A 70,906-nucleotide genomic window follows, 5' to 3' on the forward strand; every position below is an offset into this window, starting at 1 on the left:
CCCTGTCCACAATTTGGCCTCTCTGTTCTGTTTTGGCATCCAGCTTGGAGCGTTTGCACCTCCCCAGCAATCCTGCAGGCTCTGGTATCTGTCTGGATTCCCTTTGGTGTGTGTCCTGCCGTTGTCTGGGACACCTGAGCACAGGAGAGCTGAGCTGAGAGGTGTGGACAGCCCTGGGCTGGAAAGAAGCATCCGTGGAGTGATGAAAGCTGTGAACTGCTCATGTGTTTTAATAGGAAGGTCAAATATTGACTGCTCCTATGCTGAGCCCATGGTGGTTACAGGCATCTTCCCTGGTCTCTGGTGATTCCCCTTCCCACCCTTTTCTTTATGGATGATCTTTGTTCAGCTTGGAGTGTTAATTTTCTTCCTTGGCATAAATAATCTTTGATGATTTCTGGGTTGATGTGTGAGCCCCATGCTGTACATAAATGAATGAGTGACACGAGGAATATCTACAAATGTAGTTATGTTGTATGTAATGTACATAAGGAGAGAATGTATTTTGTTCATTTTTTCTTAATAAAAATGTATATGCTAGCAAGGGTGTTGATTTAAGATCTGTTTGTTCTCACGTCGCTTTGGAGAGTGGAAAAATGCCTGTGACGGTCTTTTAGTGCTGGAGAAATTGTGAAACTAGTGGTGCATTATGTCTGGCCCTGTTGCCTGACATCACTGATGAGCTCAGTCACTATCCCATAAATCCAGCACATTCCCAACATTCACAGGAACTTTTTCTGGTGAGCAGCACAGAGTTAGAACATAGGCTGTGGCAAACTGCTGATTTTTAATATCTGACTTCAACCAAATCCCCTATTTCTTTTTTCCTTTACGTAAGCAGAAACTTAACCTGGAACAAAATGTTTTATTTTGGGTGCTTGAAGGCCAATGGAACAAGTGAACTGCCCACGCTGCTGCTGCCCCTGTGCTGCCCTTGGGTGATGCCTCTCCTGCTTTATGGGCGTGAGCTTTGATTCCCTCCTTCACAATGACGAGGGGCTGCAGACCAGAGGGAGTTAGGATGAAATGCAAAAATAAATAAGGGTGAAATGCAGTAACAAGGGTGAAATGCAGAAATAAGGGTGAGTTGCCTTTCCCTCTGACAGCCTGAAGGTATCAAGAGCTCAAACAAGTGCTCAGGCTATGGTGGAGGTGCCCTCACATCACCCCAGCCTCCCACCCCTCTGAGTCCTCTGGTTTTTAAATTTAATAGATTTTTCTGCCACTATATACTTCCTTCAGCATAGGAAAAAATACAGGCTCTTCCATGGCTGGCTACCATGAAGGTCTGGGTTGGTTTTGTTTCAGCTAGTCCAGTGTTTTCTCATGGAGCATCTCCAGAGCAGGAAGTTGTGACCCTGGAATTTGTCCTCTGCCCTGCCCACCGTGTCCTCACTCAGCAAAAGACACGAGTCTTTTACATAAGAATGTTTATTGACAGAAATACATGATGCTCTCAAAATATATTTGTAGGAAAATGCAAGAATAATCTCTTACAATCCAGTTCCTCAGTAAATTCCAGTGTAAATCAGACTCCTGTCCCCATGAGAGATGCTGCTACACACAGTATGTAAGAGCTCTACTCTATGTGCAAGGTTCAACAGGTAACCACCTGGGGAATTAGGTTTTCCTTCTCCAGTCCCTCATGGATTATGACTTGAGTGTCTTCTGTAGGCAGCAGTCACAGTATCAACCTCATCAGCTGGGTCATGGCACTGCGAGCGGGAGATAAAATGCTCCTAAAGTTATTTACACATTTCCTTGTGAATCTGAAAATAGAAAAGTCTCTTGCAAGGACATCTGAGCTACTTGTAAAGCTCTCACGGAAAGGTAAGAGCAGGAATGTCTTTGTACAATGTGTGGGATGTTAAAGCTGTTTTTGGGGGAGAGAAGAGGAGCACAGGGAAAAAAGGAGGGGCAGGGAGAAAGGTAATGCCTTCGTAAATCTTTAACTTATTTTTTTTTTTGTCTAGCAATTATGGCTACAGTCTACGAAAGGAAGAGTTAAGGCCAAAGATGCTCATTGCTGCATTTTCTACCTGATTTTTTTTTCCAAAAAAAGAATGTTCTCAACATTAAAAAAAAAAAAAAAGGACTGTTTTCTTTTCCTGTGGAAATAGTTTTTTTAAATAGGGGAAGGAAAATCTACTATAAAATATTAGTGGTTTAAAAATATGGTGTCTGGAAAAATAAATAAATGTACAATTCCTATTCAAATATAAATCACGATAAGCACTTGCTGAGCAGTTAATATCCTCACTGGTCTCTGCTCGGAAAGATTTAAGGTTACTTGATCTCAGGCCTCTGTTGGGTTCTCTTGGAAAGTCTTTAGACCTGACTCATTAAAGCACTTTGGCATCTCTTTGCTGGGAAGGGGGAATCTTTAGGCACATGCCAAAGCCTGACTGCCTGGAGATGCCCTGCCAGGGGTGTCCTCCTGGCAACTCCAGCCCCTGTGGCCACAGCATCACTGCCCTGTGATTTCACTGTTTGTTTTGTGAGTAGGACAGAAATGTGAGGTCATGGACCTGCTGCTTGTCTGTCAGGGCAGCTGGGAGGCCACAATGCTCACAAGAGCAGTTGTGGATGCTGAGGCCCATTCTCTGAAACTCGTGGCCACATTAAAGAGCTGAACTTGATGTTCCAGACCAGGGGCAAAGCCCTGGCACAAAGTTACCTGGGCAAGAGGTGTTTTTCTGCTTCATGTCAAGTTTTAATCCCCTACCAGGCTGGCCTTTAGCTTTTTTTTGGGTTTTTTTCTTTCTTCTTTTTTTTTTTTTTTTTTTTTTTTTTAAGATTTTTAATTTTTTTTAATTTATTTTGTTTGTTAATTCTCCTCCCCTCCAAAATGACTTCCCCATAGTGCAGTGCACAGGTAAGTGAAGTGTGCAGAATACATTGCTAATGAATAGCGGGAATATTTACATACAAAAATATAAAGGTTTGAACACTTCCGATTCTGCCCTTCAGTGCAGGACAGAAGGGAGAAGAGCCATTTGTTTCTTCTGCCAGCACCTGTCCTGGGGCTGAGCAAAACACCCCAGTCCCCTCCTTCCTGAGTACTCCCAACTCCACCAGAGTTTCTCCGTGTCCCATTGCTTGGCTCTGCTTTTCCCCTCATTCAGGGCAGCTGTGGGAGCAGATCCCAATCAGGTTCCTTTGGTGGCAGAGCCCAAAGGGAATGTCCCCGTTGTGCCTTGGTTTATGGCAAGCAGAGGAGGAGGGCCGTGTTTGGGCATCGCTCTCATCTGCAGCTCCTCTGGCTTGAAGAGGGTTTGGTACAAGCACCATCCTCAGGTTGGGGACGGGACTCGGCCAAGTCCCCATGTGCTGGGGTGATCCCTGCCTCTGCCAGGACTGAGCTGCTTCACCAGAGCAAAGGCATGAAACTCTCCCCAACCTTTCAGAGCCATTTAGGAGCTGTGGTGGGGAGTCAAAATCCAGAAATGGCCTCAGTCCAGCCATGTTTTTCTCCCCTTTAAAGGCTTCAGCAAAGAGAGACCTGGGTGACAGACCAAGGGCTTCAGGAAAAAGCTCAGTCCCAGCTTCGCTGCTGAGCTGGAAGTTGCTTTGCAGGTCTCTGTTATTTTAGTGGCTTGTGAAGAAGAGCTTTAGAGTGTGGGCTGAGCTTTTAAACCTCGAGGGGATGAAACACCAAGGGCCACCTGAATGCCACCAAGCTCCCTGGCTCATGTTCTGCTTCTCTTTTACCTCTTCTGCTGCTCACACAGGAAAATGTGCCCTCAAAAATCGCAAACCATCATGGTGCATGTGTCCCAGTCTCATGCAGGATGGATGAGGGCTGTGAGATGCTGCTGTGTAATTCCTTGGAAGGCAAGTGATCCTTCTATAGGGAAATGCAGCACCAGAGCTGGGGTCCTGCACCACAAAACCCTCAAAATCACAGCTGGGCTAGAGACCAGGCATTGCTCTTGCTCTCTACACCCTTCCTAAGAGGGATGAACTCAAGGAATTCCTCCTTTTCATCTCCCTCCATCTCATTCTTTCAAAACAAGAAGCCTCTGGACCTCTCTTGGTCTCCAAGTGGGTGCAGGGTCTGTTCCACAGCCTTGGCAGTGGGGCTGAGCATCACTTGGCACTACTGCATCCCTGCCATCCTGCTGGGTCTGGATGCATCCATTTGCCTGTGGCACAACAGCGGCTCTTGTGCGTTTTAGCTCTGAGGAGAGGATGGAAACCAGATTAAAAAGGAACAGGCTGTTCCAGTTTTTTCATTCACTACCTGGGTGTCAGGGAGGGCAGGGTGATGACTAAACAGCGTGGGCCAGAGGATTTGTTGAGCTGTAATTGCCAGGTGCTGCTTTGCTGTCAGACGTGCTCCATCTCCCGTCCTGTTTACTTTATTTCTCTTGATTTTTGAGCCACTTGGTAGCTGGGGGATGCAGATGTGGGATGAGAGGGGACGTGCTTGGAGGAGACACCAGCAGCTCTTCAGGACCAAAGCCACCCTGTTTGCCCATGGCTGGTCAGGTCTGACTTGGGAGGGGAATGGGAGATGGAGGATGCTTGGCCAGATGTGGCCACCGAAGTGGCTTGTGTTGATGTGCCCCAGAGGTGACTTCTCATGTCCTCTCCTCTTCCATCCTGAATCCCTTGTGGTGGCACAAGGGGCCGTGATTAGTTCATTGAGGGATTTTCTGCTTTTTGGGGGGAATTCTGCCTTATTTTGGAGCTCTGTGTGCGTGCGTGTAGGGTTTATGGGTTTTTTGGGGGGAGTGGTGGTGGTGGTTGTTTTACTCTTGATCAAGTTCTGCATCCTATAAATGCGTGTCCTCCTCTTCCTCCAGGTCCTCCTTCATGAGGGTGTCCAGAGGAACGATCCAGCTGTCCCCCAGCTCACCATTGAGATTCACCTTCTTTTCCTGCATTTCAGAGGAGGTCTCCATCACCTCCAGCGTGGGGTTGTCGTGGTAGCCGTTCTCCATGGTCTGCATCTCCTCGGTCAGGCGCTGCTATGAGGAAAGAAAACCATGAACCCCACTGAACACCACCTTGGCCACACTGTGAGTGTCACCTCAGGACTGTCACCTCCCAGCCAGCGTGACAGCTGCCCCATATAGATCTATTTAACTACATATAGAGGCTTTAATGGTGAGGTTGAGGCAGGGGGCAGCAAGGGCATAGCATGGAGCTGGCAAGAGGAAGACTCTGCTGATGATGGGAAGGAGGAAAGAGCACATGTGGAAAACCTCCAGGAGCAGCTGCCAGCTTCAGTTTGTTCCCCCCAGGACCTTGGGAAGAGGTTGAACATCACTACATCCCAACTCCTACCTCCCTACTTCAAATCTGCTCTTCCCCTCCCCTTGCTTTCCACCCCGTCCTTTTTTAGTTGCTTTATTAGTCTCCTTTATTATTCTCAGGGGCAGCTCCCACCTGCCAGTTCTTGACCATTATCCCTCCTCATTCTGGAGCTCTCAATGGAAACCAGGCAGGGAAAGATGGAATCAGGCACCCAGGTTCTTTGATGGTAACAAAGTCGGAGCTTTAGGCTCTGACTCAGCCCTCCATTCCTTGGCAGAACCCCAGCCCATCCTAATTTTGCATCCACTTGGGCTCCTTCATCCCCATCCTTCCTTAGAGGGATTCAGTGGGGAACTGCAGTCCTTGTCATCCCTTTTTGAGAGGCACAGGGGTCTCGGTGGGTGTTGCATCTCCATCCTTCCCTGGAAGGATTCAGTGGGGAGCTGCACTCCTTGCTCAGCCCTTTTTGGGGAGCCCTGTTAAGATCTGCCTGGTTTCACAGCTTGCTCTATTACAGTGCTCCTAGTAAATGTCAGGAGACAGGCGTGGGAGGGAATCCATGGAGAAGCAAAACTGCAGGGCTTGGTGCTGACAGAGGAGCTGCAGAGGCGCTTCTGGGAGTCCCCTGTGTCACCCGTGGCAGGGTGGGGATTGTGGGATGCTCAAAAGCAGAGGACACACCTGGGCTCTCCCAAGGGCAGCTTCCCTGGAGGATTGCTGCTCTCCCACCATGGCAAGGCACCCTCCAGCCATGCAGTGAGGAGGAAAGGGGCTGTAAAGCTGGGCTTTAGTCCTGTTAAAAGCTCCTGGCCCTACCAAGCGCCGGAGGTGAGAGCTGGGGGTGTTACGGATGCGGCGCCCGCCCCTCCGATCCCTGTGTTGGAACTCACATTAAAGATCAGAGCCACATGTCCATCATCAAACCCGGGGACATCAGGGTGGATGTTCTGGGTATTTCCAAGATAGAACAACAGGGAGGGAGGTGGGGGGTGGGGGAGGGGAAGAGGAGGGTTGGAGAAAAACCAAAATAAAATAGGAAAAAAAAAAAAAACTTTCAAGTCATTTTTGGAAACGAAACAGAAGGAGAACAAAAGAAACCACCCAAAAACAAAGCCAGGAAGGAGGAATGTGTTTGGTTTTTGGAAATGGCATCCCTTGCTTTGGTTTTACTCTTCTATCCTGCGCCTCGTGGGAATTAACCTCTGGAACATTCAAATTAGACTGGTACCTATTCCTCTACACCAGGTTATTTTAGGGACACATGTTCCCATCACTAAAAATACCCTATTTCTACCTGTTTTCTGAACAACATGGGGTATGTTATGTTGTTATCTGTCCCTGGTGGGATGTTTCTTCACCCCAGCCAGGGAGGTTTCATGCAAGGAATAATGAAACCCTGGAAGCTCAAAGGGGACCACAGTGCAGGTCAAATGTTTATTGAGGTCTTGCCTCTCCCCCTATTTCTTCCCAAAAATCAAGCCTGGTAAGTACAAACAAGTCCGACAGGGGCATTGGTTTGATCTTCCCTCCCTCCTGTGTTCACCTACCTTGCACTGTAAATATTTAAAGCTTTATGCCTTGTTTTCCCGTGGGGCAGAGGTTGGGATCACTGAGAAAAGATGAGCTGGTCCAGGGGAAAATGAAGTAGGAGTGAAGTAGGTTTGCTTCTACATCAGGAGGGTGGTTTATCCTGATTGCATAATCTGATTTCATAATTATTTTCTTTTTCTGTTGCTGTCTGTCCTAGTGCCAAATCCTCAGGAGCAGCAGCTGGGACGAGTGCAAACCTTGGTGCCCCAGGACATGGGACTGGCCAGTCCTTGCAGGTGGATGCTACACTAAATCACCTAGGATTGCTTCCTGAGATAAAAATCACATTATTTTCTTTTTCTGTGTTGCTTCTTCCTTAAATCCTGCTGCTGCTGTTCGGAAATTTGGCCTTGACCCAGCCCTTGCAATGGCTGAGCCCTGTGGTGTCGATGCCCCTCCTGCTGATGCCCAGCACACAGCCTGGGGCTCCCTAGCACACAACCCAAGCTCCACTACTTGTAAAAGTATTTCAAGAATTTTTTTTGAGGGGTACAGCTCGTTTTTGGAATGGGGTTTTGGATTAAGAAAGCCTTTCTTGGCAAAATTATGGCCCGGGGTGGTGCCCACTGGGCAAGCCAAGATGTCTCCACCAGCAGAGATGGCAGCACCGATGATCCTCATCTCCTGGAGATGCCTCTGGGATGGAAAAGGTCTTGGGATACCTGTCCCACCCTCCTGCCACCTTACCTGGTCCTTCTTTTGGGAGAAGCGCTGGTGGCAGCCGTAGATGGCGGCGATGAGCAGCAGGGACCCGGCCAGAGTGATGATGGTGATGATCAGAGGTGTGCTGAACTCATCATTGATGGTCATGTCCTCCACAATTTTGCCAGAGGTCATGTTGACAATGCCCAGCTGCCACAGAAGGGACAGGTCAAGTCTCCTGTGTCACCCACCACAGGGGGACATCCATGGAGGCAGCTGTGCCATGACCAGAGACCCACTTACCTCCTCTAACTTGTCCTTCTTGTCCTGCAGTTCCTTGAGGACTTCTTCAGAGTCCAGGGGATCTGGGGGAAGGAAAAGGCTTCAGTGAGCACACAGTGTGGAGAGGGGATAGGTTGTGCCTCCATCTCCTGGTCAGAGAGGTGACCCCCTTTCTGGAGGAGGTGGATGAAGATGGGTGAGGATGAAGCCAACCCTTGTAGGTGCTTCACAGCCAGACAAGGAGCCAGGGTCTCTTCTGGAAGGGGGACAGCCCCAGAGTCCCCAGGCCCCACCATCCATCTCCAGTGGTTGATTTACAAGAGAGCCAAATGAGGGGCTGTACCTGGCTCCTCAAGGACTAGTCCCCAGTGCCTGGGTGCCTTCCCTGAGGCTGGATGTGGAGTCTGGATCACCCACTCAACCCCTGCTCTGGTGATGAGTAAGAGCAGGACGGAGCTCAGGCCTTACTCCCCCTCATGCTTGGACAGCAGGATGTCTCCATCTCCCAGGCACCCTGATCCTAAAGCACTGTTTGGGCAACCCCGTGCTGAGCTGGGTATCTCAACAGGGCTCTGACATGGGCATGAAGCTTCTCTCTGTGGTCTTTGGGGATGGATTTGAACTGTGCACACGGGTTTAACTACCTGGGAGGAATTCTTCCTCCTGGAGACTGGTTAATGCCTGGACTCAACATGGCAGAGGGATCTGGTGTATTCCTTGGGGCACAAAGCTCATCTCTGGGATTACTGTACCTCTCCCAAACCACTGGGAGGGGGCAGCCATGGGAACAGAGCCCTTTGGCCAAGCTCTAGTAGACCTGAGGACTCTCCCAAGCCTCCAGCTCCGGGGTCCCCAGTGCCACCCTGTCCCAGTGCAGCAGGACGGTGGGGCCATACTCACGGTGCAGGACCACCCAGACGTCCCAGTCCTGGGAGGGGGGTTGGCCAGCCGTCAGTGTCACCGTGCACCAGTCCCTGCTGGCGTTAAACACGTGCTGGGCCGTGGAGCAGAAGCTCTCAAAGAAGGAGTTGTTGTTGCAGGCAATCTTCCATCCAGCCTGTGGAGACACTGAGGGTCAGGACTGCTCCCCCACCCAGGGGCATGCCCAGGAACATCCCACCACCTCTCCAGGGGTGCAGGATGCCCCATCCTTATAGAATGTCCCCTTTAGGACTGGCCACTCCGTGCCGTGGTCTGGTTGACAAGGTGGTGTTGGGTCATAGTTTGGACTCGGTGACCTCGAAGGTCTTTTCCAACCAAATGGATTCTGTGATCTTCCCTCATCCCAGTGCACTGCCCGGCTGCCGCCGGCCCTCCCAGGGAACAGGAAAAGTTTAAAAGTAGTTTCTTTACAAGAAGCCGAGCTCTTGGCTGCCGTTCCTCACCCGGGCCCTGCACCAGCCTTATCTGTGAGCCGCAGCTTTTGGTGTTCCAGGAATAGCAGGTCCCTGAGGGAAGCGGGGCGGAGGTGCTGGCGAGGCCAGGGAGCCACAGTGGGAGCAGGGCAGGGCTGTGCAGCCCCACAGTTCCCCCACAGGCATCTCCAGCCTTTCTACCCTCTGTCCCAACCAACACAGGTCCCTGTCCTCCCTAAAACTTGCCCACAGCTCTGCAAGGAAGAGCAGGAGACTGTGTCTTGCTTTTGGACAGAATCACAGAATGAATCACAGAGTGGTTTGGATTATAAGGACCCAAAATATCACCCAGTTCCTCTCCTTGCCATGGGCAGGGACCACTTGTGTAGACCAGATTGCTCTAAGCCCCATTCCAAGCTGGCCTTCAGCACTTCCAGGGATAGGAAAGGCACAGCATCTCTGGGCAAAAGCATCCCTGGAGAGATGGGAGCGGGGCGGATGGAGCCCATGCTCCCTCTGTGGTGTTCCTGAGGTTATTTACTCAATGCTTTGTAGCATCTGGGAGCTCACTAATGTAGAGGGGATCACCCTCCTGCCTGCACAGATCCTGACATGTGGATGTGGCACTTGGGGACATGGGTTAGTGGTGGATTTGGCAGTGGTGGGTTAATGGTTGAACGTGATGATCTCAGCGGGCTTTTCCAACCTAAATTATTCCACAATCCTGTGCACAGACCTGGCCCTCACAAGTCCTATATGAGAGGTGCTGTATATACAGCTCCTGTGTACACAAATCTTTTGTGTGCAGGTGATCCTGTGTGTAAAAGTCCTTAAGCTCTGCTGAAACGAGGTGCCTGGCTGGGACAGGCTCTGCTCCTGCCTGCTCCATTACCCCAAACCTTTCTCTCCCATCCCAACCCCACCGGTGGCTGGCAGCACCCTGCTTGCTGCATCACAGGGATGGGAGCTGCCTGGCCCAGGGACGCACCTAATCTCACCCCATCTTATCTGAATGTTTGGGAAGCAGCAGTGGAGACAGGATGCGCTTAGCCGGGGCGGAAGGCTGGCCCCGGATACAGTGCGAGGGTGAGCTCAGCATCGGGAGGCCCTGGCTGTCCCTGGGAACAGCCGCTGTTCCTCGCCTGTCCTTTCACTTTGCCCCGGGAGAAATTCCGCGGGGCCCCTCGGTGGGGTTGTGTCATCCCGGGGAAAAGAGCTGGGTGGGAAATCTGCCCCAGCCCGAGGGCAGCATTCCCTGGAAAGCTGGTTCCCAGCAGGACGGGGAGGAGGGGGCTCTAGCTCGGTGGTTTTATCACGTCTGGACGCTGGGTTGTGCTCCTACGCTTGGAATGTCCTGTGATTTACCAGTCCCTATCTGCGCAGCACTTTCTGCTTGGCAGAGGAAGCGAAAGCCTCTGCTGCCCCCCTGTATCCTTCTTTCCCCGATTTTGCCGCAGCTCTGCTTTCTCCCAGTCCTCAAAAACCTGCTTATTCCCCTACCACCCCATGGAGGGGGAAAAAAATGCCCCTTTTTTTGGGTGGAGAGGGAAATGGGATGCGAGGCTAAAACGTCTCTGAGACCGCTTCAGTGGCAGCTGGTAAGCAGTGCCCAAAGCCCATCAGAGGCTGAACCGCAGGGATTGTCCCTTTCCAGGGCGGGAGAGGGGCAGGGTGAGGCCGGCAGGGATGCCCTGGCAGCTCCCCCTCCACCGCCGGAGCCGCTCGCATTCCTTGGCCGGAGTTGACAGGCGCTGCTGAGCAGCTCGGATCCGGTTCCCACACTGGCGGAGACCTAAAACCAACATCCCCGAATGAGGTAGCAGCACTTGAGTCAACAAACCACCCCCGCCAGCTGCGCGGAGTGAGGGGGCACCACGACCCGGCTCGGTGAGGGAGTCCCTCTGCCTGCCCCAGGGACTGTCCGGTGTCCCCAGACCAGTGGGTGTCACACAGGAATTCCAGTGGGTTCGAGTGGTCCTGCTGCGGGTTTTGCATCCCCCAGTGCAGCAGGTTCTGCTTCTCCCCAGCATCCACTGACTCAGCTCCTTCGGCACATCTGTGTCCAGGTGAGGGACACGATGGAGGAGGAACCCCTGGGAGATGGACACAGGGTTGTGTGGCTGAACCACAGCTCAGGCTACACCAACCACCTCTGTCATCATCACTTCTCACTTCACCTAACTCATTTTGGGGTTGGGATGAGAAGCAGAGCATCCATCCATCCATCCATCCATCCATCCATCCATCCATCCATCCATCCATCCATCCATCCATCCATCCATCCATCCACCCATCCACCCATCCCTTCCATGGCAGGAGAAACTCAACTGAAAGTACATTTGTGAGCCAGACCTTGGAAGAAGTCATCCTGTAAGAACATGAGGTATTGAGCTAATAGACTTTGATTACAGCAAGATCTTAATGAGTTTTTTTAACAAAGGAATGAGAAGGAGAAGGTGGGGGAACGTGGACCAAACTGTTCAGCACTGGTTCAAGGCATCACCTGAAGGGGAAGGATGCAGGCAACCAACCAACCAGCCTGTGAAACACCTGCAGTCCACAAAGTGGTAGCAGCTTTTTTTTTTTTTTTTTTTTTTTTTTTTTTAAGGATTTATAGTTTCAGTTCCTTGTTTTCTGGAGAATCTGAGGTGTGGTGGGGTAAAATGTCAGCAATTCCTGGTTTCAGTCCCAGCTGGAGTTCCCCATCACTGGTGCTGCCCCACCAGCCCAGCTGTGGATGGGGTGGGTGGCTTTGCAGCGTCCTGTCCCCTGCCCTGTGTGATCCAGACATGTCCCCCACTATTGGTCTCCCCACACTGCCCTGGCTTCTTGCTGGACCTGAATTTTAGTACAATGCCACCCTAACTCTGGCGTGTTCTTGGGGCAGGATCGGAGCTGTTTCTGGAACATTTCTCCTCACAGCACACACTTTCCTGTTTTCCCACGGACTGTGAAACGCAAAGGATTTTTTCACTTTGCTGTCAGGATTTGGCTACAGATGTGTTTACCAGGCCTACAAAGCAGGGAAACCAGATAGTGCCATTTCTTCGTTATCTGCTCGGCCTGGGAGGCACTGAATGGGCTGCAATTTTCAGGAATACGAGTGGAAAGTTAAGGGTGAGCAGGGGTGGGGAGGTGCTTTGGCAGCTGAGGAGGGCGATGGGATGGGAGGATGCAGCCCATGGGAGGATGCACCCTTGCAGCCCTGCAGCCTTTCTGTGGCTGTTTCGGGGCGTAATTGGCATTCTGTGCTAACAATGCTCTGGCTGGTTATTGCACCCAGAGGAATCAAAGGGAAGCAGAGTGGGAGACTCCCTGGCTCGCCTGCTCCAATGCTCCATGGCCCCAGAGCAAGCCATGATCCCAAAGATGTGGTGTCTGCCCATCCCTCAGCTTCCCAGCATCACCACCCCTGCTTCCAAAATCCTCCCAGTACAACTCTACAGGAAGGACAGCAGCTCTGGAACATCACTGCACCCAGAAGGAAGAGGGAAGCTTTAAAGACCAGCACAGTCCTAAGTCCTTTTAGGCTCCAAAATTGGATTTCACTGCCAGAAAACAGAGCATTATCATGCCAAAACCCACCTCTGAGCACTACCCACAGTCACTCTCTCAGGACCTCACCAACCATTTTACTGATGTCTCTTCCTCTTTATCACCAACAAAAGACTTCTTCCTATTTGGAACTTATCACTACAGTGCATCTTCCCTATTGCAGGTAGCTCTCAGTTTCCACCAGAACAATTCTGAAGGTGGGTATCTCTTAAGGGCACCATCAGGCAGTGCCCACCCACCAGAAAGAGTCTTGGTGTGTGGTCCTGGGTTGGGCTTGCCTGCCCCCAGCCTCCCCAACTGCTCCCTGGTCTTGTAGAGAGTCTGAAACAAGTGAAATGGAGGTTTTTTCCTCTCACTTTAGCGTTCCGTGAGAGCATTGAGGAGCACAGTGAGTCCCAAACTCCAGGCTCCTCCGCTTCCCAGTTGCCCTGCAGCTGGATGCCACCCAACCCCAATGTGAGGTACAAGATCTCACAGGTGCACAATAACTGTAGAACAACACCTCATTTTTTCTCTCGGGTTTTGGGACAAAATTCCACCCCTTCAATTTAGGCAAGAAGCTTTCCTGCAAGCATAGGGAAAGATTTACCTTTTAAAATTTTCCATTTGTCTTTCTGTAAGACCTGGGTGGGCTCAGCTGGCCCTTCTACACGGAGCAGACAACACTGGCCTCTTCTCCTCCTGCCACATCCCGCAGTGTCACCAGCAGTGGTGACACTGCTGGACGTAGGTTTGCGTTCGCCATTTTGCATTGGTTGGAAGTTTGATGAAATTTCCTCATTTCTGAGCATTTTCTCACATACTCAGAGCACCACAGGTTAAAATCTGAACCTCCAACAGCTGCTAATTTTCCGTGGAAGTCAAAAAGGTGGTACTTACACAGGTTCTGGGTTCTTTCAGCCGAATGTTGGGCTTGGTATTTTGCACCTGGTCGTTACAGATGAGCTGGAAAAGCAGAAGAAAAGCAACTCTCAGTGGTGGACAAAGGCTGGAAGGATGGTTGGTCACCAATCCAACAGCCCATTATTTGTTTCCTGGGGAAAAGAGCCTGACCCCCTCCTGGCTGTCCCCTCCTCTCATGGAGTTGTGCAGAGCCACAAGGTCCCCCCCTGAGCCTCCTCTTCTCCAGGCTGAGCCCTCCCAGCTCCCTCAGCTGCTCCTGGTGCTCCAGACCCCTCCCCTGGACACACTCCCCTTCACCTCCATCCTCATTGTCTCTTCTCTGGAAAGTTCCAGGAGAAAGAGATGGGAGTAAATCACCTCTAAAGGTCCTTTCCAACCCAGAGTTCTGTGATTCTACAAGCTGGAATTGCTTTGCTGGCAGATGTCTCTCTCTCTGACACAGAAACAGGGAGAGGAGCCGCAGACTCCACATGCACGTGGGATGGCAGCTAAATTAACACAACTGAGAGGTGCCCACCTTCCCCTTTGGTGCCATTACCTGGTTTTGGTAAGGAATGTTGGATTGCTGGTGGTCAGAACCACAGCTCTTTGTCTGGTCTGGTGGCTGGGCACTTTCAGGGCTCTGGGAGGCACTGGGGGGTTTGCCTGATGCAGATCCAACATCCTGGGTGCTCTGGTCTGGCTCCCCAATATGCACCAAAAAACAAGCAGACAGACACTGACACAGTATAGAGGATACAGCTGGCACAGCTCTGTTAGGGATCATCTCAAAGTCAGTTTTCATCTCTAGCCCTGCCTTGAAGCTCATTGGGTCAAAGGCTGGAGAGGCTTTAGATTGCTCCTTTAATTTTATATCTTTTTTAAATTAGCTTTGATATGGAAAGAATTCGATTACTGATTTTATTTTCTGCTGATGAAGACTTGTCAGAGTGTTCTGGAGAGAGGGAACCAAAGGCCATTGATGGCTGTGTGTGGATAGCTAGATAATCACTTAGAACTATGGGGTGACCCTCCTTTCACTTTATCTGGGATGTCTTCCATGCAGATTTCCTCAACAAACACAGACCTGGCTACCCAGCCCCATTCAGGTCAAATCTACCAGCCCCATTCAGATGTCTCTGATACCTGAGGTCACCTGAGGACTTGATTAAGTTCTGTCATATCTTAGAATTGTTTGTGCAGCGGGAGCACAGCCTTGCTCTTGCCTCCCCAGAACCCTTTGATGACATGGATCTTCATCCCTGGCTTCCTAATTGATCCTTAAGTGGTGACAAAGAGATTTAAAATGGCACAGGATGTTCACAGCCTGTTTGCTCTTGGGACTCCTGCCTCTTCCACAGAAAAGATGATGGATATTTCCCTCCCAGACACATTCTAAATGCTCCAGGAGAGAATTAATTCCAAAGCCATCTGTTTCTCATGCATTCTGCCAGCTATTTATTAAATATAAAGAGTTTTTTAGACCTCTTCAGGCTTAAAGCTTGAGGCCCAATTTGAATTAACATAATTTTATATATCATCCTTCAGTGGAGAGCAGCCCTGTGGAGCAGGAGGGGAAAGAAAGGAAAGAGAAACATCCTTCATGAAAATACACATTTCACCTCATTCCTGCCCACAGATGAAAACATGACTTAGGGGAAGCCAGTGAAGGTGGCCTTGCAGTAAAACCTTGGCCCATTTAGTGATGCCAGCAGCTGGGAGGCTGAGGGGAATGGAGTTGTTTTTTTGAGTGGCTTCTGTATTCCAGGTAACTGGAAACTGGGTCTAGAAGAGCATTTTCCAGGGGAAGATAGTGAAGGGCTCCATTGTAATCACAGCTTTTATTCAGAGCCAGATGTGAGCTGAACCCACAATCCCAGCCAAGTCTGGAAGGCTCCATGGAGCCCTCACAGTCCCACAACATGATATCTTCCCTGTAAATGGTACCAGACAAAATGCCAGTTTGGGAGGCTGAACTGTGCCTCACCAGGACACCTAGCAACTAACACCCCTGGAAAACTCCAGAGGTCAGAGAAAACGCCTTAATGGTGTTCAGCAAGGTCCTAAACAGCACGTGGGCACTCCTAATGCTGCTTAGACAGCAGTCAGCAGCCCAAGCCCTCCCGAACGTCCTACCAAAGTCAGACTCCTCAAGGGTTGTAAACTCAGAGTTTAGCCACAAAATCTCCTTAGTCATCTAAAGCTCATTTTCTGTGCATGCCCAGACAGCCTTCCCTAAGCTGTCAGCTGCATCGGGGATCCTCCACAGGCAGCATTCCTGGGGCTGTCACACTGCTACTGCTTCCACAGCTCTCCCCAGTCAGTCCCCAGCCCATCGCTGCTGCCAGCCTTCACCGTCCCTGAAGATCAAGCCACTGCAGCTGATGGTGCTTCCGGCACCCTTTGGTCCCTCCAAAAGCCAATGCCTGCACTTTGCCTCTTGATTCATTCTTTGAATTTCACTGACTGCATTTACTCGACCTCCACCGAGGACAACAGGGACCTAAACATGCGCTTGTCACACAGACAACCGTGCTGGAAAGTCCTAAAATGATACAAGGTGGTGGCAGCCCATAATGGCAGGATGTGTTTAGGGTAGCCAGAGGAGAAGAAAAGACAAAAAAGGCCTCCCCAGCACAGGAAACCAAGGTTCCTGTCTCCTGTTACCTGCCCCAGGAGCTGTTGTGGTGGTTGCCTCTGGGCCTGTGTCTTTGCTGCCAGGTGACATCGGAGTGGCGGCGAGGGATGGGGATCCAATGGGAGTGGTAACAGGAGTGCCAGTGCTTCCAGAGCTGGTGGAAAGGGTTGGTGCCTGGGCAGCTGGAGAGCTGGAAGAAGGAGGCTGCTTGGTGGCAGATTGGGAAGGGGGAATAACACACTCCTTGGAGCTTGCGGGGGGGTCAGTCCTCGCCACTGTGGTGGTCACAGTGGTTTTAGGCAAATGACCCAAAGGCTGGCTTCCCTGAGATTGTGTGGTCAGAGAGGGTGTGCCAGCGGCCCCTACAGCTCCTGGAGGACTGTTTGCTTGAGTGGTGACGGATTTTGCAGCAGCAGTGGTCCCTGTGCTTCCTGAAGTGGCTGTAACATTATTGGGCTGCTGGAGAGTACTGGAGCTTGCAGTAGGGGTGGTGGCACCGTGTGTGGTTCTCTCCTGCCTAGATGTGTGGGATAGGATGGTGATGGCAGCCAATGCTGTCGCTAATGTTGTGGGGGCGGTCCCTGCCACTGTGGCGGGTGATATGGCCGTGGGGGATGATGATGCCAGGTTGGTTTTGGTCGTGATGCTTTGAGCAGTGGTTGCTTCCACAGGAGGCTGAATGATTTCTTTCTTAGTGCTGCTGGTTAGGACTGTGATAGGTGGTGGTGGAACAGTGGTTGGCGTCTCTGGGGTTCTTGAAATGTTGGTCGTTGTGGTGATTTCTGTGATTGTGAGGTTTTCTCTGGTTATGGGGATTTCTCTGGTTGTGGCAGTTGCTGTGGACGCAATGGTCGTGTTTTTTCCTGTGTCTGCAGAATATGCATCATCCTGAGAGTTGACACCTGGGGAAAAGCAAAAATGCCAAGGTAAATGCTGAACTAAGGAAACTGCCCTTGGTTCCCTCTCAGAACATGTATTTGTGGAAGTAAACACTGGCATAAACCACAAGTCATTCACTCAGGGCTTGCCTCTTGCTCTCCAAAGTCATATCAAATTCCACGTTCTGGTATCACTGAGTCCAGCAGGAAGCAGAGCAGAGGAGGACAAGAGGGACCTCCAAATGTAGCCAAACTCACAGGACTTCAGAGTGAGAGCAGGAGGACAAGACCTGCTGGGTCTCAGGATGCAGGTCTCCCTCAGATGGGATGTCCACCAGCTTCCAGGCAAAGCTCTGCAAGTGGTTCCCAAAATAAAGCAGATCCTTGTAAGGGGACAGCTGAGGGATGCACTGACTGCAATTGTCCATCCCTGTTATGAGGGTCTCCTACATTCCTGAAGGGATAAGGTGACACAGAATCATTAAGGTTGGAAAAGACCTCCGAGATCATTAAGCCTGAACGATTATCTCACATTGGTAATCATTAAGCCTGAACAATTATCTCACATTTGTAATCATTAAGCCCAAACGATAACCTCACAACGATTGCACATCGCACGCAGAGATCTGTGTTTGGTTTCTCAAGAATACTTTAGACTTTCAAATGATGAAGCTGTTCCTCAGTGAGGGACACATGACAACTCTCCTGACAAGAGAGAATCTCCCACAGCAGAGAGCTCTGCAACATGCTGCAATGCCAAAAGAAGGTATTTTCACTGCTAAACCAGTATAAAAACCTGGGTTTGTTCTTCTGATTGTAATCACTGCAGGAGCTCCATCAATGGCCACAGAGAATTTCCCCACGTGGCGACCACCAGTTCTGGGCTCTTGCTCAAATTCACCCCTGGAAAAGTTTGGCCAATTCTTCACCTTTCAGGAAAAATTAGCTGAGCCACTTTATCCATGGATCCCTCTGGAATCAAGGAAATTACCTGATTTGGGAAGAAGGTTCTTCCATTTGAGGATTGGGCAGAAGAGTTGCTATAATTTTTTTTTTCCTCATGAAGAACTCATATATTACTTCCAGTCCTCTAAAACAGGAGTCACACTTCCAAGGATTCATTTTTAGCCTAATGCTGCTCTCCAGAGACCTGCTTTGTTCCTCCCTGCTGGCACATAGGCAACATTTCTTCTCTTATAGAGCCTGGCTATTGACTCTGATTGTGCATCAAAGATCTGATGAAGCTCAAGTTTCTGATGGGAAAATTGAACTCCACCATGCCAGGATCTGGCTTGAGAAGGACCTGGAGAGTGGGATTTGGGAGGCTGCAACAAATTTGAGTTTCTGTGGGGACAGATTGGGTTTGGAGGAGGCAGAGGAGCTACATCTGGGCCTTGCATAGGCATCCAAACAGGGAAGGGAAGGGAAGGGAAGGGAAGGGAAGGGAAGGGAAGGGAAGGGAAGGGAAGGGAAGGGAAGGGAAGGGAAGGGAAGGGAAGGGAAGGGAAGGGAAGGGAAGGGAAGGGAAGGGAAGGGAAGGGAAGGGAAGGGAAGGGAAGGGAAGGGAAGGGAAGGGAAGGGAAGGGAAGGGAAGGGAAGGGAAGGGAAGGGAAGGGAAGGGAAGGGAGTACAGAATATTTCAGTTGGAATGTACCTACACTGATCAGCTCAGACAACTGCCTGGCCATTTCAGGGGAATCATAGTACCACTAACTGATTTGGTTTGGAAGGGACCTCAAAGATCTTCTCATTCCAACCCCTCCTGCTGTGGGCAGGGACACCTTCCACTATCCCAGGGTGCTCCAAGCCCCATCCAATCTGGCCTTGAATGTTTCCAGGGATGGAGCAACCACACTCCTCTGGGCACCCTGTTCCAGGGCCTCACCACCCTCACAGGGAAGAATTTCTTCCCAATATCCTATCTAACTCTGCTCCCTGTCACTCACTGTAAGCCAACATCTCTTGTCCTAATACCCCATGCCTTTGTGAAAGTTCAGATCTCCTCCCAAAACATGGTTTCCCCACCAGCCACCAGGAGCAGCCACTCCTGGAAGCACAATCAAGATGTGAGTGTAACTGAAAGTAGCAGCACGAATTATTTTAGGAAACACTTGGCTTGTGACAAAACATTTCCATTACATCTGCAGGAAAAGGGCTTTTGTGGAGATAAGTCACATTTCCTATGGGCTGACCACTGTCTGAGGGAGAAGAAGAGGTAAAGAAGTAAAACACCATCACAGGGTCCTGACAGATAAACTCCAGGTGACGAAGATAGGAGGGAGTTTTAACCTACCACCTCCTTAGTTGTGTTATCAATTTGTGTGTCTTGAATTGTCAGTGATGGTTGCACCAAGCTGGGGAGAGACCAAGCATCCAGTGAGCCACAGAATGGGTCTGTCCCATAAATAGGGTGTAAGAGTTTGACAGGGGGGGCTTACAACAAAAGAGGCACAAAAAAAAAAAAAAAAAAATCCCCTAAAGGTAGAAACAGTACAAAAGAGACATAAAGAAAGAAAGGGTTGGAAGGAAGGAAGGAGGAAATCCCCTACTGCTCTCATTTCCTCTTCATGCCCCGGCCTCACCTCACAGGGGCAGAATTAAAGGCTCCAAAGAGAGGTCAAAAAGACAATTCAATTCAACTCAGTCCAAGAGAAGGGGACAGGACCCTGCTTTGGCTCTAGGCCAGTCCTGGTGGCCAGCTGGGACCACCCTGTGATCCAAGGAACCAGCATCCCTGCCCCAGCACTTCTCTGGCCCACCCTGGGGAGATACAGACAGGATTTTAACACTTGTAGCAAAAAAACCCTGAGGGCAAAAGCCCAAAGCTAGGGGTTGTTCTGCTGATGAAGAGATCTGGTGAGATCCTCCAGGCTTGTCCTGGCTGGGATGGTAGCAGGGTCTTTTTGGGGGGCACATACAGTGACACAGCCCCCCAAAAAATGACTAGGAGAAGAACCAAGACTTGAGCTGGTGCCCAAAAATCTCGTTAGTGTTTCATCTTTCTGTATCTCTGCATCTACTCCTAGTGTTCCTCTTCAATGAGGTCAAGAGATGTTAAAAAATCCATTTATTCTTCCTCATCAAGCCAGGACCAGTGATTTAAGTGGGATCAAGCATCATGGACTGGACCTACAACACACCGGTGGAAAGTAACTGTGGCTACAGCTGGCTTAGATACTGTCCCACAGGGCAAGAAAATCCATCTCCACACCTCTCCTGCAGGTTTTTTGAGCACCTTTCTGTCAGCAAAATATACCGTTTCTATCCTGCAGCATTAAATTAACCTGTTTTCTCACTGCTGCTGCAAAAGGTGCTGCTGCAATCACGGGGCTCAATATCTTCCTGCAGTTTTATTGCTCTCAGCTTAATGTTGTTTATCCAGGGACTCTGTCTCACTGCAGCTTTGGGAAAAAATGCATTTCATTTAGAAAAATTGCAATTTTTTTGGCGTCTTGCAGGATCACCACCCACAGAAGACCTGGCTTAGGCAAACGCATTGCAAACTTAATTCCAAAGCAGAAACAACTACGGAATGAGCACCGCAGTCCCAGGAGTCACTGTTTTCCTTCCATGTGTACTGTATCTCTTCCAAATGCCAGAAAATGTTGGATTTTTTTTTTTTTTTTTAATCTCTTCCTCCCTCGCTGGCCACCTGTGCCAAATTTCAGTGGTGGACTCAGGGGTAATAACTGGTAACGAGCCCCTGTTTGCCTGGGCCAGTGGCCAGTATTGCCTGACAACTGTCCCCAACAGAAGAAATGAAAAGGATCTGGTTGAAGGAGGAGGAAACCCCTGGTAAGAACAGCCAGAAGGATAGGGTTATGTTTGGGCCCCCTTCAGCATGAAAATCACTCACAAAAGATACAGTAAGTCCTTTTTCAGGGAACAAGTGATCCCTTCACACCATGAGCCCCGTAGATAAAAGGATTTAAGACATCTATGAGAGAGGAGGAGGATGGAGGAGAGATCCTCCAAGTTATCACTCCCCTGATCTGGAGGAGACCCTTCCCAAAAAAAGTCCACTTGAATTTCAGCCAGAGTCCCTCACCCTGTTTTCCAGAAGTCAATAAAAAAAACCACCTGCTCTTGACCTTCCTGGCTGCATTTTGACACGCCAAGGCCACGTTTTTGATTTCACTTTTCTGGCCCATCACCAATTCCACATTTTAGGGAAGATGAGAACAATTTAGCAGCTGATGGGGGAATTTTGACAGCGCTTGGCTGCAGTGAGTCTAAATACTGGTCTGCACTTGTCTTCTTGCATGTATCCCTCAGAAAATCCAAACCTCTGGTGCTGGGTGTGGGGTAGATCTGTGGGAGGAGGGCGCGAGCCCTCCACGCATCCGTGGGCTAGGCAGCCAAACAGGAGGAAATGAGTCCGCTGCAAAAACATGATTTCATGTCCGGATATGTGTATCCCATGACCGGGCCTGTGATACAGTGTGTCTGAGATGGGCATGGCCAGGAGGGGAGACAGCTTTCCCTTAGTGATGACTACCCAGATGGGCTTGTTGGGCCCATGTGGGAGGCTGGAAAGTGCCCCTGTGGGTGCTGGTGGATGGGGATGGTGTGGGAATTCTTTGGCCAGGGGCTGGCGGGATGTGAAAAGTCACCCAAAATGTAAAAGGAAAGGTGAGCTGCCTTGTGCCAGCACAGCTCCTCCCAACAGCTTTTACAGACACAGCTTTGAGCTGCTGTGCACCACCTCTAACCACAACTCGTGGAATCACAGAATGGTTTGGGTTGAAGGGGGACCTTAAAGACCCTCTAGTCTAACCCTCTGCCATGGGCACGGACACCTTCCACTATCCCAGGGTGCTCCAACCCTTGGCCTTGAACACTTCCAGGGATGGAGGGCCTCACCACCCTCACAGGGAGAAATTTCCTGCTAATATCTAATCTAATTTCCAACAAATATCTAATCTAAAGTGTCTCTCTTCCAGTTTAACTATGCCTTAGAGTGATACTCTGGTTGAAACCTCAGTGCAGTGAGTACATGGAGTTCTGCAGGCTGGGGAAGGCACTCAGGGGAGAAGCTTTTTGGAAAGGTCAAGGCTTGGAGCGCAAAAAGAGGATCAAACAGACTCAAAATGCAAAGTGAAAGGACATGTCCCATCCATCCTCCTACAGCCCACCCAAAGCCAGCAATTAATTCCCTCTCCATGCAGCTCCTCTGATTAATTCCCTGCCCAACAGCTTCCCGCTTCCTATTTTGGTAACGCCTCCCCCCCGGTCCACCTTGTAGAAACAGCTCAGATATTGGCTGAAATTCTATTAATAGTGAGAAAAGGAAACTCAGAAGAATAACTGAGGAAATGGTGGGTGACACACCCCACGCCGGCGGGCTGAGCCCGGCTCGGAGCCTTACGCCAGCCGGCTCCTGCTCCTCCCAAGGCGGGATGAGAAAGCTGAGGAGCCTGAGCAGCCCAGGGAAGGGGAAGGGATGTGAGCCGGGCCCTGAGGAAGTTCCTATTTTCCTCCCCTTTTTTTGCAGCCTTTCCTGATTGAACAGGGGCAGCGGGCTGAATTCATCAAAGGCAAAGCAGGGGCTGCTCCGGGGGTGGCCTTTCCTAGGGGACAGAGTTTGCCAAGTGACTGAGAAAGCTCCTGGGCTTCTCTTTGCATTGCAAGAAGCTCCTGGGAGCAAGGAGGGTTTTATCCACCCTCTGCAATGCAGCCATGTCTGAGGTGCAGCAGAGTCCAGCCACTGCAGAGGACAGGAAATCTGTCACCTCCTTTTGAAACTGTGAGAGGGATCAGATTGGCAGAATATCACAGAGCAGTGTTATTTATCCTGGAATTAAGCTGGGCTACCGGAGCAAGTGGTTACTTCACAGGGTTTTTCATTTTGCATGTGCAGAGGCTCTTTTCCTTCCATCATCTTTGGGATAGATGGGATCCAAACAGGGTCTTCCTGAGCTGACTGCAGAGATTTTTGTGAGGGATGTGGTACAAGGATGGTTTACACACCACCCTGGCACTCTCCACGTCTTAGATGCTTTCCTAACGTGCATCACCCAATCTCTTTGCTGCCAGCCTCACCATCAGCTTTATGAAACGGCTCCATGCAGGCCAAAGATCAGCTTGGCTTCCTGGGTTAGAGAATGAGGAAAGATCCAACAGCAGCTGCCAGCATTCACCTCTAATCCATCAGTCCAAACATCCAGTGCAGACATATCCTCTCCAAACTCCTGCCAGAATAAAAACTGCTGCAGAACACTTTTGATAGAATTGTTCTGCAAAATGTTAAAGTTGAGACCTACTGGCTAGGTGTAATTAGTGCTGCAATAACATCTGGGGAGGGGCAGCATCAAAGAAGAGTGGGCAGCAGGTCAGGGGAGGGGATTCTTGGCTATGAGGGTGGTGAGGCCCTGGAACAGGTTGCCCAGAGAGGCTTGGCTGCCCCTGGATCCCCAGAAGTGTCCCAGGCCACGTTGGATGGGGTTTGGAGCAACCTGGGATGGTGGAAAGTGTCCCTGCCCATGGGGTTAGAATGAGATGATTTTTAAGGTCCTTTCTAAACCAAACCATTCTATGGTTCTAAGAAAGAAGTGTGCCTGGAGTCTAATTAAAAGCCAGTAGGTCTATTGTCAGCAGGGAACCTCCTTTGTCCCACTGTGAAAAGACCCTATTGAAAAAAACTCTTCAAATTGCTGCTGTTTAGATCGTGTATGGAAGAGACAGTGAGATCGAGTCAATAGTGCTGACAAGTGCCCTCTTCTCTGCTGTCAAATTGAAGCAATCTGCAGCCACAGCCTCTGCCCTGAAAACCCTTCCCAATAAACCCTTACTGTCTGGACATGGAGCAGGGCAGGGAAATGGATGTGCCTCAAGCCCCAAGCTTTTGCCTCATCTCCAGATGGAGAAGAGCATCCAGAGCTTTCTACTCTACTGCCTGCCTGGAGATACCCCTCGGCAGGAGATCTGGGGCATGTCCTCACAGCACTTTAGCCTCATCTTGAGGACTCTAAGTCTGCATCATTTTGCAGTGAGTCACATCCCTACAGTAGCCAAAACACCACTCTGCTTCCAGAACTGGGAAAAAAAATCAAGATTTCCCTATTTTTACCAAGTACAAGTAAACCTGAAGCCCAAAGAGTGGGACTTGAAGCAAGCCTCACATGAGCTTTGGCTGCCTCATCCTCTGTTAGATCTGCCTGGCTTTATCTTATTCACACAACAGCCTTTAAACCTCCTTGGTTTCAAGCAAGAAACCCACCCACAGCCTGATACACTTTTCCTGCCAGGGCTGCAACACACGTCCCCAGAACCCAGGTTTTGATGAACCAGCATTTTCTGACAACAAACTTGCTTCATTAACAAATTCCCCATCAGCTCTTTCTGCAAGGGTTTGAGCCAGCTCAGCTCGTCTGCTGTTTCATTTGGAAGTATGACAAATATTAAAAATAATCATCCCAAGGCACACCTCCCCACGCTCCTCTTTCCCTGCAGCCCCGAGTCGTCTCCTCTTTGCTCTCTTGGCCTCTATAAACACCACATTTGAGGAGGCAGAAATGGGTTCATTTGCTGCGCTAATTAATGACCAGACAGTGGATTACAGGGAGCAGGGATATCTCGGTGTCCCTCACTCCCACCTTCTCAAAAACACTGTTGTTGAATTGTCCTTTATCCCATGCTTGGACCTCTCCTGAATTTCTCCTCAGAGTCTGGGGTTTGACAGAAATTTGTGATCAGTGGCATTTTTCACTCAAGTGGACCCAGCTGGTCCATCCCAGATTGTTCTGCATCCCATGGCCAGCTCCAGCCAGAGGTGAGGAATGCCAGCAGTGGGAAGTCCAGCCTCTCTTATGGATAAACATAGGACATCCTATTTAGGATTGTGTCTCCACAACTATTCTCATGGAAAATCTGTGGCTATCTAAAAAGTGGAGGGGAAAAACAAAAAAAAAACCATCAGAAGGAGACAGGAAGACCACTGTGGAAAATGAAAGCTCCGAAATCCTTCACAGGAGGTTGCCAAGGAGTCAAACAAGCACAAACACACATGCCCACCTCTTATCCACGCAACCCACAGGCATTTTTCACCAATAAGCCTGGAAATAATCCTCTTTCCATCAGGGGAAAGAGGATCGTTCCATGCCATCCATGGCGGGATTTTTAAGGGACCTGGCTGCAGCCCCTGCACCCTTCCCAGGCTGCAGAATGAGCTGGGGTCTCTGCAGCCAGGAACACCTCGTTGTGTAGGAAACAGAATTGGAGCTGCTGGAGCGGAAATTGTGGAGCATGAGCCAAAAATACCTCCTGTCCCAGCCTGACCAGGGCCTCCAAAACAGAGCATGGCCACGCTCCTATCCTCTCCTGAATCCTTTATACCAGTGGAGTGGATCTATCCCAAAATGGCCTCGCTGCTTTGGAGGAGGATTTGTAGCTCATATCAAGGGGCATCAATCACCCCTGGCTGAAGGACATGTTGTCTGGAACATTTAGCCCCGAGACCCCTCTATTTCTGAGAAAGTCACACAGGACTTTGGAAGAAACTCAAGGTTTACACCAAGTAATGGGCCAGAAAATCTCTCTGGATCAAGGTAAAGGGCGGGTGATCGTGTCCCAAAGCAGTGGTTGTAAGTCAACACAACACTGAAAACTGCAGAAAAGCTGTAAGGATACAGGACTTTGTTATACACTGAATATCTGGGGATTTTCTTCAATGGTGTTAATCTAAGATGGCCTTTCAGGATTTTTCTGAATTTGGACAGGAATCTCAGGTCCATGAGAAGAACCTAAAGACTGGGGCTGTCAGATTGGGAATTCCACCTTGACCACATGGATCCCACCTAGTTTTACCACTTCTCTCTGGGATGGAAGAAGGGTTGGAGGAACTTCACCACCTCTCCCCAAGGTTGAAGACCGGGCCACAAGTTGATTCCAGCACTAAGGAGGTGTGGAGCTATCGGCAAGGTGGTGGGAAGGAGACCTTTGGAGAAGCCAACACTGGGAACTGCTTGGCCAAAGCATCAGCTTTGCTCTTGAGGGCTGAACTGTCACATCAAGCAGCCCCTGCTGGGGACCTGACCTCCTTCCTCCAGCCCTGCTGCTCACCAACGAGGGTGTCTGCGGACACAGATTTATTCATTAAGACAGAGAAAAAGTTCCTCCCTGTGTTTTTCACTCCAGAAAGATGAATCATCCCTTGCTGGCTTTTCCTGGAGGACTTCACTCCAGATAGCTTGGGAAGGAGTGAGGACATGAGCCCGCAAGACAGGAACTGATCTTTATACAGCCTGATGGCTTGTCTACACAGAGGCACTCAGAAAAGATTAATCTAAAATTAAAAGGAGGTATGATTTCAGAGTGGATTAGTCAAAGTGCACACAGCCCACCAGGTGGCCACTCTTGTTCAGCTTTAAATCAGTCTTTACTTAATTTAGCCCAAATGAAGTAAGCTAAATCGAATCAAAGTCTCCTCAGCTCTTAAACTTGATGAGGGGAAGCCGATGCACTTTAGGAAAATTAATTCAGGAGAAATTTGGTGATGATCCCCACAAAACAAGCTCCTAAATGTTACACTGTCCAAACATCAGGGATGGGGCACACCTTCCTCCCCAGCTGAGGTTGGCCTTTCCTAATACCTGGGCATAGAAAGCTCTGTTTGATGTCAGATTTGGTGTCACATCATAGAACCATAGATGAGTTTGGGTTGGAACAGATGTTTAAAACCTTGTCCAACCCCTCTGCAGGGAGCAGGGATGTCTTCAACTAGACCACGTTGCTCAGAATATCATCCAAGTTGGTCTTGGACATTTCCAGATGGGGCACGCACAGCTTCACTGGACAAAATGTGCCAGCATCTCAGCACCCCTATCATCAAAAATCTCTGCCTTGTATCTAATCTAAATCAAAACTTGTTTGTTTTAAAACCATCATCCCTCGTCCTTTTGCAACAAGCCCTGTTAGTTTGTCCCTATCTTTCTTGTAAGCCCCCTAAACTACAGAAGGCCACAATCAGGTCTCCCTGGAACTCAGTTTTTCTCAATTTTTGCCATGGAGAAAGGCAGGACCACAAGAAGGCAGTGGAGAGAGCACCCTGCAAGTTCTGGGGTGGCACGGGGAGATGACATTTCTCGCCTTGCTCTCCTCTCCAGCTGGCTGGGCCCATATTTGGGTTCATGCTGAGCAAGGCAGGGATGGAGCTGGCCCTGAGCTGCTCACCCTGCCAGCTGAACCTCTGCCAGCTGGCGGGCACCAGGGAGGAGTTGTCACATCCAATGTCACTCAAGCTGGGTGCTGTGCATCAGCAACGTGTCTAGACTTTATCCACAGGTGATGAGGGCCACAAGGCTCTCGTGGAGCAGAGCTTCTGTGGGTTGGCTGAGCAGCCAAAACTCCCCTCACTTCTTGTGTCACTCGAGTTTTTGCAGTGAGGAAGAGGAAGGAAGGAAATTTCCCTTTCTTGTGGCGGGGGCTCCTCCTAAAGGAAAAGGATCAGCCTCAAGCCCAAGGAGAGACTACTGGTTTCTCTGGGACCTCACAGCCTCACAATGCCAGACCACATAGGCATTAAAGCTAGTATTGGCAGCAGGGATCTAATGTCCAAACTTGTGCCATCAAAACCAAGGATGCCAACCCCAGATGGAGACTGAATCTGTAGGGCCAGCATGCAGGAGGTCCAAGCCACAGCCCTAAGGGGCAGAAAACAAGAGGAGAGGCCTTAAATCCAAAAGAATAAGGAGACCTCGGCCTGGTGTACAGGCTGCCCTGGTAAAAGGGAGAAAATGGATTTGGGTGAGCGTGAGGTCAGTTTGTGCTGGCACACAACATTGCTGTGGTACCACAACACGTTGTCCCCTGCTCCTTGCACCTCCCTTTCCTCTCCACCTCCCCTGAAGATTTACAGCAGGAATTACCCTCAGAGAACAGCCTCAGCCTGCTGCTGTCACCACTGCTGGATGTGTGGGGAGGCTGCCAGTCCCCTGGGGCTGTGCTCGGGGCAGGGCTCGGACACTGCCTGCCTATCCCGAGGACAGAACGGACCAGTGGAAAAGAGATGGTGAGGACACGATAAGGCCCAGAGCCTCACCCTCCTTTGTGCACTCAGCACCTCTTATGAGTCACGAATCAGCCCAAATTTACTCCCTCCATCCAGCAAATTCACTTTTAACCTTTTTGGCCTCACAAGTCACGTTACCTCCTCCAGCCCATCTCACACACCCCCCACCACCAGGCCAGGATGAGCCCAAAGAGGATGATGACCTGAAATACCTTGAACTGGATGATCCATGTGGGTCACTTCCAGCTGGAGATACTCTGTGATTCTGAGATCTTTGGTTTATTGATGCTCTAAGGTGATGTGAGAGACAAAAGTGATGCCAAGTGACAGAGAAGCCACCTCCAAGAGGCACTGGTGACCCCCTCAAGTGTCCCAGCCTTTCTAAGTAGAATTTTTAGGTGATTCCTTGTTAAATATCACTCCCCAGCTCTGTCTGTTTTGCTTCTCTTTCAGGCTACGCTGGAGACAGATTCCCCTGCGGGCACATCTGGGACACCTGCAAATCATCGCTGACATAAAAACTTCCACCTCACACCCCTCATCCCGTGATTTTTGCAGAAGATGGATAGCAGGATCCATCCCTCCACCACAATCAGTCCCCCATGACCTTGGCTAGCTGGGGTTACTGAGCCAGCAGCCCAGAGATTTCCTGTCAATGCCGTGAGGAGACCTCCACATTTCCTTGGGATCCTTTGTGTGTCCGTGCTATTTTGGGTCCCATCTTTTTTTTTTTTTTTTAACTCCTGTTCCACACCCACATCTCCCTCAGGGTGGGGTCTTCCCAGATAATTGGGGAGCTCTATATATACACATGTGCATGCATGAGCACCGACATATATTTATATAGCTGGGCCTGTGAGTGGGGCCTTTGGGCATGGACTGGACACGCTGGACTTGGCAGGAGGCTCGGTGCTATTCTTTAGGTGGGGAAAGCCTCGGAAGGGAAGGACACAGCCAGCCCTCCCTCTTATTCAAAACTATTTAAAGACTGTCTGGCACTGCGTTTCTTTCCCACCAAAAGGCTTCAGTGACGATCTGGCTTTACAGGCCCATGTAATCTGATCAGCTTCTATTGTTGGCAAATCCGTAATTGCCTCATTATTTAACTCCCCTGAAATGGTCAGATTTACAGAAAAAGAAACCTATTTTATCTTTTTGTTTTGGTGTTTGTTTGTTTATTTTGTTTTTCAGGAGCAGTGGGACTCAGTTTTCGTTTGAAACACTTGTGTTCTTTGATATCTCCTGTTCCTCCCCTCCTTAAAATAATACACATGATCACAGAAATAACTTATTAAAGGCACAAGCAACATGAAACTACCTTTTCCAGTGTTGTCCCAGGTCAGGACTCTTCAGCAGAGCATATTTGTTACCCAATGGCCTTTTAGGTGGAACTGGAAGCATCACAAGTAGAGGAAGTGTCCAAGGCCAGGTTGGATGGGATTTGAGCAACCTGGTCCAGAGGAAGGTATTCCTGCCCATGGCAAGGGAGTAGAACAAGATGGTGTTTAAAGTCCCTTCCCAAATCATTTTGCAGTTCCATGCACTAGGATTTACCCCCAGAGAGGAAGGATGCTCCTGTAAGCACTGTGTGCTGGCTCACCTCCTTGCTCAGCCACAACTCTCTGAAACAACCCTCATTACACTTGTCGGCCTCTCCCTGCCTCAGTTTCCCCATCCCTACCTGCAAGACTGGGCAGATTTTGCACAGAGGAGCTGTCTGCATTTACAGGCTGATCCAGCACCTTTCTAACCTCGGCCCCAACCTTGGTTAGGTGCCAGTGCAATACAAATAATTACTAATAGTAAATCCCACGGGAGTCTATTACATTTTGGTTCAACTTCCTCCCAAACAATTGCTCCTCTTCCTTGCTTTGTGTGTTCTTCAAAAGAAGCGGCTGCTGTGCTTTAGGGCTGGGACACTGGCCCTGGTAAACACACACCCAGCGTTCCTGCTCAGCTGGGCCTGGGCAGCACAAAAAGGAGATAAATCTGATTTGAGACAATCACACTGCAGGCAGAGAAAACCCTGAGGGTTTGATGGAAATGGCAAGGTGGTTGCACTAAACAGCGTTTGTTTTGTGGAGTCCCTCAGGGCAGATTTATTGGCTGGTTTTGTGATGATATTACTCAGAGTGGCAATGAGAGCAAGAAAAATCAAGAGCAGAAGTGTCCACTGGTCTCAGGGCTCAAAACATCTTCTTCATTCAGAGAGTGGTGATGGTCCTGGCAGTGCAGGAGCACTCAGCTGAGGGAAGCAGGGATTTACTGTGGGCACATCTCTTGCTGATGCTTGGACATATCCCTGCTTCCCCCCTGTACACCACCCAAAAAGTGCAAAAAGGGAAAGATGGCCCAGAAAGGGGAAGAAAAATACCCTTGGCCCACAGCCAGTGGATCAAATTGTCCTTGTAAGGCCAACAGGGTATGGGAGCACCCCAATGCCATAGGCTTAGGTGCAATATCAAACCCCTGCAGGAGCTGGGAACCCAAAATATCAAGTGTCCAACAAAAAGTGTGATGGTAACACTGAGAGGTCATCCCAAAGTGTCTTGAGTGGGCTTTGGGTGAGCTTCTTGAGCTCCTTGGGGCCTCATTCAAACATCTTGCTCTGCAACACATGGGATATCTCTGAGGAGGTTTTCCCATTGCCAGGACCAGGAATTGAGGCCTGCACAGCAAGTGGCAAAGTGGAGAAAGAAGAAAGGTCTTGCTTCTTAATCAGCCAACTGGCCTGACTTAATGCTGACAGAGAACAATGTCTATTTTGGTCATCCCTTCCAAGATGGAGCCTGCAAAAGCTTTAATTAGTCAATTAAAAGTGGCTTTGTCATAGGAGATGAGACACAACCAGGATCAGCCAGCTGGGTTCTTGGCTGCTGAATGACATTGTCTTTCCAGCCCAATGACCTCATTGTTAATGACTCAATAAGGGAACAATGTTGTCCACCCAGCAGCCCAGCAAGGAGTGAGATTCCTGCGTGGTTACAGCTGAGCAGAAGAGCATGGGAAGTTGTGGGATGTCACCGGGTTGGGGACGCAGCGCTTTGCACTCAGTAGGTTTCAATGGCGTGGTTGCGTGCTGAGAAACACCAGCAAAAAGAAAAAAAAAAAAAAGCAAAATATGAATAAAAGAAAAAATACAGCACAGAACAAGGGTCATACTCAGCTCTACAAAAACTCCCTGGACAGGTAGTGAGTTTGAGCACAAGGAGTTTCACTGGTAAGGGAGGAAAGGCCTAAATGGTGTCTAGAGGTAATCAGAGCTTACACCCAGGGTGGTTTGGATGGAACAGACCCTGTCCATATCACCAGGGCTTTGCTGGCATTTCCCTGCCACCAAAACATCTCCCTGCCAACAAGTCCTTCTCTCCAGGGCAGTGCCTGGAGGCTGTGCTGCAGGGAAGGCCATGGCAGGGCAAGGGAAGGGAGCAAAGGAAGCAGGAAGGAAGAAGGAGCTGCATCCTCTCCCTGCTGCTAATAATCCTCCTCTTTCTCCTAAGAGAAGCCATCAGGTCTGCAAATACCAGGTTGAGTTCCCACCTTGGAGGGGATCCACAGAAGTGAGTGGCAGCTCTGGGTACAGGAGGGAGCTGTGGGGCTGGACTTGATGATAATATCCCAATTCCTCTGCTCCTGGGGTGGCAGACACCAGGTCCTGCTTTGGAAAACTCTGACATGTCAACCTGGGCATTTCCTTTAGGAAACTGGGCTGGAGTCATGGTGGGGTTGGAGATGGGAGGAGAGGGCAGGGACATGAAAGGACCCACAGAAAGCTGCCAGCAGAGAGAGAATACTGAACTGGGATTCAGTGGGTGCTGCTGGTTGTAATCCTGGAGCTGGGCAGTGGAGATGGAGCCCCTTACTCTGGAGAAGGCTGCAGCTACATGAACATTCCTGGCATGTCTGCAAGTGATCCCTGGCCAAATCAAAGCAGGGCTTTGCTGCCAAAACTACCTGAAAGCAGCATCCCTGATTACAGCTAGGCAGAAGAAACAGCTGAAAAATCCCCACACAGATTTCAAACGGTCATTTGGAGAAGCACAGTCAGCTGTGCAAATATACCCTCTCACTGCCCTGAGCCTCATCTCATCCTGACATCTCTGGAAATTATAATTGGATGAAATGCTGCTGGACACCACTCAGAAATGAAGCCCTGAGCCTGCTGACCATGGAGGCAAGAAAGAGCTGAGCCATCAAAAGCAAATGACAACTTCTAGCAATGTTTATTGATAATTCTCAGTAATTGATTGTTATTTGCTTTGACTTCTTAGCAACTGATAGCTTTAAATAAATAATAACTCACAAGCCTGTGTACTGCAGACACTGCTCAGTGGTGCAGGCATGATCCTACCCCTGGTGGCCGGCACAGAATCATCACAGAATGGTTTGGGTTGGAAGGGACCTTCAAGATCATTTCGTTCCAGCCCTCCTGCCATGGGCAGAGACACCCCCCACTAGACCAGAGCTCCACTCAACCTGGCCTGGATTGCTCTGCTTCTCCACCACCAGTCCCTCCCAGTACCTAGGCTTCTCAATGTGGGCCTCAGTGTCGCTGAGGAGAGGCTGAAATGCTCAAATGATTCAAACCAACAGCACCAGGTCCTTTGCCCAGGAAGTTTCTGCACAGCAGAGCAGCCAAATAAACAGGACACTTGCTGAGATCCAGGCATTGCATTTTGGGACTGAGGTTGATGCAGCAGATGTCCAAGTCCTGTGCTGCCGCAAGATTCAAATCAGCTCTCCCAAAAAGGAGCAGAAACAGTGTTGGAAGAAAACAAGATGTGGAGCAAACCCCCTTCTTGCAAACACCCTGCAAACACGCCTGATGTTTTGAGGGCAGCCCAAACCTGTGATGCAGATGATTTACAGCATCAGGACATTTGGATGCTAGGCACTCACCCCTGGGAAGATGGCTCAAATCCAAATCCAAGTAGATCCAAAAGCTGATCCTTATTACTACAGAACAAATTCCTTATTCCTAATCCAGATTATCAAGCAGAGGGCTCCTCCTTTCCCCACTCCTGGCAGTTTCGTGGCAACAACCATAACAGACTGGGAAAATTTGCAGATCTGGCTCTGGGGAGTCCTGAGAGATGCAGGTGGCACCAGGTTCCTGTAACAAGCCATTTCTCACCTTTTGTGAAGAGAAATACGAGAACTCTGCCTATAGGCACAACTTTCCATCTCAGCAAAGCATAGTCTTGGTGCTTAAAACAGGGGCTGAGAGATCTGAGAGTCTCAGAAATAAATTCTAGTAAATATTTCCTCCAGTATTTCCTCTATTCCTTTTCTAAAAAAAAAAATTCCTCTAAGAAATAAATTCCTGAGGCAGGAATGCTTCTAATTTCTTCAGACATAGGCTGTGAACATCTGATCTTGTCAGATTTCTTACTGCTTCTTGCCTCTCCTGTCCCTCTGTGGCATGAGTGCCTCTGCTCAGACCAAGTTGAAATCCTTGCAGGAACAACTCATGGGCTGCACTTTTCTTACCCTTCCCTTTGTCAGCCTTCAGGACAGGACTAAATAAATAAATAAACAAATGAATAAACAAAGTGGGATACCAAAAGCCCTCTCCAAAATCCAGCTTCAAAGGCAGTTCCCCTACAGCGGCTTCCTTGTTCCACTGCTCCTCACCCATCCACTTTATCAACACTCCTCTCCCAGCACCTCAGAGTACCAATCTGACCAGCCAAGACAGAGATAAACCCCTGCCCCAAAACTGCTTCTGAGCTGGATTAGAAGAGAACCATCCCTAAAAGGCCAGCTGGGCTCGGGGCATCCCCCAGCCGCTGCTCCCAGGGAAATCAGCTTTGCATCCATCCCCACATCGCTGCTGCTCCCCCAGCCAGCCCCCTCCTAATCAAGCCTCCTCCTAATCAGATTGGAGCCGTCCTGCCAGACAAGCAAAAGGCTCTCACGGCAGACAAAGCGTAGAGCTGCAACCCTCCTCCTCCTCCTCCAGCCGCTCAAACACAAACACTGCCCCAAAATAGCCGGCATTCCTTCAGCGTGGCTGTCCCCACAGTGTTCCCCATCAAACCCCCAAGGCACACACAGATTCTTTTGGTGGTTTCCTGACCTTTTTCTTTTTTTTTTTTTTTTTTTCTTTTCCTTGCAGTATTTTATCTGGATTGGCAATGGGATTTTTCTGTTCGAGAGCATAGCGGAGATACAGAGAGCTGTACGCAGTGGGACAGCTCCAGAGCTTGGCTTTGGGTCTGGTCCAAAATAACCCACTCTCTACATCACTCCCAAGAATTTCTCACCAGTGACCATAGTGCTGGGGTTCTGCACCCATCCAGAGGCCTATCCAGCTGTCCATGGCATGTCCTGCAATGCTGAAAGACTCTGTACCAGCCAAGGATTAAGTGCAGAGGCTCCTGAAGGAGCAAGAGCTGCTGGTGGGGCCAGGTCACTTTGCTTCCATCAAGGATGCTGACAAAATGCTGTAATTTTAATTTCTAACATGATCAGGGAAGAAGAGCACTGCTCCCCTTGGAGTTTTCCTGTGACACTCAAACTCCTCTAAACTCCCAAAATTTTACCTGCAGCTATCAGCTACCTGTGGCCAGATGCAGAAATAGGGGCACACAAACAGGTAGATTTTTTAAAAGCAGAAAATCAGCTTTTTCCTTTCTCAACCCATCAGTCTGGACTTCTGCCTTTCCCTCCCCAACCCTCTGTAAAGGGCATTCACAAATACACACACTGATCATGACATCACCTACTTCTCTTGCCACAAACCCAACCTCACATTTCTACTTTTCACCTTCCTCCCACCACTCCACCCTGCTTGAGCCACTTCCTTTGCCAGAATAAAAGCTTTTCCCCTTGCCAAACCAGCTGCCCTAAATCGCTCCCAGCAACTGAAGCTGTGATTTGGGGAAGCCTGGAATGGGGAGTGTGGACAGTGATGGGTGACAGGTTTTGTCCTCCACTGGGCAGCCAACAGTGGGGGTGGTATTGCCCATCCTTGTCCTCATTAGGAATTGCTTAACACCACCCCATCCACCACTGACCTTCTCCTGACTGGGAAACTGCCCAGAAAATAATATTTGGCAGTGAGATGGTGAATTACAGGCCAGGTTCTGATAACTACTCACCACGGAAGAAGTTCTCAGGAGCATGGGCATCATGGGATACTGCTTTTCCCAAGAGCCTGAGATGGGTTTGGACTAAGGAAATGCAGAGTGAGGGTTGTAGGAACCTTCCCAGGGTCAGTTAGTGCATCCTCCATCTTGAGCTGGGTGAAACTTATCAGAGACCTTTTGTCAGCCTAAACTGATGTGTTACAGAAGAAGCAGATATGTCCTTCCACTGGAATGGCTTTGTGCAAAGCCGTGATGGCAGGAGTGGCAATCACAATCACCTCAGGATTATTTTATTTTCCTTCTTTTTCTCCCCTCTGTGACTGTTGCCTTCAACAGCAAAGTTTTGTTTGCCAAGCTTGCTGGGGAAAATGCTCTTATGTTGGATCAGCAAGGGGGCACATCAGAACAGGCTGGATGAGGGGAATGGGCCACAGTCCATCAAGGCAAAATCTCCTCCTAATTTTTGGGAGACCAGATTTTATCATCTAGAAACACAAAAAGAAAACTAAATATATTGCAGTGAGACTAAATCCAACCAGGACACCCATGGCACTTGGGGAACTCAGCTTTTCCAACAGTAAGTGGGGCTGGATTTGGATGGGAGACAAAAACAGGGCAGTCAATTAAAAGTAGTCTCGTTAATTTTTGCTTCTTTTCAATTGCTTTCTGCTTATACTATGGGCAGATGTCCAGGGTATCCAGATGTTCAGCATGGGATAGTCAGTTAGAGAATCAAGTTATGTGCATAAACCTCAGCTATCCATTGAAATTCCCTCTGCAGATCAAGGAGAGACACATTCAGCTGCTCCACCAAGCTGCAAAAACAACTGGAAAGTGGCAGCCGAAAAATAAAATTGTTTCCTCTCCCATTTTAAACAGTAAAAGTGAATTTTAAGAGAATGACTCCTGTTAATTTGAAACCCTTGAGGGACACAGAACAATTCATTTCAGTCACTAACTCCATCACAGATTGATGCTGGGGATTTGCTCAGTGAATTGCTTAGCACTAAACTGAAAAGTTTGTTGAAAAAGTTTATTGCACAAGGTACCCAGGTCCTCGGTTATTTGATGTATCTTAAAGGAATTGTAAATGCTCTTTTGCATTTTTCAGTTTAACAGAAATTCCCTCTACAAGCAAAGAGTGATTTCCACCAATAAAACCTAAATTAGTTTTATTCATCATTACCAAGGACGACTCCAGAGGTGCATAAATTAGAAATCAAAATAGAGAGGTTTCAGGCTATAAAATTCCTTCAACAAATATGTTCAGAGTCTGCCAGCCTAGTTAGAAAACACAGTTGAAAGGCAAGAGTGAGCTGTAAATCTCCAAGTTTTACAATGAGGAGAATCAGCCCTGCTTAAGGGATATAGCTATGAATTGTAAATGAAAAACATGATAAAAATCAAATCATTCAAATTATGACTTTCTCCTTCTGTACTTTAAGTCATGATTAAAATTCATAATTTCAGCCACATCAATTTAAATCAAAGCACCCTGCCATAAAATGAGGTTTTGAACCCTCTGTGAGGCTTTAATGAGAAAAAAAGATCATTCTCCTGTTGAATGTGGTTAATGGGGATTTATTGGCGACATTTGTTGGCAGGAACTGTCTTAGGAGCCCACAAAATCACATGGACTGAGAGCCTTGGGGGCTTTTTTTGGCCATCTGGGAAAATTTTAAGGAAACAAAATAATTGTCTATAACAGGGTGTTGCATTAATCTCTAAACTTTCTTTTTCCGCAGCATTCCACGCACTGTACAGGACAGGAAAAAATATCCTTTATGTCAAAGAGATCAGCATCTCTGCTTGGCTTTTTGGTATGGGAATGACCCTGAGGCTTGGGAAAGTGGAGGTGATGGGGAGATTAACACCTGCACACTTGAAATTCAGGCTCAAGGCTGTGAACTTTGCTTTTTGGCTTCACAGCTGATACGATGCTCTGTCCCATTTTGCTTGTATTTTGTCCTGGCTTGGATCTCAGATCAAGATTTCTGGGAGTCCCAGAACTACTGGTTCATCCCATTTGCAGCACAGGTGTCACAGCTTTTTGTCACCACAAGGGATTTTGGGGTGTTTATGGCAGGGCTGTGATTTGGTATAAACTTATGTGCCCTTAAAAAGAGGCAGTGAAGAACACAAACATTTCTTAGCATTGTGTCAAATCAGATCAGGGTGCTGATCCATCTGAAAATGAGACCAATATTAGAAGGAAAAAAAACAACACAGAAGAATATAAAACAGGAGGAGGCTGTTTTCTGTTTTTACTGCATGTTGCTACTTTCTCCGCTTTGCCAAGAGAAACCCACAGGAACAAATTCTTGTTTGTTTATTTGTTGTTTTTATTCCTTCAGGCTCCAAAACCGAACCAGGTCGCCAGCAGAGAGTGATGGCTGTAAAAAAATGCATGATGAGAATACTGATGTGGAGTTCTGCAAATCACAACCTGCTTGGAGGCTGCTCCTTATTAACTGACTCAGTACGTGGCAGAAAACTTGCTTCCATTTACCTGTGCTTTAAACATTTCTTCTGTTGCTTGGTAAATTAGAAATGTCCAATAAGGACAATTTTATTGCTTATTTAATGTGGAAATAGATATGGATATAGATATAGATATAGATAGATATAGATATAGATATAGATATAGATATAGATATAGATATAGATATAGATACTTTTCGAGGACCTGGATTACTTGATGTTATTTCAGTATAACCACTGCTAATCAGATCCGTGCTGGCACAGAGCATCTCTTTAACTACTCTGCTTTTTCTCACAGTCAGGGCTCACAGTATTTTGATAAGCAGCACATAATAGTCACCCTGAGAGCTCTCCACTTTCCACAGCCTGCAGCAGTATCATTTAAACTTTTCCCTTTTTTTTTTCCCCACCATTTGCCTACGTGGTGGAATGTCTTATCTTGCCCTCCTGCCTTTAGACTCCAGGGAGGAGGGGAAAAAAAAAAAAAAAAGAAAAAAAAAAAAAAAAAAAGAAAAAAAGTGGTTTTGCTATTAGGTTTCAAAGAAGGACTTTCTCAAACAGAGTTTCTCCAAGCCTTTCTGAAGAGCCTTTCAAGTCTCCTTTGTCAAAGTTAGAAATTGGGTATTTTTCTCTTTGCTTGTACCCAGCAGAAGCCACTTAGAATAAATGTCTAACAAGGCTGTCTCCTCATTTCTCTACAATAGATCTAATATATATTTAAGTATCAGAGCTTAATTTCTAAGCCAATTTCTACCTCCTCCTCCAGTTAAATTTGCCAAAATCAATTAAGGCTGAGAGAGAAAACTTCAGCCTTTGCCATTAATAACTGAGGCCTTATTCTTCCACTGCAAAATGACCTTCCTTCCCCTTTCACCACCCTCATCAGCCATGTGGCCTAAGACCAAAGCTCCCTGTGAACCAGAGAAAAAGCCACTGGATTAATCCAATTTTTATTCAGGATGATAAGGATATGAAACAGATCTCAAAGCAACATCTAAAATGAGACTGGCTCAGAAAGAAAAATATCAGCTTTTCAGTTTTGGAGGAGCTTTTAGGGCAGATCCCATCTCTGCCCATTTCTAAGGATCTGTCTGCAGCTGACAACAAGCACAGATTTTTAAACCCAAGGACCATGTTCTTCTTATTTGCCTGTTCATTTTGCAGCCTTTAGAATGCACTCCACCAGCAAGAAGTTCATCCAAATCCCAAAACCATTTTTTTAAACATTTTTAAGCACATACAGACAGTGTTACACAACGTAAGTGTTTCCAAGCGCAGGTCCTAGATATTTTGGCCCAACATCCATCCATATTGGGGTGCATTTATAGAAACAAACATTTATGGACAAACCATCCCAAGACACATCTGAATTGTCTTCAGAAGACACAGCTGGATTGAAGGACAACTCAGCTTCAACCTTAAACGGCTTAGTTAAATATCTGAACCTACATGGCCTTACCTTGGGTCCCTCAGTGGGATGGAAAAGCCAAAGGGTCACACTGTGACTTCCAACTTTCCCTTCTTCCTCAAGTCCAGTCATCCCAGTTTGTCCAAACTGGAACCCATCCCCATTCCTGCTGCCACCCAGCCCCAACACACAGAACCTTGGATGTTATTCACAAGTGGAGCTTTGCTGAAAGACAAATCTCAGCCTGGCCTGTTCCCTTCCCTCTGCTGCTCATTTTGGATGCACATCTAAAAGTAGATGCTCCAGCAGCGCTGGAATTCCCACTGCCCAAAATAAAAGTTCACTCCCGTTCCTTCCCCCTCCTGCTCTCTGCTGGGTGCTGAGACATCACACAGAGTTGATTTTAATAAGTTGTTTGAATTCTCCTTGTGTCCTTGCAGTGCTTTGTCACCAAACTGTCACCAGTGTCCGCTGAGAGAGCCTGGCCCACGGCCAAGTGAGTCGTGAGACACACGTTATTTATTGGGGAGAAAAGGTGCCTACAACATGCAGAGCTGCAGGGATGCAAAGATTTGCTAAACAGGCACATCTGGTGATGAGAAAACTTCCATCAGCAAGACCTGGGACCCAACAGGCAGACGAGTGAAGGATGAAGGATGTTGGTTCTTTCAGAGCTTGAGCAGCTTCGCTTTACCTCTTCCCAACAGATTTCAGCAATATTCAGTGCCAAAGGCTGGCTCTAAGACACACAACAGCTCAAATCAAGTGCATATGGACATGTAACCCTCAAAAAGTCACCCCAAATAAGCCACCACAGAGCTCTGCACTCTCCAGAGGCACGAAAATTACTATCGGCATTTTCCAAGATTCCCACCAATAATGACTATTTTCAGCATTATTTGGAATTCAAAGCCAGCAGGTAACTTGAAACAGGTTTAGTCATCCTTGAAGGAACCTTAGGTTTACTGTGAGGATGGTGAGGTGCTGGCACAGGATGCCCAGAGAAGCTGTGGCTGCCCCTGGATCCCTGGAATTGTCCAAGTGCAGGCTGGACAGGGCTTGGAGCACCCTGGGACAGTGGAAATTGTCCCTGCCCATGGAATTATGGCATCATTAGTAGGAAATGACCTCTAAGAACATCAAGTCCAGCCATTAAGCTAAAATGCCAGGTCCACCACTAAACCACGTCCTTAAGAACCACATCCACACTGTTGAACATTCTCGATGCAATTCGTGCCACAGCAGCCCCAGCTGAGAGAATGCCCCCATCCCCAACTCACTGCACAGTCTTGCCACCAAACACCTGAAAAGCAGAGACACAAACTCCACCACAGCCGGCTCTCTAAACAGCATTTCACCTCTTCAGTTTATAGCTGAAAAAAAGTCTTATGTGATTTTTGCAAAGTGACAAGGAAGATTATCTGTTTCTCCCCAGCTCTGTCTACCTTCCAAGACAAGGCTTTTTAGCATAAAGATTAGCATGTTTTTGGATAGCCCCAATGGTTGAGCACCTCTGGAGCTGTGACTTGGGCAGAGCACATCCCTCCTGCCTGTTGTTAGTGGATCTGTGTATTCCTCAAGGATTCCCAGAGCAAAACACTGCAAGGCTTCAGCCCAGTACTACATCAAATATATAATTAGAGCACTTAAAACCCAATGAAGCTCAGATAAACTGACCCCAAACCTCCCAAATAATGATGCACTGGAGGAAGCACTCTCAGTCTGGGATGTGGAACACTATCCCACCAAGCAGTTCAGGGAAAAAAAAATAAGGATTTTTTTTTTTTTTTTTTAATTAAGCCCCAATGGCAGACAGAGAAGTTTTTTTGGGAAATGGGTGGCACATCCCCAAAGGAGCTGCAAAACCCCTGTGGAGGATCAGAGTGGCCTCACAAACTGCAAGTGAAAGATTTTATGGATTTCTTTGGGAATTCCAAACCCAAAGGAGCTGCTCTCTGCAACGTAGAATATTTGGCAAAGCCCTGCAGGTGGCACTGGACAGAGCACAGGTAGCTGGAGAACAACAAATGCCAGATGACTGTGTGCATTGCTTAGAGAGCGGGGGATATAAAAAAAAAAAAAAAAAAAAAAAAAAAAAAACAAACAAAAAAGCAAGGTTTGCTCAGGATCTCTCCGTGAAGTAAAGGGCAGGCATTGCAAGAATTCAGAAACAACATCCTTAGGTGGAGATGGGCCAGTTGTGGAAGGAGCTGAGCACGTAAACAGGCTGTGGAGCAGGAAGCTGGCAGGAGCATGTGAAGGCTCTGGTGAGATTTCACATGCCTGCACATGGGGAATGGACCCAACCGGGCCACCCAGATTCCTGCAGGGTTCAAACCCTCTCGTGCTGTTCTGGGCAGAGCTGAGGGCGGCTCCTGGTCGTGCAGGAGTGGTGTCAGGCTGGGAACAGCACAGGTGCACACTCAGGCTCACAACCTGTGCTCTAAGTGTCACTCCCCATCAGCTAAACAGCGGGGAGGGAGGAATTCCTGCACATCGACAGGTGGGTTTGCTACAGGCTCCATCCTGCCTGGACCACCTGGAGGTGAAGCTGCTGAAGGCACCTGAGCTTGGGGTTTGAGCCCCTGTAGCACAGGGCAGCTCAGGGGGGTGTTACAGCAGGACCTCACCCCCACAGAGCATCACCTTGTAAGGATCAAACCCCACTCACCCCATCCTCCCTGGCCCTGCAGAGCTTTAGGGGGCTCAGGGTGCTGTGGTGGGTCCTTGGGGACATGGCAAAGGGGCCACCCGGAGCAGAACCACGGATAAAGGGGCAAAATTTAGGGTAGCTAAACTCCAACAGCTCCTCTCTGCTGTCACGGAGCGACAAAATCCCCCTGATAAGCGGGGCACAGCACAGCCAGAGGGATCCTCACTGGCTGGAAATTCCTCCCTCAGTCCCCAAAAACACCCCAGAACTGATGCTGGTGGGTTTAGACCTTTTAGAAGTGCAGATGGGGAGAGAAAATACAGGGTTTTCATAGGGTAAATAATGACCAAAGTGCTACCTCAGCCTCCCTGTGAACACTGAGAGCAGATATTCCCAGCCCGTCTCCCATCACCACCAGCATGAATGATCACCCTCGTCACAAGCCTTTAGAGCAACTCCCTGGAATTAAATCAGTATATTGCATGGTTCCAGCTCCTTTCATCCAGGAATCTCCAAATGATTTACAAACAATCCTTTAATTAAGCCTCCCAAAGAGCCCCCGGGGCAGCGTTACTGTGTCCGTGCAGGGGAATCGAAGGCTTTGCGCTGCTAAAATGGCAAAAAGGTTGCAAAAAATCTTATCAAAGTTCCTCCGAGACAAAATATCTTAGAAGAGTCCCTCTGCTTTGATGCTGATTCTAAAACTCTCTGGTTAAATAATTTTCTTTCTCCTCCTGGGGACGTGGCCCCAGTTGCCTCCATCTACCCGTGTCAGGATTAGTATTCAAAGATAATTTTTTTTTTCTTTTTTTTTAATGCACATCGTTGACAGCTCATCGGCAAACACGAGCTCCCAGTACCAGAGAACTCTCAGTACCGGGGAGGTAGCCTGGGAACTCAGCTTTGGGAATGAAAAGGGATGTTTTGGCAACAAGGATTTCAAACCCATCAATCTGTGGTTTGCTTTGAGCCCGGTGCTTGATCTCCGGTAAAAAGCCCTTCCTGCCCTTTTTTGCCCCCAGGACAGGTTTGAGCTGTGACTCTTTTGAATCCCCTGAGAATAAAAAGTATTGTTTGTCTCTTCCTGAACAATTTTGCTGTCAGACCGCCGGTGGGAATATAAAATGCAACGTGGAGAAAGAATAAATAAAATAAAATATCCCACGAAGAGGCTGTAATGGGTAACTCTGAGCCCCTCCCCGGCTGGCGGAATTTAAAGATGTTTTTTGCCTAATGCTGTATTTGCTGCATCTCTTTTACACACTGGCTGTGCCTTGTCTGAGGCTGATTTTCTTCTGATTTACGCAAGGATATAAAGGGCAATCTCTGCAGAATCAGGGGATTGGGATGTACAAGCCTGGAAGTCAGTATTTCAAAGGAAACTGCAGTACTCCAGAGAGCTGCTTTTAAAAACTTAAGCAACCTTCAGCTTTTAAAAACTTCAGCAGAACCTCAGTCCTGCTCTGCCCCCCACATAGAAGTTGTCACCTTCCAAAAACAAACTCTGAAATCCCCTAACTCTCATTTCACATCCGAATTAAACACAGCAAATCATGCAGGCTCCATCCCAATCAGTGTTTCCTAAGATACCCAAAATATTACAGCTTCACGTACAAACCCAGCTTCTTCACGTTTAAAGAGGAAGAGGGGGGAAAAAAGGACGAATTTTAGGCTTTGAAGAACTCAGATGATCACAGCAGATGCCAGTCTTGGAGTTAAGCGCTGCTGGGACTCTGAGCCCAAACACTCAGCAAATAGGGACGCCTGTCTTGGCCCCCAGGGAAGAAAATCCTGGTTCCAACACCCAGGGAGCAACATAAAAGCATCTCTAAGGAGCTTATTTCAAAATATAAGAGCAGCAACGGATGGCAGAAAACACTGTCTTGAAGGATTTAATCAATTAATTTTTGGGAAAGATGTAATGGAATCACTTCAGAGTGTTATGGAAACAGGTCCCCACAACATCCCCAGCTAAGAGCCTGTTTTGTCCAGTCTCAGTGTATTTATCACCTCATTCTGGAAAACAGAACAAAACCTTCTCAGAAGGCAAAGTCAGCTAAACTCAGCTAAATTCTGGCCAGCACAGGAAAAATTGCATTAACAGCTCCTGCTTTATGCCAGAATTAATGATGCTCAGGCCTTCCTGAGTTTTAATGGGAAGAGAAATCTCTTTTAAAGCCCATGTTGGCATCAGGGACTGGGGTTTACACCTGCTCTCCCATCAAACCCCGTGAGTCTCAAGAGGAACAGGAAAAGAAAAAAAAAAGGAGCAGGCAGAGATTTCAGCCAGACCTCTGGGAATTCACCCCAGAGTTAAATCCCCGGGGCCCTGCCTGCACTTGTGCTTTTACCTCCGGAGCATCCCCCAGCTTTTGTTACCTTGAATAAAAGCACATTCAGCTCTGCAGAGGCTGTTCTGGGAGCCACGAGCTGGAGCACGATTTAGTCTATATTTTATTTTATATATATTTTATTTTATTTTATTTTTCACACCCTACTCGCCTTCCCTGATAACAAGGAAGAAATGCCCCACTCTTCCCTACCTTTATCCACTCTGGAAAGCATCAGTGCCTTTCCTTTCCCTGCTGCTTTTCTGTGGGGTTTTTGGCCACTTCTCCCCACCAGAGAACCACAACTCCCACTCCATCACCCCGAACCTCCCCCTGAACCCCAACCCTACCGCAGGAACTGTTCCCACTCCCAAACCTCCCCAGCCTGACACATCCCCAAGAGTCCCCAGCTCAACCTTTTCCCAACTCCACCACAAACTTCCAGCAGGGAATTGCTGCCTCCAGCAGCGTTCCCCACTCTCCTCCCGCGCCAGCTCTGCTCACGTTCCGCGGGTGCAGCACCTGCACCGCCGCAGGAACAGCCCCACCACGCCGAACCCAAAGTCCCCCCCTCGCTGCACGGGACCCCAAAAAGCGGCGTGAGAAGCTCGGAGCTCCTCACATCGCTCTCCCAAAGATCCCCGGAGCCCCGAGCGGGATGCGGGAGGGAAGAGCTGGAGGGTCGGGCTCGTCCCTCCGCAGAACGGAGCGGCACTGCGGCTCCCGCGCCCCAAGTTGCGCTGCCGCGGAGGGCTGGATGTGCCCGGGCTTCCGATAAGAGCCGCGACAAAGCCGCATTCAGGGGCCGAGGTGGGCTCCCGGCGGCCCCGCGGCCGCTTTTCCGCCAAACTCGCCGATAGTACCGGGAAAAGCGGAGCGCGGCCAGAGGTGAGAGATGCTTGGAGCGGCGAGGAGGGCAGGGAAAGCGGAGGGGCGGCACTCACCGAGCAGCAGCAGCAGCAGCAGCAGCCCCGCAGCCCGCATGGTGCCTCGGCGCGGCTCCCGGCGCGGCTCCCGGCGCTCTCTCCCGGCGGGGCGGGCGGGCGATGCCCTCCCTCCCCCGGCCCCGGCCCCGGCCGCGGGCCCCCCCTTCTCCCGCTGCCGGGGGAGGCGCAGAACGGCCCCGGACCGCCCCCGCCTCCGCCCCCGGAGCGGCGGGAGAGAGCGCCGTGGGATGGGATGGGGATGGGATGGGATGGGGATGGGTTGGGGATGGGAAGGGATGGGATGGGATGGGATGGGATGGGATGGGATGGGATGGGATGGGATGGGATGGGATGGGATGGGATGGGATGGGGATGGGGATGGGTTGGGGATGGGAGTGGGGATGCACCTGCAGAGGAGATTTGGGATTCTTTGGGATGAGAGGTTTGCAGGTGATTTGGGCTTCTCAACTTCATGGTGGGGTTTGGAGGGTTTCGTTGGAGATGGGAGGTTGGAGAGGGTTTATGGGGTTCTTTGGGATGGAGGTATGAGAGGGGGGATTTGGGGTTCTCAGCTGTGTGGAGGGATTTGAGAGTTTTGTTGGGGTTGGAAGGCTGGAGAAAATTTAGAGGTTTTACTGGGATTTGGGCTTCTCAACTTCATGGAGGGATTTAGGGGTTTCGTTTGAGTTGGGAGGTTGGAAAGGGATTTAGGGGATTTGTTGGAGAGGAAGTTTAGGGAGATTTGGGGGTTTCTTTGGAGTTAGGAGGTTGGAAAGGGGTTTAGGGGTTTTGTTTGAATTAGGATTTGGGGTTATCAACTGCATGGGGAAGCTTGAGGATTTCACTGGGCTGGGGATATGGGGTTGGGATTTGGGGTTCTCAACCTCATGGGGGGATTTGGGGGGTTTTGTTTGAGTTGGAGGGTTGGGGAGGATTTGGGGGTTTCATTGAGGTGGGGGTTTGTGGAAATCTGGGGAGGGGATTTGGGATTTTCAACTACATGGGGAGATTTGGGGGTTACATTCAATTTAGAAGTGGATTTGGGATTTCCATTGGGATAGGGGCTTGGGCGGTGGTGGGATTCCTGCCTGCATGGAGGGAGTTTGGAATATTCACCAGGATGAAGATTTTGGGAACTTTTGGGGTTTTTTGTCAGGGCAGGCGGTTTGAGGGGGATTTGTCATTCCCATCTCTGGGGGGGAGGTTCACTGGATTTGGGATATTGGGGAGGATTTGGGGTTTTTATTGGAATGAGAGGAGTGAGGATAATTTGGTATTTCAACCTACATGGTAGTGATTTGGGGGGTTTCACTGGAGCTGAGGGTGCATTTGGGGTTTTTGTCATGGTGAAGACTTGTGGGCAATTGGGAGTTTTAATCTGAATGGTGGTTTGTAAATTGATTTTGGATTCCCACTGTCATGAACAAAGATTTAGGATCTTTTTTGGATGCAGACTTGGGGATCTCTTTGAGATTTCTACCTGCATGGCAAAAATGTGTGGGTTTTATGAGGGCAAGCATTTGGAACTGGATTTGGGATTTTCATCTGGATGAGGGCTTGGGGTTGATTTCAGATTCACATCCAGGTGTGAGTTACTTGGGGATTTTAATGTAGATTGGGTTAATTTTGGGATTCTCAGCAGGGTTTATATGGAGTTTTCATCTGGAGATGGGATTAATTTGGGATCACCTTCTGCATATACACCACACACACACTGAGCCCTTCTCTTCCCCCCTGAGAATATACATTTTCAGAATATGTTTTCTGGGAAAGATATGCACCTGTTTGAGAATGTCTCAAAAGAAGCCATGCCCTCAAAGCACAAAGGACAAAGCTATTATCAAATCTTGGCACTGTTTGGTGTTGAGGCACTGAAAGTTGTTTTGGGGTGTTCAGGCAAGGAGTGTTCACTGCAGCTAGGAGGAGACTGAAAATAAGCTCAGGGCTTTGCAATGAATCCTCCTCTTGGCTCTGCTGGATCCAGCTATACCAGGAACCTTCCCAGCTTGGGCCCAGAGGTGGTAAAGATAACCTTCACTCCAAAAAGGACTTTTTGAATGCAGTTTTCTTGATGTCTTCAGTAAAATGTGGATTTTATTCTTGTTGCCAGGTCACCTTCAGAAGACGAGGACAGCTTGGGTTTGCTGGCTCAGCCCTCCCTGCATTGCATGTTGCCCCCAGAAACGGCTTATTGTCCTGATTTAACTTCAGGGTCAGTGCAGAGAGACTTTCCAAATGCCTCAGCCCAACCTCACCTCTTCTTGCTACAACTGTGCACAACACAGCACCCCAAAGCTGTGAAACTTGAGTTGCAATAAATGAATGAATGTGTTGGTGTACATTATTAATCCTGCCAGTATCAGAGAGGCAGTTCCTTCTCTCCCTGAGGAGTTTTTTTAATAAGAGATCCCATTCACACACACACACTCCCAATGTTTGGTGTTAACTGCCAAGCCAAGACAGCCCAGGGAAAAACCTGGGCTGCTGCAGTAGAACAGAGACCCTGCGAGATAGAGGAGGGAGGTGATGCTGAGCTCCTCAAACTCTCTGTTTCTGCCATCAGTGCCCATGAAACACTGCAGAAATATCCTGTGGCTCATTACCTGGGAGGTGGGGGTTTCCCCAAGGTGTGTTGGGTCTCCTCTCTAACTGAGGGCTGTGGGAATAACAGATAAGAACAGAGGTCCCTTGGCAGCAACCTTAGGAAAACAGAACAGTCTGAAATCCACTTAAAAACAGTCTGGATTTGTTTTTATTGCATGATGTTTGCAGCTAATGAGAGTTAGGAGAATTCTGTCCGGTTGGTCCCATCAGCAGATCTGGGCTGTGCTGGTCCTCTGGCCTTGGGTAAACAGGAGGGAGCCTCAGCCCCTGAGCATCTAAGTCCTTCTAAACTGCTGATTTGGGATGTAGGTTCTCTCTTAATTATCATAGAATGCACCCTGGCACTTACACAGGGAGTTTTGTGAGTTCTCGACAGACTTGTTGGAAGTAGAGCTCTTCTGTTTCCTCAGACCTTGGCTACTGGCAATTACCACAGCGGCTGAAACAACAGCATGGCCTCCACTTCTTGGAGAAAGGGATTCATCCAGAATCATGGAGCTAAGCCTCCTATTCCATGAGGGCAGCAGGAAGGTCTCCCATTATTCCTGCTGCTTTGCAGGGTACAAGTGCCTTTCCACCCATGCCAGCTCAGAATCTGTCTCTTCTGCAAAGGGGATAATTACTGAGGGTGTCAGATCAAGGCTATGAATCATGACCAGCTGATGGCAAAAAGAAAGGGATATTTAGCACGACTGCTTCAAAAGCTGGGTGTCTGATAAAGTACATCCCGACCATCAGCTGAGGGAAAAGTCAGGAAAAAACCCTAATTTGGGAAACTGGGCATTTTCTGGGGGTGTCAAAAAGGCATCAGTGTTTCCTACGAAGATGGAAACAGTCTTTGACACCCTGAGACATGCAGCATTGCTGACTAGGAGCTTTATCATGAGTAGCCCACCTCTGGAGTTTTTCCTAAATACCAAAATCACTGGGCCAGGAAATTATGTAGAGGCTTTTGCTTTCAACTCGAAACATGAATGTCTCCGAGGTGAAGGGAAACTCTTTGGAGAATGGCCTGCACAGTCTGTCTGAGAAGTGGGAGCCAAAAATAAGAATTCACTTTAAAAGTTATTATTGACATTATGATTATTTAAAATCTCACGGGCTTAAGTGAGTCAAGGGTGTTTTTTAATTCTGACATTGATGTGGCTGCACACAAGCTCACATTTACCTGGGTCTCTGTGTTCCAGCCAAATATTTATGTAAGGCTGTGAAAGAGCAGCACAAGGAGTCAGTGGTTTCAAGGTATGCAAGTCAGCTGGGTTGAAACCCTCTCAGGAGGAGGAAGACTGCACATGACACAAGATTTCCTTGTTGGGGAAATCTCAAAATGTTTTTGTGATTCCCCAAAGGGTACAGACACCCCATTTCTTCCACAATTTAGAAGCAAATCAGACAAAGGGGAAGAAAACATAAAGCAGGAGTTGCTCTTGTGCTTCACAGTGCCGGGATAAATCCCCCAACACAGTTTTATCTTCTCTGCACCTTGTAATTCCTTCTTGGCTGCGTTCAGATTCGTCACACCATTTGACTGACGTCTCCAGGCAGCCTGGCAATATTTACCTCTTCTCACAGAAAACGACCGAGGGAAGCCTGAGCAGCTTGAAAATCCTCGGGCTCAGATCCAGCTTGGGATCATTTAACTTGCCAGTAATCCGATTTTACTGGATGTCGTCACCTATCTCCTTGTGCGGTTGGGCACAAAGTAATAATGTCTGGAATTCAAAACTGGGGTTTAGGTGGGGGAGATGAAGTGCTGATACCTCTGACGTGAGTAACAGACTGTGGACTCCTGGGCTGAAGATCACTAGAGGCTATTTCAGGAAGCAAAGCAAAAAAATATAAAACAAAGCCAAACTACCCTCCTTTCATCGAGAGACGAAAATACCTGAGGTCTGATGTTTGTATTTGTATGTCAGAAGATTCAGAGTCAGAAGTGTCACGTGGGAGTTTGTTCCTTAGCCTGGACCTGACTCAAGAAGGAAACAAAATGCAACTTGCCTCAGGAGCAGGAATTGTCTTGAGGAAGCCAAGAACAGCCCGGGATACTGCTCACAATGCTACCTGTCTTCTCCTGAACTCCTGTGAGTGAAGAGGCAAAAATCCTACTGGTATTAGACAAAGACTTATAAAATCCAGGTTCAGCCCTCAGTTTTGAAATAATCTCCTGATCTCAGCTGTGGTCTCATTTTGAAGACTACTGTTCTTCCACTTTTCTCTGCACCTGACCACTCAAACAGGTGTAATTTCTAGTTCTCTTGGGTTTAACTTCCCAAGAGAAAAAGCGAGGAACCTCATTTTCAGCAAGCTGCCAACGCTCCTGCGAGGGAGCCCGCTGCAGTGTTTAACCATCCTCTTGGTAAAGAAATGCTTCCTCATGTCCACTCGGGGCTTCTCCTGACACAATTTTGACCCATTCCAGCATGTCCTGTCAATGGATATCAGAGAGCAGAGCTCAGCACCTCCCTGTCCACTTCCCCTCTTCAGGAAGGTGTAGAGAGCAATATAAACAACTCTTTTTCCAAGGCCACAGTGAGTGGATGACTCCTGCTCCAAAATCCCTTGTGTTCATCCTCCCCCCAAACCCCTGCAGAGGTCTGTGGGCTGTGAAGGACCAGTGGAAGACCTCTAAAAGAATTTTGGGATGGACTGCACCATTTTGCTGGCCAAGGGATCAGCAAAACTTCCTTCTAGATGGAGCAGGGAAACTCCTTGAAGTCTCAGTCTGGATTCAGTGGGAATTTCCCAAGATGACCCTTGGGTCACACCTCTACAACCTAAATATCTTCTGCCACTTGAGCACACACTGCTCTCCCAACACCTCTCTTGGGAGTGGCTTTGCCACCACCTCTTCCCTCTGACAAGGATCTGCTCCCCAAAAAAGCCTGGAAGTTACCAGGGCAACCTGCAAAGGTCTGGCAGCTCTGATCATTGTTTGGGGCTGCAGCAGCCCTGAGGAATTCACTATTTGTTTTAGAGATAAAAGCTGCAACTTCCACGCATTCTTCTTCAATTTCACTCTCCATTAAGTGCATTGCCCTGTCATAACAAAGCTCATTGAATTATTAGAGATGAGGGGAATTTTTCGGAGCCTGGGATGGGGAAGGGAATGGGAAGGAGCTTGTGGTTTGTCTTTGTGGATCCCCTCCATGGAGCATTTGGGATGTAGCTGGGGCTTTGTGAGGGTGCCTGGGGGACAGTGAGGGCTGGGAGTGAGGGCCAGAGGGTTGGGTTGGGTCAGGTAGCCTTGGGCAAACCCCTGTTTGTTTGTCTCTCTGTCCCTGTCCCGGACTGTGCTTTGGTTGCTGTCCTCCTGCTTTCCCTTGTGCTTTTTTTAGACATGGATAAAAACTAAAGAGGAAAGAAGGGGTCAAATGAAAGCCTCATGTCCTAGAGTAGTGCTCGACACCCCCAGTTCCTCCAGCACTATCAAAAATCTTATTTCCTCTTCCCCAGCCCAATGTAGTGTGGAGCTGGTGCTCCCAGCTGCCTGGTGAGCAGTTTCCTTTATGCCTGGTGCAAGCCATGGGTTGCTGAGACATGAACCACCTCAGAAGGTTTCCTTCCACCCCCCAAATCCCACCCTGGGGTAACAGCATGGCAAGTTGGTGTGAATCCTGTGTCAGTCCAGCACCCACAGTCTGTATGCTTGTGTTTGTGGTAAATTAAGATGAAAAAGATACTTTTGGAAAGGATAATTCGCTTCTGCAGTGGGAACCCAAGCTAGGCCAGATGAGTCAGTTCTTGCAGTCAGATGAGCTGAACCCCACTCCTAAGTCTCATTTCTAATGCTGATGTTGGTTTAGTTTTTAGTTTTTTCCTTTCCAGTTCCTCAGTTTTCCAAGACAAGCTCCAAGCTACATCTTGCATCTCAAGGAGATTAACAAGACTGTCATGGGCTGGGTCTGTGAAAGGTTTTGACATTTACAGAAAGAACATGCAGTGGAAATAATAAATGTTACTATTTCCATGAACTAAAACTTTGTACAGATAAAACATTAAAAATGTACACATTTTCTCTTTTTCTTCCTTAACAGTGAAGGGTTTTTAAACACTTTGTGTGGACCTCTCCTACTTACATACAAGGCTGAACACAAACTGGGAGCTAATTGAAACACGGCCTCCCTTTTATTTCCCTGCTTCCATGTTTCAGTGAAGACTAATTTAAGGGATATTCACCCAGTTAGTGGAAATGCGTCACTCTCATCAGCAGTAATGGGAATTACAGAAGGATTGCAAGGTTGACAAGGATGGAGCTAAATTTCCCTGCAGAGACAGGAGAATTCCTGCTTGCATCAAAACCTGTGGACAAAGTAGTCTTCAGGAGAGGACAGCTGAAGATCTCTTCCCCTCCAGTTGCAAAAGAATAGCAATAAATATCCAGAGGAAGAGGGGAAATGCGGTGAGGTAGCAGGAGGAATCTCCATCCAGCCAGTTCCTCACCATTCCTGCAGTTCTGTGCAGATGCCCACATCAGCAGCACCCCCAGAATGATGATTTTTGGGTGGTGTTTCAAAAGAAAAGACAGCTCAGAGCTTTCTGAGCAGCTGGGAAAGGAAAGACTGTGAAGGTGTGAGATCCTGTCATCCTCTCCTCACTGCTGGTGCTGGGACTCCCTGCAAAGTGCTGACCCTGGGGAAGGCTTGTGGTGTTTTCCCTGCTGCAGTTGGGTGCTGGTGGTCTTTGATGGCTTTAACTTCTTCTCTGGCACTCAGATCTAGGATAAGTTAGACAGGAATTTTTAGCCCAAATTTCTCCAAATGTGGAGTCACTGTTGATTCAGCTTAAGCCAAACCTACTGCCCAGACAGTGGGAAATTGTTGCCAGGAGACCTCATGCAAACACTTCACCTCCTTGAGATCAAGCCAGCCTGGAGGCAGAATGCCTGCAGCCTCTACCAGTAAAAAGAAATTCTCCTTTTAGCCTGGGACATTGGCAATGGGATGGGATTTATTAGAGCTAAGGAATATTACTGCTCCTTCTTGTGGCTCAGATTGATCTAATAAAGCTCAAATGGATTCAAATGCTGCCTTTTGCTCAGTGCTGTGCAAACAGGCATGGAGAGCACTCCTGTCCCAGCACAGCATAAAGCCACATCCTCTTGGCTGTGTTAAGGATGTTAATGAGGTACCTGGGGAGCTGACATTTCGTGAAGGACAATTAGCAGCATCCACAACCCTCCACCTTGGTATTTTTCATTAGATACAGCCCTGCTTCATGCCTCAGCTCTCTGCTACCTGCAAGAAGAGGGATTCAGCTCACAGATGGAGAAAGTGACGGCAGGAGAGTTGCTCTGTCCTAAAAATGTCAGTTTTGGCTCTCAGGTTGAGCATCCTGAAGGAGGGAGATGTGCAAGGGCACTCCGACACTGGCACCAGTCAGATGCACACCCCCACTCCCCCTTGCTCGGCAGTGTGATGGGCTGCAACTCTACCAAGACAATAAAAAGAGAAAAGTTAAAAGCCAGAGCGGGCAGAAAGAGAAGAACACTAATAAATAAGCCTCCAGCAACCTGTAGTTTGTGGCCTGGTCTCTTCTCTCTGGGATGGCTGGTGGGAAAATTAAGCGTCCAGGAGAACACTCCAGGTGTGGTCCGTGTTTCACTCTGCTAAGATTAACAATAAAAGGAAATTCTGGGAAGAACAGAGGGCTGGGCTGGACCTGCTCCTGTAAGAAACATGGTGGGAAGGCCCCTGTGGTGGGGAGAGCTTTGCTAAATTTCTGGGACTGAAGGAAGTTGTCATTATGTCGCTGCATCCTGTGTGTGAGAGAGACCCGAGGAGAACATCTGCAAAAGATGCAAAAGGGTCATACAAGGCTTTGACTTCCCTCTCCAAGTTGAAATTGATTGGTTTTTCCTGTTAGCAAATGGCAAATCCACTCAGAGAAAACCTGCAATTCCTTCCCCAACAGGCTTGCAAACAGCTAGACCTCAACACACCACCAGCAGTGACCATGCTGGAGAGGCCCCATGGCTCTATGATGGATCAGGCTTATGGGTTCGGTAAATCAGGCAGCAGGGGACAAAGAAGCTGTGCTTTCCATGCTTTGTCTGATGCACCTACTCCAGGACCAGAGAAGGATCCCACACCTGCCAAGAGCAGAGTGGAACTGGAATCTATACTATTGATCTCAATTTATACTCTTGGTGTCTATCTAATGTTATCTTGGTAGGAATCAGAGGGAAGGCTTAGTCTCAATCCACACCCAATTGGTACATGTTCCATGTCCACTGTAAAGTTCCTATGGCTCCTGGGTCATGAACAGCTGGACTTTTTCAAGTGTGTCTCTCCTTCAAGGGTCTCTCCAGTCACTGGAGAGGATGGAGATGTTTTTCTCCATTGCCCTGGGAGGGATGAACAGAGAGAGATTAACATGGATGTTCATTCTTTTCTCTGGGAAATGTGTGATGAGGCGCAGTCACCCCCTCACAACCCAGAAGGCAGTGCCATACTAACTTCTTTCATGCTTGGAAATATTTAGGATCTTGAGTCAACAAGAAAAATGCAAAATCTGTAATATTTCTGTATTTACAAGCCTCTGGGCAGTGGGCTGAAGCATGAGATGACCAGTGAGGGCAGGGTTGCCCATCCATATGCAACAACCACACTGATGATGCCCTGGAGCACCCAGGGTGGAAGGAACAGGATGGGCTCACGAGGGTGATAAAGGGGATGCAGCACTGGGAAGAGTCAGGTAACCTTGGAAGAACTCCCAGCCCTTTTGTCTCCACCATCTTGAGAATAAAATTAATTCCTACCCAGACTTAAGGAGCATGGTTAGTTAATGTTAAGGCTTCATCTGGATCAATGCAGACTTCTTGCTTCATAATGAAGAAAAACCTCCCTGAAACAAGGACTATGAGCACAACTGCTGTCCCGTGAGAATCTTCCCTGCAGGAAGAGCCTCACCTCCTTCAAAGCTCCTGAATTCACAGGGTAAATGACAAAACCAGATGTTGACTCCTAATGTTGATTTTCAAGATGCTGGGTTAAAGAACAGGTTGATGTTGTAACATTGTAGTCTGTTGGAACCCTGGGCACTGAGAATTTTAGACTTTCTGTGCTGACAGGCACTGACCCCCAAGCAAACTGCATTTGACCTGAAGGTGTGGAAAAGGCTTCCAAAATTGAGTGACAGCACTGGGATTATGGGTGTGGAGTTTGAATAGAAATGTGTGATACCACAGGGTGGAAAACTTAGAGTTTAAGGTTTTAGAATATAGTAATATATATATAAGGCAAGATGGAGGATTTAGGGTGGAGGCCAGTCCTTCTTTTTCACCTTCCTCTTCATGGGTCTAGGTGATGTTTTGTAATTGGGTAGAAAAGTTCACATTGTGGCCACGGGTGGTTGGTTATCGGGTTAAAAGTAAAAATAATTTAAGTGGTATTTCTTAATTAGACAATTTATCCTTAAAAGGCCTTGTAGAGATAAAGATAGGGGCCATTTTTTACTTTGTTAGCTAGAAGTGCCGTAGAACTGTAATATAGATAAGAATTAATGAACATCTAAGTCCAAACAAAAAATACGTCTCAGACATTTAATCTCAACTCTGGCAAAAATAGAAAATAAATAACAGTAATTCACATACTGAACTACAAAACCCCCTCATTTTCTCCTAAAAGAGTCTGTTTGTCCTCTTCAAACTGTTTTCTCTTTCACGTGTCTGCATGTGATGGCATTACAGAACAGCACTTAGTCCTGAACAGAGAAGGGCAAGCATGGAAAACAGGAAATATTGTGGTCATTTTCTACAGATAACAAACCAAAATACGGTAGGCCTGTCCTCACCCTCAAAACGGAGTGAGTGGGTTCCCAACTTCATTGTCCTTTTTGAGGACTGAACCTCAAATGAGTGAGAACTAGAGAGCCAAACTGCAGTGACCAGCTCAGCCTGAGATATCTCTTTTCCTATTTTTATGTGACATCACTGAGTTTTCCTCATCTGCTTCCCCAGCTCCTACAGCACCAGCAGGGTGGGACTGCTCATTCTTCATTAAAAAGCACAGGATAATCACAGGAAACAGTGAGAAAGAAAATGGAAGGCTGAAATCTCCTCTGGTGTATTGGTCATAGAGAGTTTCCTCTTCAGTGTGCAGTAAGCTTTATAGGAGACATTTATTTGTCAATGAATGAGAGAGACTCTCACTACAGGGTGCTTGTGCGTGTTCTGAGAGTGGTAAACAGAGGAATCCAAAGCAGAAAGAGGAGGAGGGAAGGAGAGGAGCAGGAGGTGGTGAAGACCTCGTTGTTTCCCCGAGCTCACTCCTGGCAGGACACAGAAGCACAAGACAGCACGTATTCAGGAATAAATGAAGCTCTTCCTCCTTGACTGTTGTCATCTCTTATTTAGTGGCCAAAAGCCGCTCTCGTGGCACGGCACATGTCCCACCACCCCACCCCATGCTAAAGAACAGCTCTCCCTATATTTAGCATTCCCCATCTCCCATTGTGTAGCTGCAAACACATCCCAGCAGTGCTCCCTGGGCACGCCAAGGTGGGGCTCGGTGATTCCTGGTGCATCCTCCCTATTTTTAGCCATCAGATGATGTGTGCATGTGTGTCAGCTCCTCGTAATTTTTTCCAGGAAACAGATCTGGGCACAGTTTATGGCTCCCCATGATGCAAAACCCAACACATTTTCTCCTCCTGGTGCCAGTGGGATGAAAGAGGAGAGAGGGATTGGAGGTGTGTCCTGCAGCTGGGCTGGGTGGGATAAGGTGAGATGATTCTCCCAGGGAAAATCAATCCAGGCAGAGCTCTGGGAGCTCAGTGAGAAGAGAAGGCTCTGGGGAGACCTTGTGTACTCTCAATACTAAACCAAAACTTATAGCAGGGTCCGTGTTCATAAGACAAGGGATGATGGTTTTAAACAAAAAGGGTCAATTCAGATTAGCTCTAAGGAAAAAATGTTTTACAATGAGGGTGAAAAAGGCTCAGAGGAACCTCCTCTAATGGAAGATGTCCCTGCTCATTGCAGAGGACTTTTAAAGGTCTGTTCCAACCCAAATTATACTCTGGTTCTATGACTTAATGCTCGAACCTCATACTATTAGGCACATTCATCTTCTCAGGGGATGATGTGGACTACAGGAAAGCCTCTTGAGGGAATTTGTAGGAACCCTGGAGGCTGAAAATGTCAGGCTTTTTGAGCTAAAAGGTGCTGACCCTCAGGCAGGCACCACATTTGACTTGAGGCCATGGAACAGGCTCCTGAGATTGAGTGATGGCACTGGGGTTGTGGGTGTGTAGTTTGAGCAGTATTGCATGATCTCACAGGGTAAAAAACTTATATTCAAGATTTTAGTATATAGTAATGTGTGTGAGTCAAGATGAAGGATTTAAGGCATTGTCTGAGTCCTTCTTCATTTTCTTCTTCTTCTTCACTTTCTTCTTCTTCTTCCTCACTTTCTTCTTCATGGGTTTGCGGGGTTTTCTGTAATTGGCTGATGGAGTCCACATTGCAGACTTCAAGTAGTTATTGTGTTTAACGTAAAAATAACTGAGGTGGCATTTCATAATTGGATGGATTGTCCTTGAAAAGACCTGGTAGAGATAGAGAAGTGCTCCATTTTACCTCATTTCTCTAAGTTGCTAGTTAGAGCTCACAGCTCTTGAGTCTGTAAATAGATAAGGAACAATAAACCTCCAAGTCCCAACACAAACTTCGACTCCTGTGTATTAATCCTAATCATGGCAGGGAAACAGAAGCCAGAACTGTTGCAGGAATTCTTCCTGACAGCCACCAAAAAACAGCAGTTTGAGCCTCAGAAGTGAGGCCATCCTGCCACTGGGGACTTTCTGGCCTCTTTTGATGGACTCTGTGTCAAAAATATGTGTGAGTTGGCACATGGGCAGAATCCAATCTGATGGGACTGATTCAATTCCTGGAGAGATTCTCCTACTATCCTTATTCAGAGGCTGCAGTGGATTAATTCAATGTTCAAAGCTGGGGAACAAAGGACAGGAATGCGTGGCTGATTTTCCCAGAAGAGTCGTGATGCTGGTCCTGTTCTGCTCAGACGGTTCAGGGGTGATCTGGCAAAGGGGAGGAATAGTGAAACCAGAGAGATTTATGCTACTGAGGACTCCCCAGGAAAACCCACTGAAGGATACTCTTCCTACTCTGCAGGAAGTGAGCAGGAAAAGGGACAGCCTACGTTTGATGTTGAAAAGTGAAAGATTGCACATGGAAAAACAAACCAGCCTGAGCATACAGAGGCCCCAAACTAGCCATTCCCAGGGTGTCATCCTTGGGACCCTTGCAAAGAGTGAAATGTCATCACTGCACTCAGCCAGAGTCAAAAAGGTCAAATAGGAGCTTAGAGCTTGTATGAGAACAATATTGTTAAAAAACCCACCGTGGTGTGGAGCAAATCACCTGGGCTCTGACCCCTTGTGGGGTGGGTACAGTGCTGACCCCCCACCTCAGAAGGATACAACAGTGCAGGAAAAGGAAAAGCACCAGGAACAATTCTAAGCCCTGAATGGCTTCAGTGTAAGAATAGACGAGGTGCCCATTGTGTGCAGCAGAGAATGCCGAGCAGGAGAGCAGCCGCTGGGTCACAGCATCCCCGGGGTGAGGGGGAGGAGGCAGGAGCATTTGCTCCTGCCCCAAAACTCCAGCAGCTGGGCAGCATCCCTCAGCCAAGCAAAAGCCAGGAACAGCTCAGGTGTATGTGGCTCTTGCTGCCTCGGCATGCTGTGGAGACCAGAAGCATGAAAAAAAGCTGAAAAAATTTCATGGAGGACAAGTCCACTGGTGGCTGGTGGGCACGATGCTCTGGAGCACCACCCTCGTGCTGGAGCTCCTGGGGAGATCACCTGCTGCTGCAATTCTCATTCTGCTCTCTAGGAATATTCCTCCATTCCCCCTCTCCCCCTTCATCCACCCCCGGTTATTTTGGGGAGCTGGTGGCAGCTCAGACCAGGCTTTGCTGAGCTCTAGGGTGGTGGCTGTTATTCCCTGAGGAATGCGAGCAGCTGGGACCTGGCAGTGAAAAGAAGCACTGTAGAATCGTGTCAAAAGAAGAGTTTGATGGGAGCCCCATCAAACAGCAATTATGAAGGGAAACCAGCCAAAACAATGAAGGGCTTGAGCCCGCAGGGATGTACAGAGAAGATCTGCTTTCCTGCGGGGATCAAAAAGTCTGAAGGATACGCAGTGAGATGGCAGGGAGAACCCAGAGTTCCCCTGAGAGCGATTTCTCCCTCAAAACCCCAACGAATTTGTAGGGGTTTTTTTGTTTGTTTTTTCTTGGAAGCCTTCTAAGGAAGGGGATAAAGAAGCTCTCAGTTCTGGGAGCGCAATCCCTTCTCTGCTGGAGGGGGCAGGAGGCTTAATGCAGCCCGGCATCCCTCCCTTTCAGTTCAGCCCCCAGACACAAAGGCAGAAAAATGCCAGGAATTTCCCAGCGCCCTCCCCAGACCTGCTCCCATCTCCCTTTCCCTCGTCGCCACCTCCTCCTCCGGCCGGGAGGAAGGAATACTAATAACAAAACAGGGATCTTTAATAGGCCCCTTGCCTGGTCACTTTGGGATTGAATGCTGAAAGGGGTGGACGTGACCAATCACAAGGAATGAAGCTTCTTCAAGTCCCATTTCTTGATTTTGCTAGGGTTTTTTTTTTTTTTTTTTGTTGTTGTTGTTTTGTTTTTTTTTTTTTTTTCAATTTCTCCCCCCTTTCTACTCAGCGCTGAAAAAATTCCTCCCGGCCCCTCGCCTCTGTTCCTTTCCCTTGGAGTCAGGCTGCAGCTCTAATCACTGCTGGGTGATTAGCATGTGAAGGGAGAGAGGAAAACAAAATCTTTATTGCTGGCTGGTGGAGCCGGAGCAGCTGTCTGGATGGATGCTGGCTCCTGTGCGATCGTCCCCACCGCCTCTGATCCCTTCCATCGTGGACTTTTTCCTGTAGGAACAGGCAACACACCAAGGAAGGGCAGAAAACGGAATGGGGACGAAAGTCAGAGCAGACGGGCTGCGTTTTGTAGGGAAAAAAAACAGAGTATAATTTTTGTTTTCAGCTTTGAACTTGGACAGAGCAGTGGGGGACAGGGACTTCAGTGCTGTGCCGAGGGGACGACAGCAGGAATGAAAGGATAATTTGTGGTGCCGACCTCAGAGGGAGCGGGAGGCACAACACAAGAGCCCTTTGATGAGTCGAGGCCGGGGATAGAGGAGAGCTGGAGGCTGGGAAGGGAGAAAAGGCGAACGCCAGGATTTAGGTGGTGGTGGGGATGGGGATCCATCCCTGTCCCCTGTGAGGGAAATCCTGGCCGGCAGAAGACGAAGGGCTGGCAGGTGGACAGGATGTTTTTTGCTCATCCTCCCTAGCGCCTTGATGAGCGATGGATCTGCACGGCTCCATAAGGAGTCTGCAGCAGCCTGGGGCAGTAATTACAGCCCGAGGTTGGACAGGGACTCCAAAGGGACGTGCTACTGGAGTGGAAAATAGTATCTGTTATTTGTTAGGAGGCTGTGATGGGAACGCCGGTGCCCCTGGGGCCGGTATTCCCTGTAAGCTCTGCTCAGCCCCTCCTCCCCTCGCTCCAGGTGTTTCCTCTTCTGAGCTCGATAATGAAATCTGTGAAGCCCCAGCCAGTTTATATTTAGTTTCCATCACTGCTGGCAGGGGTCTGCTGGTGCCTAACAAACAGCAGCAAAACACCACTGGTGGGTTTCCAGTCCCTAAGGCTCAGGAAGGAGGCAGGAGATGGAGTTTGGGGATAGTGGCAGCACACAGCTGCTCATGCCACCAACCACTGCTCTGGACCAGCCCCCCAGAGAACCATGACATCCAGACCAGTTTTATTTTGGGAACTGTCTCTGGCTATGCAAACTAATCCCATATAATGTCTGGTATTTCTGACCTGTCTCTGCTCCCTTAGTGAAGAAGCTCTTACCTAGGGCAGGTATCCTCCACCTTCCACGTGACTTGTTCCTCAAGCTGAGCATTGCTTTGGTCTCCTGTCCATGCCATGCACATTTGGTGAGATTGAGCTACCGGGTCATGGTTTTATCGGGTCATCTGGGTTGTCTCTGTGAGATGTCTGATACATCTGTAAGCTTTCTCTATCCCACAGAGAGGCAGAGGGTGGAGTTCCTGGGGTCTCCTGTGCAGGGCCAGGAGCTGGACTTGGATGATCCATGGGGATCCCTTCCATCCCAGGATACTCTATGACATCCTAGAGCACCTCAGCTGGTGCCAGACCTGAGTTGAGCCCTCAGACTCCTTTGGCTTGCATGGGAGATTTAAGACCCAGCTTAGAAGGATAGAATCACACAATGAATCACAGAATGGTTTGGGGTAGAAAGGAGCCTAAACATCACCCAATTTCAACCCCCCGCCACAGGCAGGGACACCTTCCACTATCCCAGGTTGCTCCAAGCCCTGTCCAGCCTGGCCTTGGACACTTCCAGGGATCCAGGGACAGCCTTAGCTTCTCTGGGCACCCTGTGCCAGGGCCTCATCACCCTCACAGGGAAGAATCGCTTCTTAATATCCAATCTAAACCTGTCCTCTGCCAGTTTAAAGACATCACCCCAAACATATTTTGTGCCATGGGCAGAATTTTAGGGGATAATTCAATTCCAGTCACAGGAAGCACTTATCTACTGGCAACCTGTAGGACATCTTGGACTCACCAGCCAGGCAGACTGAGAGGAAACTTCTGAGAATTAGATCGTTGCATCTGCTCTTAAATCATCTCCTTGTGGTTGGGTAACTCACTGTCATTGACAACTCTCTCTCTAGGCTTAAATTAGAAACATCACTGAAATTAATGGACACCAGACAAGGAAATCTTGATGTTCTCAGAGTATTTGTGGCACTGAAAGTCATCTTGAGTGATGGAGATGAACTATGGCAAATAAGGTTAATTTTCAAGCCCTCCTGCTGAGGAAAGTTAATGCCTCACAGTTACAGTTTTGTCACTGTGAATCCTAAACCAAAAGGCTGTTGGGTCAGGAAGTTGGTCACTGCTGATTAGATCAGAGCTGCAATGTGCTTCAAAACTCATTCAGTGTGTATTTGGTGCAATGAGGGTGTGATACTTGTTATTGATGTGATGTCTATTTATTCACAGAAAGAAAATTCCAGTCGTGAAGGTGAACGTTCCATGTTTTGCCACATGAATCTACATAACCATGCACTTGCACTGGACATTTATTTTAGTAGAATCACAAGCTCAGGGAATGGCTTGATTTGAAAAGATTATCCAGTTCCAACCCCTGCCAAGAGCAGAGACATCTTCCACTGGATCAGGTTGCTCCAAGCCCCATCTAACCTGGCCTTGGACACTTTCAGAGATGAGGCATTCAGAATTTCCCTGAACAGCCTGTTCTAGCATCTCACCACCCTCACAGTAAAGATTTTTTTCTTAATTTATAATACAGACCCACTACCTTTCAGTTTGAAGCCATTCCCCCTTGTCCTACTGCTCCATGCTTTTGTAAAAGTCCCTTTCCATCTTTTTTGTAGGCTGTCTTCAGCTACTTAAGGTTCATATTCCAGTCCATCTGGGCACCTAAATGGCACCATATTTGGTTTTCACAGCCAAACAGAACATCACATTTTGGACTCTGAACAGCTTGCAAGCAGAACTACCACCCCCAAAATTTCAAACCTGTGAAAACACATCCAACTGACCTTGGAAATTATAAACCCAAGAGTCTGGGTAGTAAATTCCATATTCCTGGCTAGGAAGAGCTGTCCAGGTTAGAGTTGAGGCAGCACTATTTGTGCAGTGGGACTGCAGAGATCATCTGACCCACTGGAGACATCTCCCTGAGCATTCACCCTCCAAAGGTTTTACTGTGCACACAGAAGTCAATACAAAATGTTACAGCAGGCAGCCTCCTGCACCTGCAGTGCGGAGAGTGCCCAGGAATGATTCTGAAACAGCACTGGAATTGAGATATTTTATCTTGTAATAAGTTCCAGCATGTCAATTATCTCGAGTTCTCGGGACCTTTGATTTTTCCCTTCAGCCACAGGTAACAGCTCCCGTGTCACCATCTGTGCTGCAGCCTGGGATTGCAGTGGAGTGCATTGTTTATCCTCAAGGAGCTTTCTGTGGGTTCGAGGCCATCATACAATGCCAGTTGAGAAGTATTTTTGGCAGGAGCAGTGACGTTTGACGGAACATCCTTCTTGACAATTTCTATAGATATCTCCATTTAAAATAAACTTCTGTTTAGCCAGGATTTTTTTGATCCAGGATTTTGATTATATGCTCCTATGCTCTTGAGAGTCAAAGAACATAAGGAAATGCATTGTTAAGTGAAACCTTTGTTTTAGTGGAGCTGCTTGAAAGAAGTTCCAAACTAAGAGGTAGTCACTGGAGTTTTCTTTTGGAATAAATAGAAAAATGGTCTTTCCTAGGACAAGACTACATGAAAATTAAAGGGACACCTTGATCACTAAGACTGGGCGCTTGTACAAATTCCTATTCAAGAAATCAAAGAAAATTCACTTCATGAGGAGGAAACAACTAAACAAAGCCCTCTTTGCAAAGAGAACCTATTGGGAGATTCAGGAGCAAGGACACAAAGCCAGAATGAGCTTTGCACAGCCAACGTGGCTGAAAGGTGGGGGTCAGAAGAGGAATTTTGGGGTAGGCTGGTGAAATAATAATCAGAACAGCATGGCAAACAAAGCCAAGTGAGCTCAAAATTCAGAGGAATTGAGGCATAATGTATTCCACACATTCCCATGATTTCACACTGTGCAGTAATGGTTGGAGGAAACATCCAGAGGGATCCACAAAGATTTCTTTAGGGAACAGGTGATGGTGGGAAGTCTTGCAAGGAGTGTTGTTGGCTGATGTGGAGTTGAGCAGCTCAATAAGCTCAGCTCTCCTGTTGTGGTGGGTTTGGGGCAAGGCACGTGCCCACCCCAGCCCTCCTTTTTCTCTAAATTTACAGTGATGACATTTAGTCCTCAAGTGACCAGAATCCTTCCCAGTTTGCTGGACTGGAGCTGGAGAAGGACAGCAAAACTGCCAGGGTATCCCTGCCCACTTCAGAGGGCTTGTGATGAGGTAGTCTTTGATTTCCCTCCCAACCCAAATCAGTCCATGGTTCTCAGTGAAGGAAACAGGATTTGAAGGCAAAAATTCAAGGCTGGCTGGAGGAGCTGCTGTGCTGCCCTGGCACAGGGAAGTTGACTTGGTGCCAGCAGCTGCAGGAAGCTCTGAGGGTGTGATCAGCACCACATTCCTGTGCCAGGCATTGTTGGCAAGCCCTGCAGTGACCTGGCTGTTCGCTGGAACAGGCTGCGAGCCATCAGATGGAGAGAGCTGAGCTCAAGGGCCTTGGTGTTTCTTTGTGACCATCCTAAAGCACATCCCACCTTGTTACCTCTGTACTCATGCATGAGGCAGGGGTTGGGTCTCCATTGTGTGCAAGGTGGATGCAAAAAGTGACAGAGAACCAGCTTCAGAGCAAGAACCTACATTTTTTGTTTGCAAAAAGGTAAGGCAAATAGTCACTGCTGTTGTGCTTCCTCCAGGCAAATAGCACAATGTCTCTGTGCCTCTCCTCTGCACCAGTCAAGAGAGCGAAAGAAGAGCAGACACTATCTTTTCACAGAACCAAAGAATTTTCTGGGTTGGAAGGGATCCTAAAAATCGTCTTGTAGACCTTAAAGATCATCTAATAATCGTTTCCCAAATATCTGATTGTATCTTCCCCCTGCAGTGCTGCAGACAAAGCTTTTACTCACAAGGAGTAAATATTTTAAAGTATTCATTCAGACTATTCTGTTTCCAAAAGGCACGGAGGGAGACTTGATCATGATTTATTATCATTCAGGGATTGGGGGCGTGGGTTGGTGACACCACCATGACATTTCTGCTCTTCAAACTGATTTGCCATATAAAATTTAAACAGATTCCTAACTTTGATCCCAGAGCTCTGCCTCAGCTGCTTAAAAATGTGTATGGAGGCAAACAGGCCAGACACAAACTTATTTTTTGTTCTGAAGCATTGCTTGAAAATCACTTCTCCTTTTCAGCTGAGCTGGGATGTGAGAATCGGGCCAACTTTCCTCTTGGAATGCAAAGCAGACATGGGAAACAGCTTTAAGCACTTGCACAATTCTCAGTGCATCTTGAGGGCATGAAGGGAGTCATCTCAGGAGATTTGCTGGTCAGAAATAAATAAGTAGGGTCAGATGGGAAATAAATTTGAAAGAAAGGAGGATACTTGCACTCTCAGTGTCCAGTCATGCTCTTTAGCTGAGTCCAAGGCTCATCTTCATTTTCAGTGCCCTTCCCTAGGTGCAGGTGTGTCTAAAGAGGGTCATTTACAGCAGACTGAGCAGAGGAAGATGTTCCAGAACTTAGGAGGGATTTCTCATTTTGCCCTTGATACAGGGAATTGAAATCTCCCATTTTCATATATATTTGCCAGAAATACCATTAAATGTAGGTGACCTCCATAAGAACAGAGAAAGTATCTGGTGGTTATCAGCTGCTTCACAGAGTCAGAACAAGTGTTACATCTTCACTGTGAGATTTTTTGGCTCAAGAGATCTTCTCAGAAAATATAGTCAGTCAAAAATCAAATACGGATATCGAACCAAAATGATTTTTTTTTCCTTCACAAAAATAAAAAAGCAGGTAAAAATCATACCAGGTTGAGTCATCACTTCGGGTGTGTCTTAAAATGAAATATTACAAATCAGGTGGCTTTTTCTGCTTATCCCTGCAAGCTCTTAAGAAAGGTCAACTTAAATCACAGCCAGGTTTGCAATTTAGCACTTCAACATTTCGGTTTGAAAATGAGTAAAAAAGTGTTTTTTCAACATCTCTGACTTATTTATTCATTCATTTATAGGTTTTTTCCCCTATTTGATAGTGTTTCTCTGGGCAATTCACTGGCAGACCTGTGGTATCCTCCATCAGGGCCCTCGCCAGCACAATTCAGTCTGGAGGAGGATGCCTCTCCATGATTAGATTGGACCATCTTGACCTGTCAGCCTTGAGAAAAACCTGTAATAAGCACATTTTTGACCCCTCTAAGCCTTGCTTGGGCAACTGGAAAAAATGAATGTGTCAGTACTCAAAGCTCAAAAAAAAAAAAAAAAGAAAGGGAAAAAAGAAGACAAGATACATTTTTGGACATTGTGGTAGCAAAATAAAAATGGTGAAGGAAAACAGACAATTGAATGTCTTGTCACTTGTGCGTGAACCCCAAAGTATCAATTTTGGAAGCAAAAACCAGTTAATTTCGCCCATCCAATGGGGTTTTTGGGAATGGGGAAGTGCCCAGCTGAGAAACGCAAAGCAGAAGCAAAGCAGGGAAGGGGATCACACCTCAGAGGTGTGAGCTGGCTCAGAGAGGTGCTCGGGGAGGCACCAAGTCCCTGTCCAGCTGATATGTCCTATGCTGGGATGAGGACTTGGTGTACAGAGCACTAGATGTTCTTATTCCTTCTGCACTGTCAGCCTGCTGGGCTGGGAGGAATGAGAACCTCCCCCTTTTCCTTTTATCAGCACACCATCACTCCATAGATTTGTAACTGGCACGCATTTTGCCTTCGCAATCCTGACACAAACCCATCAGACCCGAGGAGTGAATTATGACTTATTCTGGGACACTTGGCCCTGCTCTCCAACAAGCTGATTCCAGTTATAGCAACAAGAGGAACATGTGGTTTTTTGGGGGGAAAAAAAGCTCCGGTTCTCTCAGTGGTGGTGTCTGTGCTGGCAGGGTTCAATTGGCAGGGTCTCTCGTGGTGTTATTCTGACCCATCTCAACCACTCACTGGAGAGATGAGGCAGTTCACAGTCACAGAGAAAAATCTTCAAAGCTCATCAGCAAAAATGGGTGTGTAGTTATGGGGCAGAGAGGATGAAATGGCCTTGAGCTGCACCAGGGAATGTTCAGGTTGGATATTATGAGAAGTTTGCTCATTGGAGAATTGATTAAGCATTATAACAAGAGATGTGGCAGAATTCCTTGTTCAAAAAACAAGATCTGGCACTTTGTGATGCGGCTTACAAGGGCATGTAGTGATAGACAAGGGGGAATGGTTTTAAGCAGGAAGATGAGAGATTTAGGAGGGATATTAGGAATAAATTCTTCCCTCTAAGAGTGGTGAAACACTGGAACTGGTTGCCCAGAGAAGCTACGGCTGCTCCATCCCTGAAATGCTCAACACTTTTTCTCCTAATGAGGACAATTCAAGGTTTTCAAGGCAGAACTGCTATGAAGATTTCTATTAGATCTCTACATCACATCTTTGTGCACTGCAAACAGGTTATCCAGTCACCTAAGGCACAGACATCCAGGATGTGGGAATCTCTCACAGGCACAGGGGAGGAATGCCATGAGAGGGAGCTGGAGAAATTACCTTCATGCCAGGGGGCTGAGTCACTCTGGGACTGAGTTTACTTATCAGGGGGAAATGGTACACGGTGGAACATTGTTTAAACGTGAAATCCCATCTGTGTCAGTGAAGGGGCAGAAGGTAAATTACAGGCAGCAGAGGGAGGGGAGGGAAGCTGGCATGTGGGAAAGGCAGAGAAACAAAAGGCAGGTTTCAAAATTCAAAAGTATGAATTCAGACCAGAGACACAACAAGAGAGGGCTGGATTTAAGGATTTAAGGAAGGAACAGTGGGGCAGGGAAAGGAAAGAGCTTGGCAGTGTGGAAAGAGGAACAGATTAAAAATGTACCTGAGTTCTAATTAGTGGTGGAGCCAAGGAGCTCCAGAAAAGGTTCTCTGAGCAAGGAGGTGCCATCCCAACCTCCTCCAGCTCACCCTGTGCAAACTCAGAGCTCGACTCTGCTTTGGGGTACAAGACAAACCAGGACCAAGGACTGAGCTACACCAAAGGCAGAACCTGATCCTACAAAAACAACAAACAGGATGGACTGCAGCAACAACTCCTTCCTCCTCTCTCGAGCCCAGCTTTGCATGTGGCTGTTGTACATTTGGATTTTAATCCTTAACTCCTTGCCCTGCAGCAGTGATGGAGAGGATACTCTTCCTCCTGCACCCTACTCAGCAGTATCAGACCTGTTGGTAGGGTGTTATGGGTCTGGTTTCTTTTTCTGTGCCGAGATCAAGATGAATAATATATGGGAAACACCGATTTCAAGTTCGGACTTGGATGTTTATTGTTTCTTATCCATTTACAGACTCATGAGCTGTGAGTTCCAACAAGCAAGTTAGAGAAATGAGGTAAAATGAAGTGCTTCTATCTCTGTCCAAGGTTATTTAAGTGATAATTACCCAATAATGAGGTGACACCTATATTAGTTATATTTCAGACCCAATGATGATCATCCAAGGCCCACAGTGCAGACTTTTTTCACCCAGTTACAGAAAACCTCCTAAACCCATGAAGAAGAAGCAAGAAGGTGAAAAAGATCAAAATCCTCCATCTTGACCCACACACATTACTATATCCTAAAACCTTAAATCCAAGTTTTTCAGAATTCCAACAGTAGGGCTCTCTAATCACAGCTCTCCTGAAATCCAGCATCTGTGGGAAGGGTTAGCATTGACTGAGCCTTGTACAACATGTGGAGAAAAACACTTTAGCTCCAAAACAAGCAGCTGATATCATCATCAAGTATCCCACAGTTCGGTCCTGGTGATGATGACGATGACACTGCACAGAGAAGCCACCCCTAAAGGTGTGTCTCTGATTAAAAGTGCTCCAGGAAAAGGTCACAGAGGCAGCTGTTTTCTCTGTTGCAGCAAAACTGTGTAGGATGCTTTATAAGGAAATAACCAAGTGCTTTCTTAGCTCCAGCATTTACTGGAGATTTCTTCTCCAAATTTCTCAGGTCTACCTGCCTTGTGGCAGGGGAAGAAAAATGCTAATCAGAGCAGAGGAGGATTGAATCAGGAACATTTGTAGGTAATTACAAGTCCACAAGGCTGCAGAGGACAAGGAGATGGAGGGCTCTGGCCAATGCCTGAATGACTGTGGCAACTCCTGGAGTTTCCTGATGCAAAGAGGCAAACATCCCATCCAGATTCAAAGAGGCGGGTAAAAGGATTCAAGGAACTTAAATCTGGTTGACTTTTCTTCAGACCTTTGGAAAATGATGGGACAAGTCCCCCTGTGAGCTGTTTACAGGCACGAGAGTTAAAAGAAAGGGGATTATGAATGTGATTTTTCCTGAGAACAGGTTGTGTTGGGACAACTTCTTTGACTCCTGGGATGAGCTGAAAGGCAAGAGCAGGTGATTTCTCCTACCTGTACTTAAGCAGGACTTCTTACATGATTCCACATGTTTGTGTACAGATTGGAGAGATGGGGACTGGCTGCAGCAGGAGATGGACTTTGCTCAGTGAAGACGAAGGTGAACAGTGAGATAGCAAGAGAAAAGTTAAAAAAAAAAAAAGGCAGAAAAAGAAATTCTGTCTGGTTTTAAGGTGCAATTCTTCACCATGGGCATGACTGATTTTTGAAACAGCTTCAGAATATCCTTAGAGAGGTTAAAAGTCAGACTAGATGAGATCTGCTGCAACAAAATCTAACTTTGAAATTAACTCTGATTATAATCAGGCCGTGATTAAATGATGGGTCATCCTCAGTGTACTCTCACCTCTCAGAGGCCAGCTTTTCCTCCTCTTCACCAGAGGTATAAAAGTGGTTAAAAAACCCCAAAACTATGCAAAGAATGGAATGATACAGGAGGAATCACTGGGGTTTATTTTCTTGTTCCTGAAGCCTGGGAATTCCAGCAGCTTACAAAGGCAACTTGTGCTGTACTGTGACAGTGAACATAATGTACATAAACTCAAATATTTGCAAGGGAGGATAAGATAAAAAAGTCCACTAACTAAACTTTATGCCCCAAAAGGAGTTGAACTTAATCAAAAGGGGAGAAACTTTTGAAAAGAAACTATAAAAAAGGCAAAATTTGCAAAGTTCTTATATATGGTAGAGTAAATACTTTGCAGGCAACAAACTGGGTGCTCATAGGATAAATATCTTTCATATATTAAAAAGACTTTGAAAAAAACCTAACTCTAGATAAATTAGTGGCTAGTAAAAGACTAAAAGTGATTGAAGCAAAGCAAAATCCTTAAAAGGATCTAAATGAGAAATGAGGCATAGAAGAAACTCAGTATCTGGAAGTTTATCATAAAACATCAATAAATTATGCCAACAAGATTTGAAGAAACGTTTTACTAAAGGAATGAAATATCAATAAAACCTCTCTCCAGTTTATTGGTACAAGAACCTGTCAGGGACTCCATGGAACTTTTAAGTGGAATAAAGAAGATGTGCATAGAAGAGATGGTCACTGTGTGCAGCAGAAAGGTTTGATGAATTCTTCCAATCCTGTTAAATGTGGAGTAGTTTCAGAGGGTTCCTGCACCAACATTTATCTTGGGGAAGAAGAGAGAGTGAATCACAGGAATGATGCCTAACAGAAGGGTTAGTAAAATAAATTATAAAGAGTCAATGAAAAGAAAGGAAACATGATTCAAGAGGGAATGGAGATACAAAACTACTGTATTATTAATAGTGGTGTGAAGCTTGTCACTTCAATCAGATGCAGGGGAATATAAAACAGCAATTGTGCTGGGAATTCTTGAGAAGGGCACCATAAGGACCTGGGAAATGAATCTGACATCTGAATTAAACTCACTGGTGGGGTCTGCAAGGAGGAGCAGCATCCATAGTCCCAGGGCTAAATGCAACACGTTGGGGGAAAGGCAACACTTCTTTTAGAGGAATTAATCCCCACAAATCAAACTGTTTGGAAGGGGTTTGTGAACATGTGATAAAATCACCCAGCTGGTGTAGTGCAAATGGGGGAGTTGTCAGCATGGTCTTTCAACAGAGCAGTCAAAAAATGAAGTTGTGGGATTAATTACTCTTGTAGATTACTAATTTATTAAAAGGTAAGAAACAAAGAATTGATTGGTTTTGATGATGGAAAACACTGCCAGGAGAGTCCTGCAGGCTTCTCCACTGGGAACTGTGTTCTTGGACGCACTTGTAAATGATTTGGAAAAGACTGACAATGAAAGAGTGATGAAATTTGCTGATGACACAGAATTATTCATGGTAATTGAAACTAACATTCCCATCAGGAGCTGTAGGATCATCTCAACACCGGGCAACAAAGAGACAGGTGAAACTGAGTGTTAGTAAATGCAAAGTAATGCACATGTGGGAAATGCAGCTCTAAATATTTATACAGTGATGGTCTCTGGGGTAGCTATTTCCACTCAGAAAAGAGATCTTGGCATCAGAGCCCAGGGGAACTGAATGTTAGGAATTACTGGAAGGGAATAGTGAACAAAACAGAGAATAGCAGCATGAAGCTGCTTAAACATGCAG

The 70,906-nt window shown here is 47.8% G+C and overlaps 1 protein-coding gene and 1 long non-coding RNA gene across 3 annotated transcripts; one reads left to right on the top strand and one right to left on the bottom strand.

Annotated features, from left to right (window-relative positions):
- Positions 1-1,415: 1,415 nt before the first annotated feature.
- PODXL (podocalyxin like) lies at positions 1,416-45,134 on the bottom strand. Of its 2 annotated transcripts, none has more exons than XM_066318872.1 (9): positions 45,000-45,134; positions 16,236-17,108; positions 14,128-14,267; positions 13,566-13,631; positions 8,677-8,833; positions 7,798-7,859; positions 7,540-7,704; positions 6,153-6,209; positions 1,416-4,970 (listed from the first exon to the last, which is right to left on the bottom strand). In XM_066318872.1, exons 1-9 carry the CDS (start codon positions 45,037-45,039, stop codon positions 4,779-4,781), a joined length of 1,752 nt encoding a protein of 583 aa, XP_066174969.1. In that variant the 5' UTR covers positions 45,040-45,134; the 3' UTR covers positions 1,416-4,778. The 2 variants fall into 2 exon arrangements, with proteins under 2 accessions (XP_066174969.1, XP_066174968.1); XM_066318871.1 differs by having other exon boundaries at positions 1,416-4,973.
- On the top strand, positions 1,739-7,148 carry LOC136361150 (uncharacterized). The gene is made up of 4 exons (XR_010743587.1): positions 1,739-1,830; positions 4,809-5,024; positions 6,626-6,745; positions 7,010-7,148. It is a non-coding gene; the product is annotated as an uncharacterized lncRNA (long non-coding RNA).
- Positions 45,135-70,906: the final 25,772 nt, after the last annotated feature.

Source organism: Sylvia atricapilla, chromosome 5 (assembly GCF_009819655.1).
Source record: "Sylvia atricapilla isolate bSylAtr1 chromosome 5, bSylAtr1.pri, whole genome shotgun sequence".
Lineage (NCBI taxonomy): Eukaryota > Metazoa > Chordata > Aves > Passeriformes > Sylviidae > Sylvia > Sylvia atricapilla.

Bases quoted from the DNA above. Each gene is read 5' to 3' on its own strand.
- PODXL (XM_066318871.1), bottom strand. From the start codon at position 45,039: ATGCGGGCTGCGGGGCTGCTGCTGCTGCTGCTGCTGCTCG. The intron at 6,210-7,539 runs GTAAGGTGGCAG...GGAAATACCCAG, and splicing joins TCTCCCAAAAGAAGGACCAG to AACATCCACCCTGATGTCCC. The intron at 4,974-6,152 runs GTGAGTTCCAAC...CTTTCCTCATAG, and splicing joins ATGTGGCTCTGATCTTTAAT to CAGCGCCTGACCGAGGAGAT.